General features: G+C 38.8%; 7 protein-coding genes across 11 annotated transcripts; 4 read left to right on the top strand and 3 right to left on the bottom strand.

Moving 5' to 3' along the window:
• Positions 1–2,878: 2,878 nt before the first annotated feature.
• Positions 2,879–4,012, top strand: LOC113147807 (G-protein coupled receptor 151). Its single transcript, XM_026339041.1, has one exon. It carries the CDS (start codon positions 2,879–2,881, stop codon positions 4,010–4,012), a length of 1,134 nt encoding a protein of 377 aa, XP_026194826.1.
• A 9,640-nt stretch (positions 4,013–13,652) lies between these two features.
• mavs (mitochondrial antiviral signaling protein) lies at positions 13,653–19,851 on the top strand. The gene is made up of 5 exons (XM_026339967.1): positions 13,653–13,741; positions 15,872–16,002; positions 16,115–16,295; positions 17,050–17,780; positions 17,914–19,851. Exons 2-5 carry the CDS (start codon positions 15,880–15,882, stop codon positions 18,655–18,657), a joined length of 1,779 nt encoding a protein of 592 aa, XP_026195752.1. The 5' UTR covers positions 13,653–13,741; positions 15,872–15,879; the 3' UTR covers positions 18,658–19,851.
• Positions 19,852–20,223: 372 nt separating this feature from the next.
• On the top strand, positions 20,224–27,171 carry pank2 (pantothenate kinase 2). Of its 2 annotated transcripts, none has more exons than XM_026340323.1 (7): positions 20,224–20,582; positions 21,065–21,417; positions 22,023–22,276; positions 23,516–23,692; positions 23,987–24,110; positions 25,005–25,130; positions 25,253–27,171. In XM_026340323.1, the coding sequence occupies exons 1-7, from the start codon at positions 20,369–20,371 to the stop codon at positions 25,301–25,303; spliced, it is 1,299 nt and encodes a 432-aa protein (XP_026196108.1). In that variant the 5' UTR covers positions 20,224–20,368; the 3' UTR covers positions 25,304–27,171. The 2 variants fall into 2 exon arrangements, with proteins under 2 accessions (XP_026196108.1, XP_026196109.1); XM_026340324.1 differs by having other exon boundaries at positions 23,516–23,659.
• Positions 27,172–28,362: 1,191 nt separating this feature from the next.
• loxl3b (lysyl oxidase-like 3b) lies at positions 28,363–47,044 on the top strand. 4 transcript variants are annotated; one of them, XM_026340322.1, is made up of 17 exons: positions 28,363–28,619; positions 31,449–31,793; positions 32,255–32,418; positions 33,489–33,706; positions 35,933–35,998; positions 37,825–37,881; positions 38,527–38,734; positions 39,047–39,227; positions 41,099–41,253; positions 41,977–42,147; positions 43,070–43,225; positions 44,179–44,338; positions 44,752–44,995; positions 45,298–45,413; positions 45,696–45,832; positions 45,951–46,062; positions 46,143–47,044. In XM_026340322.1, the coding sequence occupies exons 2-17, from the start codon at positions 31,457–31,459 to the stop codon at positions 46,214–46,216; spliced, it is 2,556 nt and encodes an 851-aa protein (XP_026196107.1). In that variant the 5' UTR covers positions 28,363–28,619; positions 31,449–31,456; the 3' UTR covers positions 46,217–47,044. The 4 variants fall into 4 exon arrangements, with proteins under 4 accessions (XP_026196107.1, XP_026196105.1, XP_026196104.1 ...); XM_026340320.1 differs by lacking the exon at positions 41,977–42,147; XM_026340319.1 differs by lacking the exon at positions 43,070–43,225 and having other exon boundaries at positions 28,364–28,619.
• Positions 47,045–47,411: 367 nt separating this feature from the next.
• On the bottom strand, positions 47,412–50,633 carry mrps26 (mitochondrial ribosomal protein S26). The gene is made up of 4 exons (XM_026340327.1): positions 50,257–50,633; positions 49,298–49,444; positions 48,794–48,917; positions 47,412–48,190 (listed from the first exon to the last, which is right to left on the bottom strand). Exons 1-4 carry the CDS (start codon positions 50,475–50,477, stop codon positions 48,059–48,061), a joined length of 624 nt encoding a protein of 207 aa, XP_026196112.1. The 5' UTR covers positions 50,478–50,633; the 3' UTR covers positions 47,412–48,058.
• A 1,734-nt stretch (positions 50,634–52,367) lies between these two features.
• On the bottom strand, positions 52,368–55,463 carry si:dkey-33c12.3 (uncharacterized protein LOC335380 homolog). Its single transcript, XM_026340325.1, has 3 exons — positions 54,231–55,463; positions 53,643–53,767; positions 52,368–53,469 (listed from the first exon to the last, which is right to left on the bottom strand). Exons 1-3 carry the CDS (start codon positions 55,248–55,250, stop codon positions 53,409–53,411), a joined length of 1,206 nt encoding a protein of 401 aa, XP_026196110.1. The 5' UTR covers positions 55,251–55,463; the 3' UTR covers positions 52,368–53,408.
• Positions 55,464–59,048: 3,585 nt separating this feature from the next.
• LOC113148582 (nanos homolog 1-like) lies at positions 59,049–60,773 on the bottom strand. Its single transcript, XM_026340326.1, has one exon. The coding sequence runs from the start codon at positions 60,671–60,673 to the stop codon at positions 59,990–59,992; it is 684 nt and encodes a 227-aa protein (XP_026196111.1). The 5' UTR covers positions 60,674–60,773; the 3' UTR covers positions 59,049–59,989.
• Positions 60,774–70,239: the final 9,466 nt, after the last annotated feature.

Raw genomic sequence — 70,239 nt, forward strand, 5'->3', positions numbered from 1 at the left:
ATCTCCAGAGGGAACATTACTGTTCTTTTAGACTCTTACTAAGCTCTGGGTTTTTGTTCATGTAGTCCCCCTCCTCTCTACCCGCTCTCTTATTCTCTGGCTCTGTAAAGGCCTTGGGGGAACGGGAAGGATCCAACTCTCATACAATACTGATTCAGTCTAGGCTGGAGTGCTGGTTGTAGAGATGGAAGAAGAACATTTGGCATTTGCTTTTCTTTGTCAGTTGAAAAATCCCCAAAATCATAAAATAAATCTTTCATGCTTGATCTTGGTGAGGAACCGTTTTGGTAAAAGATTAGACTGTTGCCATTTAAAACAACAGGCATCATAACTGACAAAAACAAACCCTGCACTTGTACAGCAGTGGTTTGTATAACATATGCTAATACTACAATGCTAACAGGCTGATACAAGCAGGTGTAATATTTACCATGTGGACCATCTTAGTTTATCATGTTAGCACGTTAACTTTTTCTATTTCAACACAAAGTGTGGCAGATATTGCTGGTATTGAGGATAAACCAACATTTTGTTTGTTTTTGCAACAATAAAGGAAACAATTCCAGTTTACTCATTGGACTGTTGCTCAAAGACAGACAACACATCATTAATTACTGAAGCAAAGGGAATCTGTAGACAGTTTAAGTTTGGAGTGTCTTTAATTTACATGAATCACCACTAAATGGAGTAATTAGAGTAATCAATGGCACCTGCACTGGTGTGCAGTAATGTGGTACATTCATACTGAAGACAGTGTTTGTTACACAGTTTTGAACAGACACTGACAAACACTGGCTTCAATTTGCTCAACATGTGTTTAATTCTTAGAGCATTAGATGTGTTTTTTATTGTACTAATAAATGTTAAACATCAGCATGTTGGACCACTAGAGATTTCTAGCATTAGCTTCTAGCTCAGAGAACCTCTGTGTCCAGGGATTTTTTTTATTTTATCATAAAGTCAGAGTCTATACGTCCACATTTTGACTTTTAATCTCGTCATTTTAGCTGCTGATTATTTGTTAGATTTGCTGTTGTCTTCATTTGTCATAGTGATGTTGTACCTCTTCGTGACGTCTGCAATGCGACGTTGCAAATCTTCTCATTGTTGACTCATTAGAACAGAGAGTAAGTGGATCTCAGTGTAAAGAAATTCAGATTTCAGAGTTAGCTGTGTTTCCCACATACTTTTCCTGAAGTGAAATCAGTGGGAGATGAAACTTACTTGTATTCTTAACCTTGTGCAGCCCATGACATATCAATTATGTCTGATTACTGCACGCTGTCAGGGCAGATCGAACCCCTGCTTGTGCTATTATATCATCTCTCTAAATACCACTGGAGCCCTTTTCCCCTCTGCAATCACACCGTTGTGACTACTCATTATATCCGAAGCTCCAGAGCTGTTTTAAAGCCTCTCTATCCATCCATATCTCACACTACTTCATCAGGCCTCACATCTTCCTAACCCCATACTGTGATGCTGGCTCCGGTCTCCTAGCAACCAGCCCTCTTAGAGGAGGTGACAGCATTTGAGTGGGCACCCTCACCTCTCCACATAGAAGCCCTCCACCAGCACCTCACCCACCCTCACCCGCCCTCCCCGTCGTCATCCGGATGCTCTTCAAGTCAAGTAAACACCCCTCCCTCGGTGGTGCTGTCTGCTTCAATCTATTACACCATTCCCGACTGTATTCAATGGATCAGGTATTAATTCACATGAAAGATGTTATTTCAGTCAGTGCCGTTGTGAAACTCACTGTTACACTCATTCAGTCACTGTCTCCTGCTAAATCTAATCTCCATGCAGTGAAGTGCAGTTGTGTTTTCATTTTGGTGGCGAGGAACTTATAAATGCTGCTAATCTAACGATGCATGGTAATTGATTCCCACTCTTTCATGATTCATTATGTTATTATACATTTGCTTCAAAACAGATAATCTGCAGCTAATTTTGAGAAAGTGAACTATTTATTGTAAATCTTTAAGAGGAGCTAAATGACATGAAAAGATAAAACAAATGTTAAACTAGTGGAGGACTGATCAATACTACATTGTAAATACCTAAAATGGTATTTTTACTATTTAAAATAAGAATGTGGTACCAATAAATACTTTTTAATGTCCTAAAATGGACCATAACAGTTAAACAAAACTGTAGTGCAAAGCAGAATAATAGTGCATACAACTCTGAACATGATGAAGTCAGTGTTTAAATTCTGATACACAGTAAAACTTGTGGACTGAATAAGTATCTTAAATGGAAAAAAATACAGAATCCGATCCTCAGTGGACTGAAGTGATGATTAAAGGGATTAAAGCTTGGACTTTCTGTTAGTTTGTAAAGTGTGGCATCAATTTGGTGATTTAAAGCTGCTGCTTTATATTTTTGGCTGTGTGTCGATATTAAGACAATATCAAGGTATTTTTTTATATTTCCATATTCAAGTGAAGTGATTTAGTGCATCTACTAGAAGTCACATCTCTTTTGGACATGTTACATTTACATTTTGACTGTACTGTATTTCTGACACGTCACACTGGACATAATCCCTCCGAGGTTTTGAATGTAAATCGCATCACGCTGCGCTCACATTGAGCTGGCTGCAGCCTGGAGCAACACTGATAAAATGACGTGAGTGGTTGACGATGCTAAATGGCAGCACTTGAAATACCTGCCAGCCTGTTCACCCACTTGCTGATGCGATCACGACCCCATTAGCAGCGCTTCAGCACCGCGGCGCCCTGGACAGCTCCTGCGCCTCCGACGATAAATCTGCGAAGAAAAGTGGAATCAAAACACGAGAAAGACACAGTTTGGTTTGTTTTCTTCACTGTTCACTTTCAGGACCTTTAACTTTAAAGTCCCAGGGGAAGAGATGGATATTGATCGACCAGCAAATGTCTCCTTTTTTGATTTCGTTGGAGGAGTTCAACTTCTCCAGGGGGAGGAAACCAGAACAGCCATGCCCATTATTCTGATCGGGATCTGCGTGTCCGGAGCTGTTGGGAACTTGCTCGTTTTGCTGATTTTCATCCGTGACTTTAGGAACGGGAAGGGCTCTGAGGTGAAAGCGCTCCTCGCCTCCTTGGCCTCCACGGACTTGGTGATTCTGCTGCTGTGCGCTCCCGTGCGCGCTGTCACCTACTACAAGCAGACCTGGACCCTGGGGAGTTTTGTTTGTAGCACCACGGACTGGTTCCAACACTCGTGTGTGGTTGCAAAAACTTTAATCCTTGCAGTCACCACCAGAGCCAAACACACTGTGGTTCCCAGCACCGCCATGGGTCCCCTCTACAGTCCGACATGGATTCACGGAGCCCTGGTGTTCATCTGGATTCTGTCCATGATGTTTCCGATCCCACAGATGCTTTTCGCTTCTCTGGTGCAGTATGGCCGGGACACCATTTGTGTCTCTGAAATGCCAGTTTGCGCGTCTGACTTCATGAGTTTGTTCTACAAGATTTATCCAACTGTGACCTTTGTGGTGCCGGTGGTCCTCACGCTTGCCTACTACACCAGGACGCTGCACACTGCGGTGAACCACGCACCCTGCCCGCAGCATCTGAGCAAGGTTACTCTGGTTCTTCTGTGTCTAAGCGGCGCCCATGGGCTCATGCTGCTGCCAGAATGGGGGACATTCACTTGGATCAGACTTGGGTACAACAAACCGCCTGTGGGTTTGATCATCTTTGCGCAAGTTCTCCTTTACGCATGCAGCTCCCTCTCTCCGGTAATCTTAATGACCATGTACGATGACGTGCGTGAAGGACTGATAAACATCTGGTTCATCGCCACCTGCAGAAGCTCAAAGCACCACCCCAGCAAGAAATGCCCCAAAACGGAGGGGAACGGAGCGGAGGTCGGCGCAAACGCCGTGTCCAACGCGATCTCACAGGAGAAGGACAAAACCTTCCCAGATGTGGAGCACTTCTGGACAGGGCGCAGGAATACGCAGGTCGAAGACGACCAGGATCCAGTCCCGTGGGAGAGAGAGGAGAAAATGTTGTAATAAATAAATAAATCAAATGTTGAAGTGTCTTTTTTAGCCAGTTTTAACTTGTTCTCTGCTGGTTTCTAGTTTGTTGATCCACAGTGCAGACCCTCGTTGAAAGGCTGTAGTGGCCAGTTTGCTGTCGTGAGATTGGTTCGATGTAATATAAACTTGTACACTATCATATGTTAATGATTTAATACGATTCTATCTTTTTTGCATATTTGTTCTTGCCTGCAGTATTACTGTACTGTCAAGTAGAACACCTTTATTAGAAGACGTCTGTACAAATAAGAAGCCAATGTAAATATGAGGATAATAAAGCATCAGAGGGTTTGTTGTGGTTGTGTACTTGTGATGTATAACATGGATATTAAAACATTCTCAAATGCTCTGCTTTGTTTTTTCGAGAGCTATAAAACACTCAGCCCACTTTAATCAAGGATGAATTCCACCATCCAATCTCTCCATTTAATTCAAAGGTTATATGAGATGACATTTATTGAATAGTCAGAGATCATTTCTCCGCATTAAATTCACAACTAATCCAGCTGCATGTTTTAGGTCAAGTCAATCATGATATCTCAGTGCAAAGCAGCATTCAGACAGTTTTAGTGCAAAAGCACAGCAATATTTAAGTCTTAATTTTATCTCAGAATTAATTAACACTTTCATAAAGTTGAAGGTTTACTACACATTTTTTTAAAGTTTACATTTAAAATCATCTTCAGGTTTTAGTAAATGTTGTGTAAAGAAAAGTGTCAGTACCACAGTGTGGAAATAGTTACAGTAAAGTCATGCATTCAAAAATGTACCTAAGTAAAAGTTGTTCCTTAAATAGAAAAAACTGCCCCCACACTGACAAAGCAGCAAAGCCAAAAAGTTTTATTTATTTCAGTCCAAATGAGTTTATTTATAAAACGACAAATCACAAAAAAGTCACCTCAATGCACTTAACATCGTAAGGTTTAAATGTTGCAGACTGGTGCACAAGATGACACAGTGAGAAAATGTATAAATTAATAAAATTTAACATTTAAGTCGAACGACCATCGTCAACACAACCAGGACTCGTTAATGAGCATCCTGGCGATCATGAAGTTCCTTCAGACTACATGAGTCACACCTTGATCTTAATCCTACTCGATCTGTCTGCAGGCTTTGACACTGTAAATTAGTCTGGTACAGCTCTCTGTTGGAACACGTCCTTCTCATCTCTGCAAACCTTGAAGGTATCTTGGCAGTGAGACGGATCCAGCTTTCATTGCTTCTCCACAGGTGTACCTCAGGGCTCCATTCTCATCCCTCTTCTGTTCTGCACCTGTACCATGTCCCTATGTCCCTGTGTAATAATGTAAATTAAGACACTGTTTACAAATGATAAGTTTGAAATGTGAGTAAAATGTAAGTTTATGTTCATCAAATCATTTACACTGAAGTATTTAGTTACTTGCACACGATAAAGACAGATAACATAAATATAAATGCACAAGGTAATAAAATTGTGCCACAAGAGTCACAACGTGAGCTGGCAGTGTGCGTTAATTTTGTTTTTTGTATAGTAAAATGCTGCTTATTTACATTTAAAACAGAACCTGTCTTGATAAATCTTTCCAGGTCAGTAATAACAGATGCCTGATGCCACTGCCCACATGACCTCCGTTAACAGTCTAACCTTTCAGTGGTTGTGAAAAGAAACCTGCTTTTAGTTGTCTGTCTGTTTACCAGTAAAGCAGCGGCTGCCTATGGCTCTGACGCCCCGGCAGATTTGACATTTTAGTCTGCCTGAGTGAAAAGAAAGGTTACAGGTTAAAGAGAGAGAGAAAAAACAAGCCTCTAAAGCTCTTCAGTATGATTGTGCTCCTGCACATGATTTATTTATTGACAATAAACCATGTCTCCAAAGGTCTGTGCTTTGGGTCACCTCTGTATTTTTTTACTATATTTTAAGAGTTCACTATCATGGAATGATCTTACATGGGCACATCTACCACATTTTTGGTCTCAGTATTTTCTCCTGATAATTAATTCAAGATAGAGGCAATGTCCTGCTGACACTAACATGGTCGTAACCTTTCAGGGAATAAATTATAATGTTAGAAATGTTAAATTGCTAAGTGACTATAAATTCATTCAAGTAAAATTAAGTCATTTTTATGTGATTTTACAGTTATAAATTCTCTTTTTGCAATCATGCATTTTTTGTTGAAATCTAAAATGGTCACAACTGTCTTCCTTTCTCTGTCGTTCAGTATTTAAAAATGTCATCTGGTGAAATTAAACTATATGAACAGGTACTAAACACCAAACAGCAAAGTCATAAACTCGTTTTTAAGTGATGTTGTTTTACATCTAAATCTGGCAGCTTTCTCTTCCAAATGCAAATTTTACATCTCTGTAATTATTTAGAGTCTTTTTTTAGTCATTTTACTTCTATTTCTATTTTATTTATGGGACCATGTAATAGTATGGGGGTGTTACTGTTATTATATATATTATATATTATATATATATTCCACCATGTTCTGACCTTGGATAGTTTTGGATAAATTTGATGTCCTACAGAAAAGAAAACACAAGTTATTTAAAAACTAGTGCTGGTTATTGTTGTTGCCTTTACATTGCCTCACTTTGGGAAGTATTAAGCAGTTTTTTGCTAATCTGAAAAACTGCTCTACATGTTGGTGTTACATAAAAAATATAAATAAGTTATAAAACATTGTGGCAGATGAGCAGTGAATAAATGTGGACCTTCATTTTGAGATAGAAAAGTTAAACCATAACTGAACATTTGATAAAACAAGTAACAAAACATAACTAAATGTTTAGACAGGTGGTTGTGGCATTAGAAGGTTGTCCACTTACGATGACCTTAATATTTGTGAAATCCTGGTTACTGCTCTGCATTCACTGTCTGCTGGTAACCTTTATACACAACAAAGTGCTCAAATAAACAATAAAAATACAATTCATAAAGATTATACATGTGTACACACAAAGCACTCAAACTTAACCCTGATCACACCCCTACAGACGAACGCACACAAACACTCAAACAAACGGGATAAAACCCAATAAAAAGCTTTGAAGAAACGTTTTTAGCCTGCATTTAAAAATAGGTCAGTGAACACATCTTGTGTCGTCTGACAGACGAGTCCAACAACTAGTAACAGGGTAAAAGCTGCTTCAACAGCTTTTGACTTTCAAGAACAGCCATTTGTATCTTTAGAAAAGTAAAGGACACTGTGAAGCTCACTGCAAGGTCACAAAGGTGCGACAGTGTCTTTCTTGATTTTAATAATTCACTTAAAAACAGAAAAGTTAGGTAAGAAAATGAACAGTTCTCATGTAGTGATACATAGCAGAGCAGGTCTGACATAGTCTCCAGGTAGTTTCCCTCACACCTGTTTACTTGATTTCCTGTGTACGCGACGTGTTTCACTGCCTTATTGCATGTTGGACATTGAACTTTAACGTTGTTGCCTGATTTGTTCGGCCTGAATATTTTCTTGGACTGGTTTGTGCCCATCTGGACTCGGACTTCTGTTATGAACCCTGCCTTTGTCCGGCTCCCTTAGTGAACTCCAACTGTAGCATCTACCAGGCTGCCTACGTGCTCTATTTTTAGTTAGTTTTAATGTCTTCGTGTTCATTTTGTGTCTATTTGTGATCAAGGTGTGTCCTTTAATGCGTCTTTATTGTACTTTTTTTTTTTTTATACACACATTTAGTGGTGTTTCAAATCTGAAATTAAAACTTCAATATTTTAACGTTTAGGTTGATGTTTTGACATTGTGTCTTTCAATTTGAAGGATTTTAAGCCCAAAAACGTAACTTAAACTAATGATAGATAAAGCTAGATAAGAAAATGTAATGTTCTGGTCAACAATCCAGACAAATGCTTCTTGTTAATTTCTGCATTTTATCACTAAGGTCAATAGCAGTGTCTTTATAACAAAAAATTGAATTTAAACCATTGAAGAAAGAAAAAAAATCTTTGTGCTCTGTTTATTTAAATAAATAAAATGTATATAGGAGGGATTCATTTATAATAAGGTTAGCAGGGCAGCCAGAGACATCAGTAACAGTATGCAAGGATCACTAATGGTCCCCATGTGCAAGGAGGTATGAGTAAATAAATAATTCAACCCGTGATGTGCTGGCGTGTCTCTATTTATTATTTATCTGGCAGATTTGACTGAACTGTTGATTAGTGGAAAAACATTTAGTGAGACTACACGGTGGCATTTTAATGGTTTTGAGATCTTTCAAGAGAAAATCATTAGGTGACCTTATTGAGAAACATGCCTCCTGATGTATGATGAGGTAGCACATGTAAATGCTATTTGCAAGTTTAAGTACAGAAGAAGAATTTCTAAGTTTATCATGCATGTAATTACAGAAATGAACCAAAGTCATCTCATTCATCATTAATAAAGTCAGCGAGCATCTTCAGTTAACGGTCAGCCGTCTCTGCTACAGGCTGAACTGATGAACTTTAACCAAGATCTGAACTCTGACAGTTCACACGAGGCTAAAATTAGAAAACATTTCATTAGCAGAAGGTGAAAGAGAACGACAACGTGTGATCTGACGGCTGACAGGTACACATACTGCAAAAAATCACTAAGTCATTCAACCTACAAAAATGTCTAATAGCAGCAGATTGAATTATTTGTAATATTATATTTACATTTGTGTCCCTACATGAGAATTATGTTGTGTTTTTTAACATGTCTTCAAAGCTAAGGGGCAGTCCTCTCTTTTATTGAGATGGTGAATGTGTGTTGTTTTCTCTCCCCACTCAACCATGATGGATTGTGGAAGCTGCCTCAGGCTGTGAATTCATCCTTTTTGCTAAAGAAAGTCTCCCCTGCAAGATATAAAAGGTTTCATTCAAACAGGGCTCGGTACCAGGTTTTAGCACTTGTTTTGACCTGCATGCAGAGTAATGTGGGTGAAATTCATGGCACAAATATGGTTTAGAGTCATATCTGTTGACTTTTATAATTATCAACCTTTTTTACTATATTTTATTTACTATATTTTCACTTTCATTTGTGGATTACTGCCAGGAAAGTTCAAGTTTATTTAATTTCAATTACTGGAAGACAAATTTTACAAAAAGACCACAGGTCAAAGGTCAGCAGAGCTTTTATACTTAAAAGTTTCCTCTCACTCTCTGCAACTGAATGAACACGGCAGTGATTCAACCAGTATCCAGCTCCCATTTGTTGGTTGTGATTCAGTGTCTTCTGAATCTTCTGGGAAACATCCTCTGGCACTGACCTGTTTTCAATTCACAGCTCAACTGTTCAAAAATAAACAGAAAACCTTGAACAGTAATGGCCCCCGTGGCTGAACAGACAAAGAAAAGAGCGCCACCTATTTGTAGAAACAACAAAAAGAAATGCACAGAGCCAGATGTCATGGACTAGTACCACCCACGTGATTTGACCGACACATGATTTGTGGGAAGTGCAGTCAGGAATAAACTGTGTACCAAATATAATACGATTAAAGCACAGAAACCGAGATTTTCTGATTCTACACTTCCCATTGTGCAATTTTTTATTTGGCCTGGTAAATTCAGATGTCCCAAAATTCAACATCCTCGATTTTTAATGCATGACATATAGCAGAGGTTTCCACTTCAGTGTAACTGGCTGTCATAGCAAAACGTGATCAAGCATTAAACTGCAGACACACACAGGAACAATAGAGGGTATTGATTGAGTACAATAAATAAACAACTAAAAAGTGAGTAAAGTCTAGTCGAGCCAATACATGTGGTGGAAAAGTGCTATAGGGTCCGGATTTAATATGGAGTGACCACTGGGGTGGCCAGACTTTAGTCAACAGTCCCTGCCCACCTCCAGAACTGCCTCTGCTCGTTCAGCTTAATCTGAGTTCATCATTTAGTAATTTGTTGATTGAAACTTGAAAATTATTTTTTTGGTGCATCACTACAAGTGAACCAAGGAACAAATTCACGATGCAGCAACAATTATCGAAGCTGCTGTTCTTGTAATTTAATTAGAAAAAAACAGAAAATGTGGATGCAGTAATTGCTCGTAATTAAGACCACCTAATGGCAGCTCATTTAAATGTCACACAGAGTCCAAGTGGATTCACATGCCCTCTATAGTTTCTTTTAGGATTTAAAAACAACTCTCTACACTCTAATCATGTCAGCTAGGCTGATTATTTTTCCCTCTTTGCTTCATAAAAGTATGATAGAATTTGTTTTATGTAACACATTTAATATGTCTGATGCAATATTGAGTGTTTATAGAAACATTTACAGGATAGAGGGCAAGTTATCATGAAAAACCTTTACATTCAAGTTGTGCACTCAGGCAACTTTAATCCCAGTTTAACAGGACTGAACCAACCTCCTGCCTGATGATACCATCCATCCCATAATCCTCCAGTAATTCAGATCACTGGAATCGTGTTCATGATGTTAACGTATAGCTGGTTAACAAAGACGTGCATTATATATCATTATAGTCACACAAAGACAGGTCACCTCTTAACACAGAGCAGAGTCATTTTGTTTAATATGTGTAAAATGAGATATTGATTTGAATTTATGTTGTAGAAACATGCAGTCAATCCTGACTCAGTGAGTTAGTAAGTGACGCCACCTGCTGGTTTAAAATGAGCATGAACCACAATTTGACCCAGAATTTAAAATAATTTTAATTATTTTTTTATTTTTTTATTATTTGGCAGATGTTGGAAGCACAACAACAGCATTTCTATAATTAGTGAGGCAACAGAATTACACAATTAGAGGATATACTTTACTATTTTATTTTTTTACACAATTTACACTGCCTGAATAGCACAAACAAAGCATCTTATCTTGTTTCCCTGGTTAAGTCTTCAGGTCAAAAGCATTAAATATGACAATTAAATTGAAAAAAAAAAACATTAATAAAAATAAATAAACAAGGAAAGTTGCAGTAACAACAAAAATAATCTGAACAACGAAAAAATGGTAAAGTTATGAAACTGTATTTGTGGTATTTTTATGTTGGAAGGTGCTTTTGAATTGTGTCTGATAATCAGCTCAGATTTATACATAGTTTTAAATAACCGAAGAAATCTGAGCTACGGGTGGTGTTAAGAGCAGGAAAAAATAAAAACAGCTGATAAATAACTGAACTGGGGCAGATTCATACTGTTTGAATGTACTGTGTATTGTATAATGTGTGTAGCTGGATGCACACCAGACTGACAGCCTCTACTAACCTTTTTAAATAAATAATAATAATACATTTCTGCAGGATTTATTATTATTTTTATATTATATACTGTGATTCACAGATGATCTATTTTTCTGTTCTGCTATATTATAGAAGTTGAACAAGCAGTAGTGAAACTATGTGGACAGAGATATGAATTATGAATCAGCGTACGCATAAATAAAAAATACATAAATAAATGTTGAGTCTGCATTTGCTGCTGCAGAGAGATTAGTCATGATTAAATGTGGATTAGTACATCTGCTGTACCCAGAAAGGAAACATAATAATAGCACAAATGTGATTGTAATGGTGAAAGGTAACTAAATACATCTACTGAAGTATAAATTTAAAAAATTATATAACAATACATTTATTGTATTTACCTATTTTATTCAGTTTCATTCTTCTTTATACTGCTCCTACTTTCTACGCAATGGTATGATTTTTTTTAATCTTGAATCTTGAATTTGCTACGTTTTTCTGCTGCCAGTGATAAAAGAAATAATCCAGTTCTTTGTTTGACAATAGATACAGACTGCAGCGTTTACATGTGCAGTCATGGATTTGAGGATTTGGGGTTTTGGAGTTTGGGTTTGTTACTATACTGACATGGTGGATGTTGGACAGGTTGATGTCAGTGATCCTTTCTGCAGTCCTGACCGTCTGTGCTCGTGTTCAGTGGTGGCTGAACCCAATCAGACAGTGATGGATGTTCAGACTCAATCATCGCAGAGTAAAATTAAATCAGCAGTTCCTGAGTTTAAATTCAACTTCCTGAGCTGACGCAGGAAGTTCATGCTCTGCTGGGCTTTTTTGAAGACTGTATTGACATAAGATTCCCATTTCAGGCCCTGTGAAATTGTGGATCCCAGCTGTTCAGCCGCCTGTCTGGGACTCATCATCGAAGTAGATGACAATTGTGTCATCTACTTCATTCTTTGACTTCACTACCTTACAGATGAAATGTTGTAGTTTCACTCCACTTTATTTATTTCACAACTTTCATTACATTTTGGAAACTTTTCTTTATGATATTTGATTCTAATATATTGATTATTGGTGTGAAATCACATTAACTGCTGCCACCCTTGGATCTGCCCATGCACTCCCGTCCTCCTCTGCTGTCTAAGCCTGCTGCCCTGCCCTTACTGTTTTCCTGTTTGTTGACTAAAACACACTCTTCACTTTCTACCAGTCTTGTGTCACAGACTCCACTGAACTGTGTATCATAACTAGACTGGGTTTATATCCTTGGTCAGTGTTGTCTTGTCTGTTCAGCCCCTGTTACCCATGTTCTAGTTCATTTTTATTCTCCTTTGCTTGTTTTGTGTTTATATTTTATCAGTCAATCATCCATTTTTGTCCATGTTTGCCAACACACGTTCTTGCCCGTGTTTATTAGTGTGACTTTTACCTTCACGCCCTTGTTTATTGTCTTGATTACTTTTGCTTTCTTCAAGCCCTTTTCATAAACAGATGCTTTCATTTTGATATTGTTTATGTTCACTGATTATTGCTGCTCGCAACTTTGTTAATAAACTTTACATTTCTGCCAAAAGTGATTTAATTAACTCGTATTTAGCACACTGTTTTGAGCTCTACCTTGACACGCCTGTTAAATATCATTTGAACCCTTCACTAGAGGCCTATGTCTTCACTAGATCTTCTCTTTTGTTTCCAAACGTTACAGTAAACTGGATACCATTTTCGTGTTGTAGTTGTACAAGGTGGACAACACGTCGTGTTTTATATGATCACAATTCGCAGCACAAAAAAAAAAACACTATTTACATGTAAAATGCTCTCTTATGTTTTGTCTCTTATCCTTGAGATTAGGAGGGCTTCTGATTGTTCTGTGTATGACCTTGGATATGGACCTTAATTATGAACTTTTGGATTTGCAGACAGGATTTAGTGACCAGCGGAAAGACACCTCCACCATCTTCTCTGCTCACCTGTTCATCATTAATTGTTCCTCTTTTACATGTTATCAAGTAAATGTAGTGGAGTAAAAGTTTAATATTTGCCCCTGAAATGAAGTGGTGTAGCACAAAATGGGAATACTCAATACTCATTAATTATAATGATTATTTATTGGTCTTACTTTTACAGTTTTGTGTATAGAAACACAGCTGACCCAGTCATCTCCCTCTGTTCATCCATGTGCACGGATTAGGATCAGGGATTAGTGACAGATGTAAACCAGAAGTCGAGATTGGATCTAATTCTGTTGCCCTCCTGCCATCAGCAGAAGAAAGGTCACGGACAGTGTCAAGATTACGCAAACCCCGCCTCCTCTGCAGCATAACGTAGCCCTATTGGTCCGCGGTTTGATGGACGGAGCTTTTGTCCAATAGGAATGCAGAACGGGAGTGCAGGGTAACAGCTGCGCAGATGTGTGCGTGTGTGAGGAGGACGGCGCAGGTTTTAGTGAAGCAGCAGTAACGACGTCTGGAGAGTCACGAAGTGATTAGACAGCAAAACACGAAAGGTGAGCTAAATTCATATGACATTAACATAAATACACTTCAATGTAGCGTGTAATAAGACAGAAGCGGGTTGAAACAATTGAATATAACTCATTCATAGCCTGCGAAGTCAGGAAACAAGTGACATGGGTTCGGTCGTGTCGTATTTATTACTGTGTGGTACATTATACCAACTTTTAACTCCTCAGAGCTTCTTCTGTTGGTTGTTTTTCAGCATATGTGTGTACATTACAGCCACATTTCAGTCTCTGATGTTGCTCCAGCCCTTTTTAGTTCTTCCCAACCTTTGGCGTCGGTTGTTTTATTCCTAAAATGGTCTAAAAAGTAAATAATATAATATATTACAGCACTTCACATCGTTAGTTGTAGTTGTTTTATAAAGGGCAGTGTATTCTCAGTACACAGGCAAATGACAGTGACCTTGTTGTTTATGTGCAGTCTAATAATACACCACCCTTCGTTTTACTACCAAATTGTATTTGTGTTCATTGTATTTCAGTAAATGTCTGTCTTTGTTGTGTATGTGCAGCCTTTAAAAAAACATTTCCCACCCTATTTAGTACATTAGATGTAGTTATTTCGACATCTGATGTTTCAGTGTGTGTCGCCCCTGCGTGTGTGCAGCTTTTTAAATTCCTCCCAGTTTTCTTAAGACAACTGATTACCGAGAAATAGACTTGATTTATTTCCTCATGGCACAGCACATAGGTCTGTCTTCACTTCCACTTCTTTAAACTGTCTTTTCTCGTGAGCTTTATAAGAAAAAATCCAACCTTTTTTTAGGGACAGTGTTGTGATTCTACTCAAACAGATCTATTATGTGTGAAATTTGACTCAGACTCTGGGAAAGTCAAGGGAGTTTAGAGGTCATTCATTTGCCTCGACTCGCAGAATTTGCCCTTGTGTCAAGGTCCTTTTCTCCCTATTTCTCTCACCGTCATGCTTATTGTAATAATCTGTCATCTTTCATCGCTTCACACTTTAAATGCATGCTTGGAAACAATACACACACTGTTTCTTTTTACATTTAACTCTCAGTAGTACCCAACAGGTTGTACTGCATCTGTCACGTAAACCATGGCCGCTGTGCGATACAACAAGGAAGACTTTGCTCTTTGCTGTCATTTGTGCCATTTTAACCACAGACACACTGCTGCTGTCCCACATTTACAGTAAACTTTGATGTTTGACTGTTCTTGATATGGCTCGTGGTGCCACCGCATGGTGAAAATATTTACCCCCCTCACTGGAGCTGACGTGAGATTACTTAATCTGTTTAGGTCCAAGCAAACCAGCGATTTTAAGGTGTAGTAGAAGAAGTATGCCTAAGCTTTCTGTTTGACCCTGAAAAAACACAGGTATGTGTGGGTGTACTTTGTTGACATGTTTGAAAAGTTCAGCTATTAAACTGGAGTCTGAAGGTGATTAATCAGTGACTAGTCCAGGCCTGTTCAACTTCTTACTCCAGACAACTGCAACCTTGAAAAGAGTGCTTTCCTCCCCCTTCATTAGAAAAAGGACTGCAGCCATGCTGAGAATCAAATCCTTTTTAAAAAACGTTTCTTTTACACAGCTGCAGCATGGCTGATCTTCACTTTTACTTTCTGTTTCGTTGACCAGAGAATAACGATCCCCTCTTTACTCCACTGAACACTGCAGACAATAGAGATCTGATTTCATTATTGTGTGTTTCTTTGGTACTTTCATATCTCATGTGCAGTAAAAAGGGAATCATAGAGACAGAGGATGTGTCCATGATGCCTTTTTGTCTCAGGCATTTATATGTAGCATAGATTTACTTGTGAAGTACCCCTTTGCAAAATTACACATTCCTAGTCTGACATATATTGGGAATAAAAATTAGGGAGGGGATGGTGAGATTTTTTATTAATTCCGTACATGATATGCAGTTTATGATTCAGTAGAAATGTAGCAGATAGTATAAAATGAAGCATTTTCTGACATCTATGTTATTAGCATTGCCTCCTGTTGCCATCTTTAAGAGGTGTAGGCCCCACGAGACTGTTCAGATGAAACATGTAATGGTTCCCTTCCAAAGTATGGAATAAGCGAGGAATATTACAGTACATTACCTGATGTTAGTGTTTACTATCTCTTTATCCACTCTCTAGTTTCACAGATGTCGTTTGCCAGTGAAAAGCTGCAGAAAGGATACCTGCGGCGGAAAATGTCAACTATTGCATCCAAGGTGAAAGTGAGAGAAATTATAGCCCATCTTCCCTGTTTGACTGATCACGACAGGGTAAGTTTCATTTAAGACGGCTGGGGATGAAAACAATTGTGAGTACACTGTAAAGAAACTTACTTCTGCTAACTTAATGCTGTTTTGCCTTTCTCATAAAATCCACTTTTAGGAAAATATAGAGGCAAAAAGAGAAAATAATGGGAATTTTGATGGGATGATGCTTCTTCTGGAGTGTCTGAAGAGGAGAGAAAACTGGCCGGAGCAGTTAATTGAAGCACTCGAAGCATGTGAGCAGCCAACGATTGCAGCTGAGATCAGAGCTGAATATGACGCTCTAAGGGGCATTAACAGTAAGTTAATGTACCTACTACTGTTTATTATAGTGGACCACAAAGAGAGAAAACACCTAGATATTCATTACATCTTAAGGAAGTTGCATTTAACCTCTAATTGCATTTTACAAATAAAGACTTGATGGCTGTCTGTAGTATTTTTTCTCAGAGCAAAGCGTCAGAGAATGATAGAAAATCATTAGGTTAGATCACTTACAGCGCTTTTCCACTCGATGATACTGACTTTTGTCTTGCTGCTTTCAGTCTTTTCTGAAAAAAAAAAAAAAAAATCTCCTTGATGTGACAGTCACATACAAAGAAACAAGAACAGCATTCATTCAGTGTTCATTGTTCCTGTTTGTGTCGTCAGGTCAAAGCAGTTTCATGTGGCAATGTTTGCAGTGGAAAGTATTCTTACATCTTGGACAGCAGTCTACTGTAATTTTAGTAGCTTTTCTACATTGCTGTATTTTAGCAATTTCAGTACATTCTTAGAATGTATTTTTCTATTTATATAATAATAATAATAATAAAAATGACAACAGTCAAAAATGAAGTTTTGTTATTTTCCACATGATGCTGCAGGGAATAACATGATGTTTGTTTGCTGGTCCTGTGAAGTTTAATGTTGTTTTGTCTGTCTTTTTACAGGCTCCATTAAAAAGGGTAAATGATAAACAAACTTACTGTATAAATTCAGGGTTTGTGTGTCTTTTTACTGAGCTTTATCAGATGAACACATTTTAATAACCATATGGTTTCTCTGTCCTAGATTCTAACCCTAGCCCGCCTTCAGCGACTGTCATCAGCGCACACGTCCATCCACCACCATCTGGCAGTCATCTGCCTACTCCAGAAAGTGGAAAAAGTCAGGCTACTGTTGCTCCATCAGCTGAAGCGCCCACTCCTCTAGAGCCAGTTGCCCACACCACACCCCAACCTGAAACCCCTGTACATGCTGCACAGAGCCCAGCAGCACAAATTCCCAGGGATGTTTTACCACCTAAGCCTCCTCGGGCAATTGAGATTGAAGTGGCTCCTCTTCCATCAACACCGCCTCCTTCCCCTGAGATCCAACACACGGGTGCCAGCACACCGCCGCCACTACAGAGGGAGGTTAATGCTCACCAGGAGCCAGAGGAAAACTCTGAGTCAGACATCCAGGATATGGCTGGTGGTACAGGTGTCACTCCTGATCAAGTGAGCACAGGAAACGGCGAGGTCAACTCTGTGGTGGCTCCTCCAGCGTCCTGTCCTGTTGAACAGTCTGAAACAGACACTCTGTCCTGCTCAGAATCTCTGCAAACAACCTCAACAATCACAGAGATCAGGGCACCACAGAGTCCACCTCCAACTCAGACAAACTCACATGTGACAGATCGATCTTCTTTCCCCATACTGACCCCAGAGAAGCCCCCAGTCCAGGACACCACCCCTCTTGTGGAGAAAGTACCTGCTGTTGTCCTGGAGCCTGAAGAGACTTCTGAACCTCAAACTACACAGGTGAATATCAAATACTGCTTTAACTTCCACACTGTACATAAACATTTCTGTTCAAGAAACTCATTTATATTTTTCAAATATTTTCTCCATCAATCTCTTAATAAAAATTATGTGACATAAATTTCTCCTGCAGGTCGCTGAAACAAACCGACAGACTACAACGGCAGCTACAGCCTCCCCCCTGAGTGGTGCTGCTGTTGTGAATGCTTCTCACTTTGATGACAGCACTGTGTGTCTGAGCAAGCCAGGACAACTCATCAGCATCCAGCCCCAAAATCATGGTGGTCCTAATATTCTAGCAACCAACTCACCAGTGGAGCCCTATTCAGGAAATACCGACCGCCTGGAAATGAGTGATGATGCACAGGACACTGTGAACTTTGCCCATGTTCCTGCATGCTCTGCTGTCAGCTCCACCCCTGGGAATACAGTCTCTGGAGTACCGTATCAGGAGAATGGCATTGCTCTTAACCCTAACGAACCAGAGGAAAACCACTATGAGTCTCCTTGTCAGAGTCTTGAAAGGCAAGACGTGCGCGTGAATGTGGTACATGTGTCCGGGGAGGTGTCTATCCTTAACCTAGATGGCCAGACCTCATCACCACAAGCTCAGATCAGCAGCAGTGACACAGCCAAGAAGATCACCTCTGCATCACCACTCTCCACTACCACCACTGCTGCCACTGCATCGAGTTTAAACGCCCACTCCAGTGAGAACTACTCCACTGAACCTGTTCCAGTGGATATATCATCGCAGTCGCCAGATCCAGAAGAGAGCGGAGCTTCTTGGATCCTTACAAATAACACAAAGTACATTGCGACCGCTGCAGGAGTGGCCGCCCTTGCACTACTGATCACGTGGAAGTTAAAAAATTAGGGGAATTCAATACCGTAACTTTATGATTAGGCTTTTAAATGTCAATCTTAGAGATATGGTGCCTTATTGTCATTGAACCGGGTTAATAATTAAGTATAGTAAAAATAGCTGACTTGCCAGTTAATTACAGTTATCCTAATGTTAAATGAAGTTCACTCTAGTGAACAAAAACCAAATATATCCCTATTCTAGTAGGGCTCTTCATGGAGCTGTGTTGAGATCTCAGGTTATTTATTCTGCACATAATTGGGTTTATAGCTACATTGGGGCTGTGTATAAAATATAGAAATATTCTATGTTCACTTGTTTGATAAGCACTTTCAAAATAAGGCTGCCATAGTGAGGCCTAGTGAGGATCAAAGTATCATGGACCTGAATTGTAATGGAAGAAATAGTACCAGCATCATGCATGATAATTTTTCTTTTCCTCCTGATGCAATAGCATTGCATGACAGCTGATGTCATAAATATAATATGACTATATACCAACTCCGTGGTTTCAGAAACTACCCCTAACTGATATTTTACTCACTCCATTGTGTTGTAGATGGGAAGGGATTTTGAGAGCATCCAGAAAAAATATTCTCTTGCACGATGAGACGAAATCTGAACCATACCTGGTAATGGCAGCATCAGAATGGGATAAACAGCCCATTTCCACGTGGACAAAGGTTGTAGAGACTTCAGCAAACAAGAAACAAAGCTGTATTTGCTGCTAAAGGGTATACATTTCCAATTAAATACAATTTTCTCAGTTTTATCAATTTCAATTTTAACTTTAATTCTTTCTGAAGCCACTGTAAATACTGTATGTACCTGAGTATGCTTTTTAAGAAAAGCTGGTATCAAACATTCGAAAGCACTTGTGATATCTCACATATTCAGCACTCAGAAAGGTCAATCAGCTAAGCATTACGTGTTTTCATTTCAAATTTTGCAAAAATCAGATATTTCTTCACAGGATTTCTTCTCCTTAAAGGTTTGGCTGTGACATGTTCTATGAAACGAGAGATTTTTAGCTATTGTAAATAGCAAAGCACCTTCAATACAAGGAATGTGAGGTGTATTTTAAAGGCTTTGCACATTTTAAATTTCTATGAAATTGTTATGTCTTTTAAAGTTTTATGTATTTGTATCCAGCTAGGCACTCCTGCAATCACATAAATAAACCTGAAATTACAACAGATTACTGTATTGAATGTGTATGTTGTACTCCTTTCAGAGAAGCCACAAGTAAATGACAACTCTATAAAATGGTGCATTTGCATAGTAGGCATTTGCGTAGGGCCCAAACATTTGCACGTCTCTACTGTATGTTAGTACAAAAAATAAAAAGAAGCAACTGGCATTTGAAGGAAGGTACATTTTTTGTATTTTAACTTCAAAGCATGTAATTGTCTGAATTTGACCCCATCCATGCAGCTCTGGATGGTTTTTGACATAAAAAAAGAAACGTGACATCAGGGTCCTTTTATAAGCTGCTGTCTGGATGAGCCACATTCTCATTGGCTCTGACTCCTGTCAATCGACGTCGTACCCCGCCCCTTCGTTTTGACATATAAGGGACGTGCACCTCAGCCGTTGTGCCCGCACAGCTACTTAGCCGGCTAATTAGCTAGCTCGTTTAGCCTCAGACTCGCACATACAATTGATGTGTAATGGTTTATTTTAACATAAAGTTTAACCTATATGTAGTTAATTAGTCATTTCAATGGCGTTCAATGGCCACCAGCCCGACGATGATACTACCGACGAAGACGAAACGCCCTCGAAGCAGCCGCGGTCCAACAAGGAGATGCCCGGTGGTATCAGAAACGAGCCGAACAATGAAGCAGCCGCGCCCGCAGGAAGAGCCACCTCCGAACGGCGAACCTCCAACTCGACGACGAGGCATCGGATCGACTCGTTTCGGAAAACAAGGCCGCGTAGGTGTTAAAACCAGTAGCCTGGGGACAGTGTATGTACTGGAGGACGTCTCATTGTGTGTGTACACAAATAATAGGCGTTCCCCGTGAATAATGGTCAGTGAAAATATAGAATTGGATGAAGAAAATGATTCAACAAACAAACAAACACATTCCTCTGTATTAATTAAAATAGCTTAAGAAGAGGGTCCAGTGTATTAAATCACCGTGGGAATGATGTTACAGTGTAATATCGGTGAGATGTGGTGGCAGTAAATAGCCAGTATCTGTTTTGCAACAAGATGGCGTTCGCGGTACACACTGTACTGTGGATGAAGCTTTGGCCATTATATAGGACAGCATTGAGACCTGTGCTGTAATGTCCAGTATCTATATCTATTTAGACATTACAAATATATTTCTATTTTGATTTAATTTAATAAATTTTTGACTATATTTTAATTTGTTTAGTGTTTTTGCATCTGTTATTTTACACATTGCAGCCTTCCCCTGGTTTGGGATGGACATTGGAGGCACGCTGGTGAAGCTGGTGTATTTTGAGCCCAAAGACATCACAGCAGAGGAGGAGCAGGAAGAGGTGGAGAACCTAAAGAGCATCCGACGCTATCTAACCTCCAACACAGCTTATGGGAAAACGGGCATCAGGGATGTACACCTGGAGCTGCAGGACCTGACACTGTGCGGCAGGTCTGGAAACCTACACTTCATCCGTTTCCCCACACATGACCTGCCGGCCTTCCTGCAGATGGGGCGCAACAAACACTTTTCCAGCCTCCACACCACCCTCTGTGCCACTGGAGGGGGAGCATACAAGTTTGAGTCTGATTTTCGCACGGTGGGTCTGCAGTTGTACTCTTGTTGTTTGCTTTTACAGGCTGGACGATGAGGATGAAAAAGAAGAGAGATAAATGTGTGTGTGTGTGTGTGTGTATTCTATACCATGTTATGGAGCCTTATGTAATAACACCCTAAGAGCAAAGTACCATACTAGCATTAGAACACCTAACCTCTACAACTAAAGATGTAGTAACACTTATAGTGGATATAACAACTAAAAGGACGTATTATATATTAGATTTGTCTGTACTGGGGAATGTGTAATATTCACTTTTTGACAACAAATTTTTGTAGCTTTGTAATGCATCAGTTGATCTAGTTATAGCACTATTATATTTTTCTTTGTATAAAAAAAAAGATAAATATATATATATATTAGTCGTAACGGGGGATATCTTTGTATTTACCCACAAAAAAGATGCAGATATGATCTTTTTTTTTTTCTTTTTAGTAAGCTTAACACCTATATTCTTCTAAGTGTAACGAAAGTTCCTGTTTTTCCCCTTTTGCTTTGCCTCCCCCTCAGTTTCCTGTCTCTGTGTACATCTGACTACACCCCAGCAGTGATGTTATCATGTTCTCTCTTTTCTCTCAACAAAAAAGATGGCTGACCTGCAGCTTCACAAGCTAGACGAGCTGGACTGTTTGATTCGGGGGGTGCTGTATATTGATTCGGTGGTGTCCAGTGTCTCCTCTGAGTGCTACTACTTTGAAAACCCCACGGACCCAGATCATTGCGTCCAGAGGCCCTACACACTGGAGAATCCCTATCCTCTGCTGCTGGTCAACATTGGATCTGGAGTCAGCATCCTGGCTGTCTACTCTGAGAATAACTACAAACGAGTCACTGGGACTAGGTAAATATTAGTCATGGGTATTTAATATGCATTTACCATATTGTTTGTTAGAATCGACATATCTTAAGATAAGATAAGATAGACTTTATCCCACGATGGGGAAATTCTTTTGTCTACAAGAAGAATAGAAGAACAGTTTACAGTGGACAGCATCAGTATTAACTATAGAAGAAAATTTTTTTTTTAAATTGTAGAATCAAGTAAAACATTTTTAAGTCAAGTGTCAGTAAAAAAATCTTTAAATTATGACAATTAAATTACATAACAAACAACGGTAATATAACCAATTATATTAATTTTATATATATATATATATATATAACCAATTTCTTGCTCATGATGCCTTTGCAATACCTTAACCTCTAAAATTAACGGACTGTCCTACCCGTGCATAAAAAGGGTCAGTAATGGTAATGAAAACACAGAAAATTACCCCCCAACTCTGCAGTTCCCCTCCAAATTATAGAGCTTTGTAGCGTCTTTCAGTTTAATATTTTGGCATCTGCCCTACAAGTTTACCCATTTTGTTTATTCTCATTGTACTCATCAGTGTCATTTCTAGCTGCAGCAGACAGCCTGGTTTCAACAACAAAAAATAAATCTAAAAATAGCAGCATTTGCTCCAGACCACATGCAAAACAAAGCTGTTAATGACTATCTGGTGAACACTGTTGAGAAATTAGCAGCAGAATAGTACAAAGAGGATAAAACGGATCAAGAACAGTGAATATCTAACTTAAAATTGCTTTAGATTTGCTGTACATGTCAATAGTTCATCATATTTTCCCAAAATATCACAAGTTATTGCAAACGACCTAACTGATCTGAGAATGACCTGTTTAGTGGGTGGCCTGTTTAATCTGCCTGATCTGAAAAGTGGCAGCATTTTTTACATAAAAATTTTCTTTATCTAGCATGGCTGTTTTCAAGTTTAATTTAGGTTTAGTTTAAAGTTTTCAAATCTGTCTAAGTTTGACTGTGGTGTTATTTTTAGTAGGGTGTTACCCTCCATCAACACAGTCCATTGTCTTTTTCTCATGTGATTCTCTGGTGGTGATAAAAGGGAATCCAGAGCATCCCCCCCACATTATAGCCCTCTGTCCTTTGCTGTGAACACTAGATGAGAGTATTTTAATTTGCAGTGCTGTTTTTTGGTTGTACTTCTGACAGAAACCTTGTATATGTACTCTAACTCCAGTATGTATTCCATTTTTATTTTACTCCGTTGTGTGTTGTCAGCCTTGGTGGTGGGACCTTCCTGGGCCTGTGTTGCCTGTTGACTGGCTGCTCTACTTTCGAGGAAGCACTAGAAATGGCTTCTCAGGGGGAGAGCACTCGTGTGGACAAGCTGGTTCGGGACATTTATGGAGGAGACTATGAGAGGTTTGGGCTGCCAGGCTGGGCTGTAGCCTCAAGGTGCGGTTTACAGCTGCTTTTATTGTTCGTTCTGTAGGTCACAAGCCTGTTTGTGGTGGATTCCATCATAAACAGAATCAAACCCTTAATGAAGCTGGGATCCAGGGCAGTACTAAATTTACTCAGTGTCCTACCCCAGGATGAATAAAGAACCATTGATTTCAGATTAAAGTGTTTTGTACACTTTTTTCATCCACAAAACGTCAAGTGAATACCAACACTGCCACTTTATATATGTGTTTCTTCCAAATCAGTTTAGAGTTTATATAATATGTCTTGTGTTTCTCATGATAGTTTTGGCAACATGATGTCCAAAGAGAAAAGGGACTCTGTGTCTAAAGAGGACTTAGCCAGAGCGACGCTGGTCACCATCACTAATAACATCGGCTCCATCACCAGGATGTGTGCGCTCAATGAGGTTAGTAATAGAAAAACTGGTAAGAGTCATGCATCTGTGCATATAAATTTTTCTTGTAGGAGGATGGTACAGGACATTTAGCAGACATTAAACATCTTGAAACTGAAGCTTATACATGGGTGAGTGTGGTGATATACAGCAAATGATTTGACTTTTGATTAGTGATTCTATCAGAGTCAGAATTTGCATATTAAGCCAAGATAGTACAATTAACATAATTGGTAAACCTGGAGGGCAGATGCCAAAATGTTAAACTGAAAAATGCTACAAAGCTCTGTAATGCTGTAGATTAACCAGTGGTGTGGAGTAATGTGATCCCATCCAGTGCCTGTGGACAGTTTCCTCTTTGCTTTCAGCCTCTTTACGGTGCTGCCTTGTGGCGTCTTGATCAAGCAGCATTGTACAGGGCTATGAAGGCGTAGAGGAGGTAAGCTGCATTAGAGACAGGGCTTTACAGCACAGGACAGGCCAGTGTTCAATTCAAAAATATATTAAACAGACAAGGAACCCTCTAAAAAGCCAGCAATTACACCCTTGATCAGTATTCAGTAGTGAAGTTGAATAATTTAGAGTCACATGTAAAACAAGTGTCAACTGATGTGCACAACATGAGTAAAAATCTAATAAACTCAACAAGTAAAAAGGGCAACTTCTTATATTTATGACTTTCTGGTAGAAATGAGTATGTTTACTTAAAAATAACTACTACTTAAAAAGATAAATTTGCTGTTTGGGAGTAGGTGTAACTTAGTGTCTTGATGTTAATTGTAAGAGCAGATTCTTTTGTTTCTGTCTTTATTATTATTACTATTTGAAGCCCGTAACTGTTCTTGTCCCACTATCTCTCTTTTTCTTTCTCTTTTCTTTTTCTTTGTTTTTTTTTTTTTTACTAAGAACATTGAGAGAGTGGTGTTTGTGGGCAACTTCCTAAGAGTGAACACCCTCTCTATGAAGCTTTTGGCCTACGCCATGGACTACTGGTCCAAAGGCCAGCTCAAAGCACTCTTCATGAGACATGAGGTAAACAACTCTATATACCTTCTATGATGTAAATAACAAATTTACTTTACAGACTAAACATGTAGTTTTGTGTGTTATTAACTATTTAATTTCAAACTAAAGGTTGTTGTATGTCTTTTTAGGGCTACTTTGGTGCAGTTGGTGCCCTGTTAGAGCTGCTGCATCCATCCTAACCTGTCCAAACTACATCCAAAGAAGTACTTGTCAATCTGCTGCAGAGACCATTAGCACTTTAGACTGTTCAAAATCAATTCCATAGTGGGATGTTATGTCAGCCACTTGCCAGTTACTGTTAAATTTTGGTTACAGCAGACAACTTCTGTTATACTCTCAGAAAGGAGTGAGGTTTGGTCTGAATTGTCTTTAAGAAATTCATGGTTGCCTGAAATAATAGTTGACATCATGTAGTCTCGTCTTGTGGATTTTACCCCTCGGTTTCTTGGCCAGCTATTTGCAAGTAATTCTTTACTCCAGGTACCAGACGAATGGAACTTTGACAACTGCAATTGAGTTTTATAATAAGAGTATGTCGGTGCTTTTGAAAAAAGATTTACATTAACACTAGAGCGTGAACAGGAGGATAAGACACACAGCAGACATCTTTTATTTCATTTGCAGAATATTCGATTATTTGTTCAAAGATGGCCTTTTTGACGATGTTCTAACCAAGACATAGTTCAAGACAAAGATAAGGACGATGTATTGAAAATTGAGAGGTCAAAAGCAGGAAAGCACATTTACCTTCTCAGAACTTCACTAAATGGTCAATGTGTTGCCAATTTGTTCTTTGTCAGATATCACAAAATATGAATAATCACTTAACTACCGTTGCTGATCGGTTCTACAGTACAGAGTGTTTACTAAATGATTCTGTCTCTAGTATATGTTATGGTGAACAATGTTACTCCTGGTAAGCTAAACAGTGCAAATCATTAACAGCTACATATTGTTGTCTTTTTAACTGTGAGCATTTACACATTTACAGTGTGAATGGTAAATTAATTTTTTCAACAGGTTTTTCTTAGTTAATGTTAATTTACATTTGAACTCACTTCTCAGTAACTCTTATATGAAACATGCACAAAAAGTCACCATTTCATCAGATTTGTGCTGTAATGAAAACATGAACTGTTTCTATTATAAATTATGTATTATTTATGTAATGTTTTTCCCTCTGAAAATAGTAAATATTGTACTTTTGCCCAATTGAGAGCTCAGTGCATGTATGTTTATGAACCCAGTTATGCTTTTTGCAGCAGTGTTGGTATCAAGAAATCTGGATAACCAGTGTTGGGGTTAGTGAGACTGCAATGCGTACTGTAAAGCATGAGTGGTAAAATTTAAGTCGGGTTCTGATTCAAACCTTTGCCCTGCTGAAGTGCCATTGAGCCAATGCCTCAGAGAGAACTCAGAGAAAGTGAGAGGATAGAAAATACATGTATAAATTAGGGCATTATAACAAAAAACACTTTTTTAATGCAAAAGCTTGATGCATTCCTCCAATGGAGGTTTTAAACCCTGTGACACCAAGTTAGTTCTGTCAATATTTTTTATGTTCAGTATGTTCTGAAATATTGGTATTTTAAATTGAACACAGATCTATGTCAGTCGATCTTCAGGCCTATTGAAAGGCAAAACTGAACTTATGCTTCTGTTTATTATTTCTGTATTGTTACTTATTTGTCTGATCATTTGATTTCATGCTTCTATATTAATGTCACATTTTGTTTAGTAATCCATCCATCCACAGGACCACCAGAAGAGATAGGCCTCAGAAAATACTGTCAGTGGACACAGTTTATAGCTGTAGATGTAATGTAATTGCACGTTACTGTGTAGACAGTAAGTAAGAAATGAAGTGCCTGTGATGTTTTGTATGAAATACAATCATGTGTCCAGCAGTGCTCTTTTACTAAGACTAACTGATTTGCTTTTGGTGTTTCCATCTGCATCCATTTGCTTGTACCCTGCAAAGACTTTTGTAACAGTGATTTCAAATTATTATCAAAGTTTCTGTCATAAATACGAATTTTTCATATAACTGTGCCTACTTGTGTGTTTGTGCAAGGAGAGAGATGGTAATCAGTCTTTTAATGTAAGTGCTAATGCATTACTGCAAAATAAGTCCTGCACTGAATGTTTGTGCAGTAAAAGTAAGCAGCTTTAATCTGATGGTACCTGGCATATACAATTACAAGCAGTGTTTCACAGGATTTAATATTATTCACACCGCTTGTTTTGTCCAATTGCTTGATAAAGTACTAGGAATACATCAAATGTACACATAAATACTTTACATTTAACATTAAAGTTTGCTAAAGTTAGCTTAGCATAAGGAGAAACAGGAGTTTTCTTTGGCTTAGAACAACAGCACTCCCGCCAGGAAAATAATCGTAAATCTTGTTTCAACTGCTGAATCCATCATTTTTATGGAGGTTTATATGAATTAAAATTAATGTTCAAGTTAATTAGTGGCGGAGCTGGGATGTAGGTTTTGTTTTCCGTGACTAAGACTCGCTAATTGTCCGTGTTCACTCTTTACGCTAGGCTAACGGCAACTAAGCTAATCGCCTCTGCTAGTTAACCTAGCATCAGGTAAGCTAGTCGCTAACGCTTAGCTAGGTAGAATTAGAGATGTATGTGTGTCCTAACTTCATATATCAGTAAAAGTGTTTGAGCTTACTTAAATTAATTCATTTATTATTTCATCAGGTGATCGTTTGCCTAGTTAAGAGTTTAAGCTTTGACTTTTCCAGTGTTCTGTTCTGCAGAATCCAATCAAACCTCTCAAATAGCCTGCAGTGACATAAAAGAGCAATTGTTCACATTTTGGAAGCTAAATATATACATAATATAACATAATATAATATAATATAATATAATATAATATGTACATCTTTTTACAGACATGTTGGTAAAATCTGTCAAAGTAACGTGTGTATTTAAGTGTAAAAAACAGTTTGCAACAGCTGGTATTGACCTAAGCAGGTCAAAATCTGAGGAGTCCCCAAATTCTACCGTAACACCGGCTGTCAGTCAGTCTTCATCGGACACGATGTGCGCTTCGTTAGGCACGTAGGCTCCTGTGTAATCGGTGAGATTCACGTTTCCTGGCTCTCTCCATGAGAGCACGCCATGTAACGGCTCCATCCATGAAAGAGTTAGTGTCTTTCCAGGGAATAAATCCAGCCCACTTCAGCCCTGCAGCCGTCTCCTCCTCCTCCTCCTCCTCCTCAGTGAGAGCTGTACAGCTGGCAATTTACAGACAACGACGCCGAAGGAGTAATTGGCTGCTGGTGGACCACTGCCCCGCAAACTGGACCCGTGAACGAGAGGGAACATGAAATAGCACAAGTGTTGAGAGATTTACTTATCGTTTGTCTTATGGGGTTCAGTGTGTGAGCTTTAGGGTCGCCAGAATTTAAAACCAAGCCGCCCCCCCCCCCCTCTTCTCCACTGGAACCATTATAACCTCCTAACTTTGGAAAGGTAAGGATGATCATTTGTCATTAATCTGTTTTGTTTTTTTTTTTTTGCCGTTAGTCAGCATTTAAACCTTTAACTTAGTATAAGTAAGTAAGAAGCTGCATCTTATCTTGTCAAATCATAATTTGTGTTATATTTTATTAATACACATCTTTTATTGTAGGCTACTTTGGTACATATTGTATGTTAACAACTTTCATCAAGGCTGCTTTATACAAAGTCCAGATTTATCTGCAGCAGTATATAGCATAGGGTATACTGGTAAATCACTGTTTCTTTGACCTGCTTTAGGATGTAAAATATAAAAAATGTCAGGAATGTTGTCACAGAAAAGTGAAGCAGTGGCTTGTAAAAGGAGACTGAAGTGTATTCGGAGGAATCCCTGCTGCCATATATCTGGTTTAGTGATCAGACTTTCAATTAGTAGAACCAACTAACTATAACTATAATAATTATTTTACTAGTTCCTATAAAAAGTCACACTTTATGACAAGTAACCTTTGATAAATTGTAATTAATTATTATAATTATTATTATTTTACTGGTTTTCTCATTACTTCTAATTGTTGTATTGCTGGTACACATACATTTCTCTCTTGTGGATCATAAAAGTCTTATCATATCTTAGCAGTTGTTAATGAACCATTGTTGATCCAAATGCTCTGCAGCTGTTTTTGGGAACTAAGTGGTCTAACAGTCTATTGGTGCAGGTTTCCTGATGTTTTAAAGAGCTAAAAGAGAAAGTGTCATGCTGAAAGAGGCTAGAGATAAGGACAACAGAGCAACACAAAAGATGTTATTAATAGCTTTAAAATGTTCCTTGTTAGGAAATTGTGTTGTTCCAGCCTTGTGTTCAGTCTGGAAATGATTACATCCTTGTGTTTTGGTTTGAGAAGTGCATCTGGGCTGTTTTTACAAAACAGTTAGGTGAACCAGAAACCCAGCAAAAAACCCAAATTGCACTTTCTCAGAATCTGTAGGAAACATTGGACCACCATGTGTTTTCATTTTGAGCAGCTTTAGCTATTCTTTATCCCAATCTTCTATATATTTACTCCTATATCTAACATCTGTCTTATCCTATAGTGTTCTTTGTGATCTGTAATGCAGTTTCATCTAGCTCCCTGTGATGTGGCTCACATTCATGTTGACTGGTTTAGGTATAATGTTTCACAAAGTTCCTCTGAGGTCAAAACATGCTCCAACAAGGCAGAAACCTTTTTCTAGTCCAGGGAGCTTTCACCCCCAGTTTATTTCAATCTACACAACCACAAGGTACAAACCTCTGGTAGCAATTACAACCTTAATGAGCAATTTGTGTGTTGTGGTGGGAATGTGTGCAGTAGATACAGTGGCTCCAAATAATGCTTTTCGATGGCTAAATGTCCCAGTAGTTTAGTAGCACAGAGCTGTGTTGATCTGGGGAGCTGCTGCATTGTTGATGTGAGCCTTTCACAAGACCTGATCCATGAGCACATTGGTATGGAGACTCTCTGCTTCCGAGAGGGGTGACAGAGGAAGAGAAACAGTTCCACATGTTTGTGGCAGAGAGATTTCAATTAGGGCAAGACTCAAAGTTTTTTTTAATTTAAAATCACCGAGCTGCAGGTCTGTGTTGTCCACTCCTGATGTGATGCCACAGAAGCAACAAATCACCATTTTGTAAATGGAAAAACTAAAATCATACTATATGTGTAATATGTTCAATTTATTTAATTGAAGGTGATTTCTTTCCTTATGCCAAGATGTTCTTTATTTAAGGTATCCCAGCTTCCCTTTTCCATTGAATGGTTTAATCTGAAATCCAACTGAGAAAGATAAATCAGACGTGTTTGTAAACGGCTTAACCAGATTATCTAAACTGCTTTGGATGCCATGATGGTGGATTCCTTTTTTGATGAATTTGAGTTGAGGCGTAAGATATGTAATATCTAGCCATGATGTTTCTCACTCCGATTGGGATTGTTCTTCATCACTGCTACTAAAATTGCAATATAAAAATATATCTTATGGTCTTAGCACAGGTATGTAGCACCATGGAGGCTCAGTTTGGAAACAGTAAAAATCCCTGCTGACTAAAGCTTAGTGTGAACATGAATGTCCTTCCATAAACTGTGAAATTGGACTCAGACGATGCAGTCAGTCTTATACATGTTTTGGAAAGAGTACCTAAAGTTTGTGGTTTATGTACAAACACATCACACTGCTGTATTTAAGTCTCTGGAGAAACGGCCCCCCACTCGCTAAAAGCTAAAAAGGAGTGCAGCTGTCAAGTTATCAATAGCAGGCCTATGTTAACATCAGTACCTGAGGGTGAACATTTTACAGGGAAAAGGCAGCTTGTTTTAGTGAGAAATATGAATCTATAGGAAAATTGTTCTATCTGTTCAATAAAATGAACATTAGGACACAAGACTGGACAGAAAGCCATACCATACTGTAAAGTACTGCTGTAAAAAAAGAAAAAAGTGTGTGATAAGTCTGATCATATGATAATTGAATCATTTTCCAGCACAATAGGATCAAATAAACACTGACTAGTTGAATCAAACTGCTCTAGCAATGCTAAATTCTTACAGTCAATACCACGTCTATATGCTAAGCATTGTTTCAGCTTGTCTGTGTGAGCCCTCTTGGTTTTAGATACAGCTATTTACAATCAATTTATAAGATATTTAAAGATTGAAATTTACCTGTTCCTTCTCAACTTCTAAATTTATGTCTTGTTCAAGTATATAATGAATATAAATCTACTTACAAACTGACACAGTGTCCTTATTTATTGTCCTTACACTTGTCTTGACATTGTATTTTTCTTTATCATTTCTTCAGCTCATGTAATGGAGCAGTCACGACGCCGGCAACAGTTTTCAGTCACCCTTCTGTTTGGGTTGTGGTTACCTTGCTGTTTAACCCAGACCACAACACCAAACCCAGCCACAGTGACACCTAAACCATCCCCGTCCTCCCAGTCCCAGACAGAACGTCTGAAGGTCAGACTGGCTGGATACCCACGAAAACACAACGAGGGCCGAATAGAGCTTTTCTATAAGGGAGAGTGGGGAACCATCTGCGATGACGACTTCTCAATATCCAATGCCAATGTGCTCTGCCGCCAACTGGGCTTCGTTTCAGCCACAGGATGGACCCACAGTGCTAAATATGGCAAGGGTCAAGGTGAGAGCCTTATCATTATTTTTGTCTGATATCTGATCTTATAATTGAGCAATGTTTTTACTGGGAAGATTTTAGTACTTCAGTGCAGACGAAATTATCTCAGAAACTATTGGATATTGGATATTGGATTCATAGATTATCCTTAACTTTGATGACTTTGGTGAATGCCCAAATTTCCCTTGCTACAACAATTTTGACACTTTTGGTGTCTTAAAAAATGTCTTGACAAATATTTATTTGGGAGAACATTAACATTACCTGTTCAACACAGAGCTTCTATCATGGCCGTAGACCTAAAAAATTAACGAGGATACTTGTTGGATTGAACCTTGTGTAGATTTTTTGGTTCCCAGAGCACCAGTGTAACAAGCAACCAAGTGTGACTTCCAGGGCTGGACTAGTTACTTTCCACAGGCCTGGGAGTTTGCTAAAGCCACACTGACATTTTGCTGCCTGTGCAGGAAAAATATGGCTGGACAACGTGCTGTGTAACGGAGGTGAGAAGAGCATTGAATTCTGCAAGTCTCGCGGGTGGGGCAACAGTGACTGCACTCATGACGAGGATGCTGGAGTGGTGTGCAAAGACGAGAGGATTCCCGGTTTTGTGGACTCAAACATTATTGATGTAAGTTGCCTAAATGTATATGTTACTTTATTTAATCATAATTTTATGTAGACTGTATTAAGACTAAAAAAGATCAGGTGGACGTGGTGAACCCTTAGATTAAAGATTTACAACAGAAGGAATTTTGAACCTTGCTCCAAGAAAAAAAATCTGGGTGAGATGCTGTCTGAGCTGCTGCCAACCAGTCATTATGTGTCATTTGATAGCCATTTGTATTTCCATCTAGACTGAGGTGAACAAGGTTAAGCTGGGGACTCTTTTCCACCGGCCACTGGAAGCAGCCTGAATAAGAGTAATTGGATCGGATGACTACTCTCCCTTTTTTAGCTTGCTGTTGCAAGTCAGGCTCCATCAAATGTGGAGTCCAGACTTCACTCTGTGACCACATCTAGTTCACAGGAAACCACATTAGAAGTGACTCATTCCAAGGCTGGCAATCACAGATAGTCACGTTTACCACTTATGAGGAGTAGACCTAAAACTACTCTCTGCAATGGCTATGACTCAATGTGTTGTCTGAAGTTTTATATGTGTATATATACAGTGGAAACAAAAAGTATGTGGACCTTTTAGGATTCCATGGTTTTCTGCATTAATTTGTCATAAAATGTTATCTGGTCTTCATCTAGGTCATCAAATATAATGTGCCCAAAGTAATAACACAAAAAAAAAAGTCTGATCTCATGTCTTATGTCTTTATTGAGAACAACTGTAAAAAACTCTCAATGCTAGTGGAGAAAGTATGTGAACTCTCAATGTATATCATCATAAAAATCATCCAAACTGTAAACATCATAATTTTGGCCTGCTTTGCTGCATCAGGGCCTGACTAGCTTTCAGCGATTGGGTGGAAGATGAATTACCAAGTTTATAAAAAAAATGGGAGGCGGTGATGTTACCACTACACTAACCAGCTGCCATATATATATATATATATATATATATATATATATATATATATATATTAAATTAAGAACGTACTATTGCATCTCTGGGAATTTTTTTGTTATAACTATCATTGTGTAAGCATTTTCATCAATCAGTAAATCAATAACACATCATTTACACAGGCCCAGGTGGATGAGAGCAAAATAGAGGAGGTGCGACTCCGGCCTGTGGTCGCCATGGCCAAAAAAAAGCTGCCCATCACCGAAGGTGTGGTGGAAGTGAAATATAAAGACGGCTGGGCACAGATCTGCGACCTGGGGTGGACAATCAAGAACACCCGTGTCGTCTGTGGCATGCTGGGATTCCCACATGAGAGAAAAGTCAACAAGAACTTCTACAAGTGAGTGAGGCACTCAACCTGGTGGGGTGGGGTTTCGTGGAATTAAAGCTTAAACTGGTCGCTCTTTCGATATGAATCAAACACAAATGTGATTTTCGGGACTCAAAACTCACATACGTTTTCTATGGAGAACGAGATGCTCAGGATTATCAAATCAAATCAAATCATATGCATAGGCATATGACAAAAGAAAACAGAGCATACGAGAGGCTGTCCTCTACTGTTTGGGAGAGAGCTTGGATGTCACTTTTAAGTTTTGATTGATCACTTCCTGTGTCTGCATTCCTGACATCAAACAACCACAACTGCACATTGGAAAAAAGATAAAAATCTATATGCTCTGATTTAGTGGAAGCAGACTGCAGCTAGCCTTCATACTGTGGATACTTAAAAGTTTAGTTTGACTTAAAGGAAAACCTGCCCATTTGTTTTCCAGCTGAAAGTTAGATGAGTTGATTGATACCACTGTCGCCTCTGTGCTCTAAATATGTAGTTTTCCGCTGATTAACTTGTTTTAGAATACCTCTTCGTTTGCACAATGTAAACTAACAGAGTAACATATTTATTAGTGAGCATTAGAGGTTTTTACATTAAGCTAAATTGGCATGTTGATTGTAGCATATACAATATATAATTAGTGTTAATCTTATATAAGAAGACAAATAACTAATTTCTCCAAATGTCAAACTATGTATTGTTACTGATAGAAATAATTAATGAAAAGTTGGTTTATTTTTTTCTCAGTAGCAACAGTGGTATTTAACCCATCAATGAAGTGGCTGTGACGGTTATTTACTGAGGATCAGATGTTTGCCTCAGCCTGTTTGACATTCCCGAAGTTTTAGCTTGTGAAGTGTGAACACATTAACTAAACCACAAGCAAAGTAAAGAGTGGACATTATTGCTGAGGAATTGCTGTTTACTGTGGATATGACGTAGATAACATGGACTTTCTCTGCCAGAGCTCCAGCTCTACAACAAAGAACCCATGACCCAGGCTGAAGTGTCTGGGTGATCCTCTGATTGTCCTGCTCTGTTTCTTATTTCTTCCTTCCAAGGATGTTTTTGTTTTTCTTGCGGATAGACAGAAAAAACACATTTTGTGGCATCCTTGTTGGGTCACATATTTATGTTCTGAGCTCCTGTTTAGCATTACTGTGCAGTGGAAATGGAAGACCAACTATTAACTGATGCATAAAGGGAAAAGTACAAACCAGTTTGTATATGTTTCACATCTGCAGAGCACAGTGTGGATCTGTTTGGCACAGTATGATAGCTCAGAGAGAAATGTAATATATCTACATTCCAATCTAAATATTTAAGTACATTTAAGTTAAAACAGATACAGCTAAAACAATAACAATTTTCAACTTATTCTGTAAGTTGTTTAATAAAGAAATGGTTTGGAATATTTGCTGGTTTTAGTTTCTGCTAAGTAGAAGATTAATGGTCAAGCTACAAAACTTGAGACACAGTTTGTTTTCTTTGCAAAATAAAACAGTCCGGACTCTATAATGAACAGACCCTGCTGTGGGATGTGAGGACAGTTCGGTCGACTGTCAGACCTCCTCTTCTTTTATCTAGTTTGTTCTTCCAGTATGACAGCACACATTCCTGGCTATGCTCCAGTCGAAGGCGCTTTACTCATCCCTTGTGAATGGTTTATAGCAGTGATTTGGAAATGCATGTTTTTTCTCAAGTGTGTGTGTGAAAGCGGAGGCTCCGAGGAATGGTTATGGAGAAGGGATGTTGGTTGGTCATAGTGAGTGGAGTGAAGCCAGCCTGCATACTGGACAACAACCATCTGTAGCACCAAATTGTTCTTAGTCCTTCTGTCCCTTTTTAGTCTTTTCAGCTGTATGAGTGTACGAAAGGCTGAGGATTGAAAAAGAGCTTTTTTATTGGCTACAATTATTTAAGTACAATTACATGATTTTTTTGGACTAGACCTCTATTGTATTTTGAGCTGATAATAGTAGCTTTGTAATTGTGCTCATAATGTGGTGACATGAAGTCTTTAACCAAATATACTGGAGGCTTGTGGAATGTCAGAAATGCTATTCACCACTGACCCTTTAGTACCTTAAGAAAATGTTTGTGCTCAGTCCAGAGACTGTGTGTGTGTGTGTGTGTGTGTGTGTGTGTGTGTGTATTGGAACCTGTTTAAATGTGTGTGCATGTGGTCTCTCTTCTGTGTGTGATGGAATTTGATTCTCATTGTTGCAGACGTCTGAAAAAGCGAGCAGCTGAGAAGGTCCCCAGGCCAAAGGTTAATGTTTCAGCCGGTGGAAGGTACACACTAGCAGGAAAACCCACCGCCCACATCTGTCTGCACTCTGTTTGCTGTTTTTAGGACAGTGGGTTTCCTGTAGGAGTAGACAGTAACCATTTAGCTCCCTCTTCTCTAATATCATATTATCATGATGTACAGCATGTCTATTTTATACTGCTATAACTCTTGTGGAGTTGACTTGTGCAAAGAATTCGTTTTCTGTATAAATGTGTTTTTGTCTTTCTTTCACATTTCAGCTGACGTGGCACAGATTGTACTGACTGACACCTCATCAAGGGCATTGTTTCAAAATTCTAAAAATTTCTACTCCAAAAAACATTTAAAATTGAAAGAACTACTTACCGAATGCTGTAGGTAGGCAAAATAAACTGAAATTCTCCTTGACAGGTTTTTTACTTTTCCCCCAAAATATACACACTCAATTGGATGTTTACGATCATTTAGACAGTTTCTGAGACCTCTTTTGATGGGACAGATGTCGACAATATGTGTGTGCTGTCAGTGAATGGGGTTAAATTTTTCTACAGATTAGCCCTTTTATTCTGAAGCAACAGCTGCAAATCACATTTCTCATTATGGCATGCTTTTTGGGGGAGGCCAGTAACTTTTCATACTGAGTTCTTGAGCTGCAACAGTCACAGATCTCAATCTCTTGATATAAACCAATCTCTCTTGTACAATCTGAAAGTAATTCACATCATTTGTTTTAGCTGTGTTATGGTGCCAGATGGGTGGAGTCTGCCACGTTGTGGGGAAGTCAGTGTTTTACACACTAAGTTTTTACAGATGTTATGTTAAGCTATCTGTAAAATGTCCTGAGGTTAGAAACTATTACAGTGGGAAAGAAAACAAAACAACAATGATTATTTCTTTCTTTGTTTGGTCTTATATCTAAGATATATCTTTATATTTAGATTTATTTCTGACTCCCTAAGGTTAATTACATTATAAATCAGATGGCTTTAATTACTACACCTACCTCTAATATAAAATTACATTCCATAAAAGCACAAAGCAATGCCATAATTCAGACAGAATCAATGTGGTAACCTAAAGGTTCACATTGGTACAATAGAATAACTACTCTCACATTAATATAGTTTGTACTAACAATCATGTTAATGATCATGTTTTACATGTCATAGACTGAGTGACCAAAGGTATGTGGACATCCAAATCTGTTTGTTCTGGATCAGGTTCAAACCTGTCAAAGGTGTCAAATGGGGTAGAGGTCAGTTAGTCAAGTTCTTACACAGACTGTGAAAAAATTTTTTATGGACCTCCATCTGAGTTTGTGTACACATGTAGTGGTCGTATTAAAAGGGAAGACCTTCCCTTGAATTCTGCTGCTGTACAAAGTGCTGATATAAAAATATTGTGTTATTCAGTTTGGGCCTAAGGTTTCTGTCCTAAATTATGAAAACAGCTCCAAAAAAAACTACACACAGTGTAATAATTTTGTCCACATACTTTTGGCCATAAATATGAGCTCATACTGATGATAAGTGTCAAAATAACGAATGCATGTAAGTATTTATATGACGTAATTCTGTGTCACATTTGTTTTTGTCACCTGCATTTAAGAAGGATGTGTCACTTTCAACAATCACGTGTATCTTGTGTGACTTTTGAACATAACATACTTTGTACAAGTATGCTGGAAATAATAGGTTTCGTGTTGACAATTGTATTTAACAGCGGTGTTGAACGTGACACATCCCTTTGAACGTGGTAACCACAGTTTATAACATAATTGTGCATTGTGTAACTTTTGTCACCTCATTTCCATCCTAACTGTGCAGTCTAACCCATGTTTACCTTGCAGGCAGCCATCCAAAGCTAAACCTAACTCTAAGTCTAAACAGAGCAGCCCTGGCAGAAGGTAATCTGAGGATAAACAATGTACAACAGCTTGGTGGTTTTACATGTCTTTATAGATTAAGGCAACGTGATACACTGTTGAATTAGAAAAATTCTGAGGTACTGGAAACACTTTTACACAAGAGTGCTGTCGATCTTCTCATTTAACTCTCAGCAAGACAGGGAATACATCTATTTTCCTAAACAATTCCTTTGATAAATGGTTTGTCATTTAGGTTTATATTATTAATGTAATATTTGACTTTACTTCAGATTTACTTTTAGTCTCCAGGATGTAACTGAGCAACTTTTTATTGAATATTTATGACGTTACTATAATAAAATAGTAAATAATCAATCTGTGACATTATCTGTGATGCTGTAGTTTGTGTGGCCTGAAATAATGGATGACATTATTGGTACAGTGCTGTAGGGGGTGAATGTGTGTTTTGTATTGATCTAGAACAAATCCTCAGTTTTTCTTTTTTGTTTTTTTTTTGTTTTTTCTTTTGTGTTGTGTACTCTTGTCTTGACTGATACGTTCGGTCTTTGCATACACAAAGTACACTGTCAGATCTGTATGTTGTAGATACAACTAAATTACCGGTAGCTAAGTTATTACTCTTTAATTCAGTATTCCACTTGTCTTTGTCTCTGCCTCCTTCAGGTTGTATTTGGAGCGTCAAAAGAACTACTTCCATGTCCACTCTGTAGCATGTACGGGTATGGAGGTCCACCTGGCAGCCTGCCCCCTGGAGTTCAGCAAACCAAACGCCACGTCGTCCTGTGAGGGCGGAATGGCGGCTGTTGTCAGTTGCATGCCGGGTCCACAGTTCATGCAAAACAGTGGCTTGAAAAAGAAGCTGAAGAATTCGGTAAAACATTATCAAACCTAAAGTGGTGTTTTTCTGTGGGTCCTTAAAAAGTCTTAAAACTCCTAAAATCTCCTGAGAAGTGGGTGTTGCTAATTAAACGTGAGCAGTTCCAATCATTTGTCACTAACATTAATTCTACTCTACATAGATTAGAATTACATATATTGGTTTATTACATTTGTAATTTTGTGGAATGGAGTTAGTCTCATGAAAAGACACCAAATTTTAGATTTTCTCTATAGATCCACCGTTACACAAAAATATTATAATAGTATATAAAATATATATTTTTTGTGCCTGTTTGTCATGTAGAGCAACGTGAGACTGAAGGGAGGTGCGAGGCTTGGTGAGGGTCGAGTGGAGGTACTGAAAGACAATGAGTGGGGAACAATGTGCGATGACCGCTGGAACCTGCTGTCAGCCAGTGTTGTCTGCAGGGAGCTTGGCTATGGCAGTGCTAAAGAGGCTCTCACTGGAGCCCGAATGGGACAAGGTTAGCAAAAACCCCCTGTGTCTGAAAGAAAATCATGTTGTACACTGAAAAATAAAATGTATTAGAAAGTGCCAGCCTAAAGTTGAAAAATGTTCATAGTTATTTTATATTTTTAACAAAAATAATAATAAATGACAAAAAATATATAATTAAAGGTCGTTATACAGTATGATAGAAACCACTCTGTATAAAATAAGGACAAACTTTAGATACTGAAAAGGGTTTAGTAGTTACTCAGGCTTTTTCTTAAATTTCTCATCTAATAAGGCTTTTAATGTCTGTCGTTCTAAACAGCGAGTTCACTCTAATTCTGACTCTAATTCAGTTTTCCTTACCAGTCAGCCAACTTCAGATAGGTGGTCAGTGATAAAGGAAAATGGAAGTAGTCAACAAAGTGTGAGTTATGAAATAGTCTCATTATGTTGAACTTCAGTGGCACCACTTTATCCTGTACGGGTTCTTAAACAAGTCCACATTCCTACATGGATTACACATTTGGTAATTATTTTAATGAGTGAAGGAAAGCTCATAAAATAGTTTACTATTAGTTCTCCAGCCTCAGTTATTCCACCAAGGCCATGGACCATTTCATGTGAATATGAAGCAGGCTGTTTATAAGTCCACCTTTGTCTGAGCCACCTGGCTTCCGCGTGAGTGACGGCAATTTAGTTATAAGACAGAAATGACTTTTTCTGGTCATTTTACATGGATGATTAGAACTGTATGATTGGATCTTGTCCTATCTATTTCCTCCTATTAAAGTGTTGAAGTAGTTTTCTTAATATTATCATTAAATTGATCTTTGTGAATCTGCTTTGTATTAGTGATAATCCTCAAGGACTTTTGGTGTATGCAATACAAACAGCCCTGAGATTCAATGAAAGGAGAAACAAGCAGTCTTTTGAAGGGCACTCTGGGTGGGAATGTCTGCTCTCGTGTGTGTACATTACAACTTCTTCCATACAGGAAGTCCGAAGAGATTCATCACAAGATCTCTTTGACGGAGCAGTATATGTTCTCTGTGCTCAGATGGATGTCAGACCACCACCTGGCTGGATTAGTCCGAGAAACATTCCTCAACGTCACTGAAGTTGGAAACGAGCCCCGCTAAAGGAATTCCTTTCACAGAAATTGCATAATACGATCACCTTATGGCACTGTGCCTCGGCCCGATGGAGCAAATGTTTAGAGAGTCAATGTAACACAGGGTGTGACTGACAGAGAACATGCATTCCAAGGAAACAGGCTAAAAAGTGAGCTGGGTATTAATTCAATAGATGCTTTGCGGGATTGAACTTCTTAACTACCAGTTCTGTATATGGAGGTTTTATTTGTTAAACAGGAAACGTACCGTACAGTGTGTGAGAGGAATTTAAATGTTTTTCTGTGTCCTGAAATATTAACTGTGATAACTTACCATGACAAAATAACAAGGCCATTATTCTTTTCTTTGGTTTGGGTCCATGGCAGGGAGCATGTCAGCAGTAGATGTTTGAGATTTTTGTACATTAGTTTTTCTCTCAGGTCTCTCTAGATTTTCTTAAAAAAATGTCTTGACCGGGTTTCTCAATCTGATGCAGTTGCAATTATAAAATGGGTTAAGGCTCATTAAAAGCTGGAGTGGTTGCAACACTAAATTAGCATAGTGTCTTTAGCATACCCTTGAGAAGATATAAAAATGTTTTAATGAACAGCAATCTGAATTAATTATTGTTGTCAGTTGAAATGTAATTATTTTGCCATGAAGTAATAAAATATTTCTGACTTTTAGGAAGAAAAGAATTATCACCTGGAGTTACATGATGACTCTTGTTGATGTTCTGAGTTTCGCCATCTTTAACGTCAAAGCTGCTGTCTGTGTGTCTGTTTAGGAATGGGTCCTATCTACATGAACGAGGTGAAGTGCCTCGGTCATGAGAAGTCCATCTGGAACTGCCCCTTCAAAAATATCACATCAGAGGACTGTCAACACACGGAGGACGCTGCTGTCCGCTGTAACGTGCCCTACATGGGACTCGAGAACTCGGTCAGACCCGAACCTTCTTACTAAATGTTTATTTTAAAACTTCTGTGATCTTAGCTTGAGGAAAAGTTACACAGTTTAATGAATTGTTCATATATTGCATTATAAGTTAGCAGCATCAGCTGTGCTTCTGCTTTCATAAATGTAGCATAAGAAAACCTAACCTATGAAAAGAATTGGCCTAGTTCTTTTCTGTATAATTGTTTATTTAGTTTGCTCTAACAACCAAAATAATCTGAGCTAATATAGCATAAATCTCACATTTTCAGTGTCATCACTGCAGTCATGGAAAGTTGGAATTTTCATGACTGCAGTGCATGCAGTTTGAATTCGTTCATTTGCTTGAAACCAGCTAACACCAAATTTGACTTCTTCTTTTTTTGGCAACAGTGATTTCTCTTTAACAACAAGTATTTCTGGTTGTAGAGTTTGCATTACACCAGATTATACTCTTCCATATCTCCTGTAGATACACAGGCCAGGATCAGTGGCATAAAAACTCCAGCAAATTTGCAATTTTGTCAAATTAATCAAATTTCAAATGTTACATGATCATTATTTAAATTGTATCAGCAGTAGTTTTAGATTTTAATCATTTTTAATATGTGAACCATGTAAACATGATTTTTATTAGTGACTCACACAGAAAATGGAGTTGTTATCTACCCTGGTCCACGTTTATCTACGCTTTGCTTTGTGGTTCCCCAACACCTTGGCCATGCACAGATCCGAATCACAGGTGGACGAACCCGCTATGAGGGCCGTGTGGAGGTGTTGAGCACAGACTCTAACGGGACGCAGAGCTGGGGTCTGATCTGTGGGGAGAACTGGAGCACCACAGAGGCCATGGTGGCCTGCAGGCAGCTGGGCTTGGGCTACGCTAACCAGGGCCTGCAAGTAGGTTATTAACAGCACAGAAAGCAACTTTCTGCAACAGAGCAGAGCTGCTGGGACTATATGATATATGCAAATATAATATACTGTCATAACCACTCAGTGGTCAACTTTTATTTTTATTGTGATTATACTGTGGATCCACAGGTAACTTAAAACAGATGTTATAGTGTCATCTAAGAGTCATCAATGTCAGACCAGGCACCAATATTTTCCAATCCTATGAAATTGCTTAAATAATCAACATGGATGTCTGTTTCTGAGCTGTGAGATCCAGATTCTCTGGCAGCAGCAACATCATCGTGTGTCTGGCTCACAGCTGAGCTTTACTTGCAAATATGGAAGTTTTATTTTTTATAAAGTGGCCACTGATCGTCCAGTTATTTTTTTAAGTTCTTTGCAGACATGTTCAAATGTATTCCACTTTTCAGTCATATATGAAGGTTTTACTAATTTTACTGCTACTTGTTGCCAATATTGGTAAAACACAGTAAAATATACAGTATTCCTGAACATAGCTATAGTGCTACATTTTAGGAATATACTTGAACATGCTAGCCTGGATTAAAATATGACAATATATTATAGTATTTGTATGGAGTAGATATGTCTCATGCATGAAAGAACCAGATACTGTTTTGGTCTGTTCCATGTGGGCAGACAAAATGTCTAATCAGAGCTTCAGTTCAGAAACTGTTCAGTTTCTAATGAAACTCAAAGCCACTCACCACCAGAGCCAAGTGGTGACCTCATCTGGAAACCACATTGATATTTTCCACGCCCAGTCTAACCAAACTGCTGCTGCTCTAACGTGTTTCCACTGCCAGACGGCTGTATATGAACACCAGTAGGTTTAGTCCAGACAGTTCAGAGACAGAATAGGAAGTGTGTCCCCTCACTGACTCCCAGCAGGGTATTTCTGCAGATCCGGATAGTGGGCGGCCGGAGCAATTATGAGGGCCGGGTGGAGGTTCAGGTTGGGTCCAAATGGGGCACAGTGTGCAGCACAGGTTGGACCACAAAGGAAGCCATGGTGGTTTGCAGGCAGCTAGGGCTTGGCTACTCCATGCATGCTGTCACTGTAAGTAGGATCAAAAACACTAATGAGATTTATTCCAAAACAAGATATTTAGCGCATGTATTGTTTCGTAAGACGCAGTATCTAGTTGTCAGAAGGGCCTAAAAAAATTGCCAATCTAAAAGATACAGTAAATTTCTATAAAGCACCAACATTTTATTTAATCACAGTGCAGATGTTTTCACACTCAGCTGTGAACTGTGGTGACTTTTAAAGCAGTAAACTAGGAGGACATTTATTGATGTACTGATGGGCAGTAAAACAAATGAGGGAGTGTATTTTAAAACATGAGCATTAAATGTCACACTTAGCTGACAATCCCTAAGAATAAAAGAAAAGCCATTAAAGTGGCACAAATTTTCTGGACGTGCAGAATACTTTATTGCATTTACTGCATTTACAAGGCGGCTACAGAGCAAAACATGTAGTACATGTAGTAAATCATTAACTGATCAGAAAACTACCAGAGAAATATGTGAACTTGGGGGAAAATTTGAATTACAATTTTTTGGGACCAAATTAGGATGTTTGAAGCTATGATAGTGATTTCTTTCCTTTTCTATGTCCTTAAAAACTTAAAATGGTAGACTTCACTTAGTGACACAAAATTTTCCATATAGAACATTTTGGTAACATGTTTGACTGCAAAGATTGAAATTTACAATCAAGAGCAACTTGATACGGGATTCTTGTATACAAACATTAATTGGCTTGGGGATTAGATAATATACTTGACAGGCCTTTCAGTAAGTTGTGTGATTATTGAATCGCTTGACTAGTGTGCTCCAATGGCTGTAAAGTCAGAATTACAACGTGTCCTCAGGGAGCAGCCAAAAATGAGTCACGACCAGCTGTTTTTCTGCAGAGCAACAAAAGACCTTTAAATGATTATTCTCTGATCGGTGCACAATTTGTTTTTCTGTTTGCCTATTTGCTAATGTGTAACCCAATCTAAGGAAACCTGGTACTGGGACAGCAGTAACGTGACAGAGATGGTGATGAGCGGTGTGAAGTGCACAGGAAACGAGATGGCTCTAAGTCACTGCCAGCATCACAAAACTGTCAGCTGCCAGAGAGCAGCGGCAAAGTTTGCAGCAGGAGTCATTTGCTCTGAGAGTAAGTTCACAGAAACAGATGGTCACATATATCATAAAAAAGAACGGCCATGTGTTAATATCAATCTATAAATTTCATGAACTTTTTCATGTGATGTTGACTATAAATAAACTTTTGATCAACTTTTAAGTTCATATTTTAGACAATGACAACAATAGAAATATCCACATATATGACAATACAGATTTCATGTATTTCTTAATAAACTGTTGATCCATTTATTTGTACATTTTTATTCTGACATTACCTTCTCTGTGCATTGACATTTTTCAGCAGTTTTGTGGTTTCTGATTAGTCTTTGTTTGCATTTTTGTCAATATATTTCTCCTTCCTTACACTTGAAAGTGTAGTGATTCTGTTGTACTGTCGACTTAATGTGTCTTAGTTCATTTATACCTACTGCCTCTGTCCAGCGGCCTCTGACCTCGTCCTGAACGCCCCTCTGGTCCAGCAGACAGTTTACATTGAGGATCGTCCCCTGCACATGCTCTACTGTGCTGCTGAAGAGGATTGCCTCTCAAAATCTGCAGCCAAGGCCAACTGGCCATATGGACACAGACGCCTGCTCCGCTTCTCCTCTCAGATTCACAACATTGGGCGAGCTGACTTTAAGCCGAAGGCTGGTCGGCACTCGTGGGTCTGGCACGCCTGCCATGGGTAATGTCGTCTAACTTTGTCTCTGGAAGATAAGCCTGTTTAAATGAAGTTAGCAGAATGGATTTTCATCCTGGTTATGAGTTATAGAGAAGCAATAACTTTTAAGGAAAGTGTGTCCTCTTCCATCTTTCAGTCGTTAATTTCATCTGCTTCTCAAATAACAGTGGAGGAGAAGAGGAGAAAACATTTTGCCCTCTATGGCACATATACATTTTCATTCATCATATAGTTCAGAAAAAAACTCAACTGCAGTCGTTTCACAAAGTCTATAAATAGTTTGTTCTAAATTCTGTGTCATACAGCCACTACCACAGCATGGATGTTTTCACCCACTATGATCTGCTTAATGCAAATGGTACAAAGGTGGCGGAGGGACACAAAGCCAGCTTCTGCCTGGAGGACACAGACTGTCAAGAGGGTGAGATTCAAAACGCAAACTCTGGCTTTATTTGTTTGAAGAACATACAGGTTATATGGGTCTATAATAATCTGGTACAGTGATGAGACTAAAGTAGTAAATATCAGTTACAATTCAGATAGTGGTTAAAATGACTGTGAAAATAAATAAATGTCTCAGACAACAGGTGAAATAAAATTTCATTGCTTAAAAAAACTTTGTTTTCATATCAGAGATCATAATAAAATGTGATTCCATGAGTTCACTAATTTACTGAACTATTTTTTCATTTGTGACACTCAGGTGTTTCTAAGAGGTACGAGTGTGCCAACTTTGGTGATCAGGGCATCACCGTGGGCTGCTGGGATTTGTATCGCCATGACATCGACTGTCAGTGGCTCGACATCACAGACGTCAAACCTGGAAACTACATTATGCAAGTGAGTGTTTGTAGAACATAAAGCAAGTGCTGTGAAGTACCTGAAGTGTTACTATTCAAGAATAACATTAACCATTTTCCATTTTAAACAATGTTGATTTTATATTTCTGATCTCTAGGTGGTGATCAACCCAAATCACGAAGTAGCTGAGAGTGACTTCACCAACAACGCCATGAAATGCAACTGCAAATATGATGGACATAGAATCTGGCTACACAATTGCCATATTGGTAAGCAGTCAAAAACACCAAAACCCCGTTATATTTTATAATTTACTGGCAGTTTTAATAATTGCTTTTAATCTCTACAGGTGATGCGTTCAGTGAGGAGGCAGAGAGGAGGTTTGAGAAATACCCCGGGCAGCTGAATAACCAGGTTTATTAATTATCACAACATTTAAGCTGTGTGCCTCTTTGTCTTCAGGTACAAAAACTGATTCCCTAAATAACTCAGATGATTTGAGGCCAACAGTATGTTTCTGGTGAATGTGTCGTATGAGTTTTTATACTTGAATATTCAAGTGCTATTTTTTTCTTTTCTCAGTCTCATGTGAGCTTATGCTATATTTTAAATAGATTTTATAAAGTCAGTATAGTCTGTGTATGACAAATGTACAGCCTTCTGTTGAATGTTATGAGTTATATATGAGTTGCGTTTTGTCTTGTTTATACTTTTAATAACCAGATTTATTTTAAAAGCAGGGAGCAAGCAGGTTCAGAACTACCTGAAGAGCTACTATTTGGTAAAACTAAAAAGAACAAATCAGAGGCTTGAACAGGAACTGATGCAGCTTAACAAAAGTTTTGCAGCTTCATACTGGGTGAATGTGCACGGTCACAAACGTGCAAATGTCACAGAGCAAAACACTGAACCCTTTACCTGGAGAAATCACTCTGGATCAGAGTGTTAGCTGCTCTTCATCTTGTTCACAGAAACGGTTTTCGAAGGACAGATCCCAAGAATCCTGCCTCCACAGTTACAACAGTCTGTGAATATATTTATTACCAAAATCAAGGTGCTCATGAACACTTGTTCAGTAGGATTATTGTCAGCTTGCTTTGGAACCAGTTTGAAGCCATGTGTAGTCGGTCTTTGTTTCAAAGCATTTGAGAATCAGGACTAAAAACCACAAAGTCCTGAAAGCTTGCTGTATGTTCGTGGATGTAATCACACTCACTGCACCAAATAAAATGGAGAGGAATAATAAATGCATTTAATGGACTTATTTGATTAGAAATTCTTCATTGTATTAGGTCAGATTCTTGAAGGTCTTAGGCTCTAAAACAAGTTTCCCATTAGCAGCTGTTATTTTCTCAGCCAGTAGAAACTTATATATGAAACCATTACTTACTCAGTTTATATGATGGGCTGTCAGCTGGGTAAACAGAGCGAAACTCTACTGTACTATTGTACAGTGACTGTCTATGCATTGTGTCACATGAAAGCTTGTGTGTGTGTGTGTGTGTGTGTGTCGTGATTAAATTAAAGACAAACCTATTTAGGAACATGAACCTGCACTTCTACCTGACATGGCCTAGAGATGAGGTTCCCCCTCAGATTCTCAACACACAAATACCAGTTGATTTTATGCTTTAGTTGTAATTAAAAAACAAACTGCCACATTCAGAAATGACCTACAGACATTTGACGTAATGGTGGATCCTTTATCTGACATGTCTGACTTTCCTCACTTGGTAATTCAGTTGCACTTTGCAACTTTGCAAAAAACGACGTGCACTCTGCAGGCGTGCACGTTGTTTTTTCAATTTCAACAAATCTGGGATCCTGTGAAACAGCTTTTGAAAAAACAGTTTCTCAAAATGAGCTCTGCTGTTAGTGGAAATGCCAATAAACATTCATTTACTTGACATAGATTACATATCACTTTCAGACAGTAATGATGAATCGAACACAGTGTGGTAACGGTGCATTGCTTCAATAAAGAAGAATATAAAGCAGGAACATGGAAGACAAATGCAGCATGACCATGTGGTTAAATTACTCCAAGCTCACGCTTTTCTGCAGACATGACACGTGTCCATCAACAGAAGTTCTGTAAAAGGTATCTGCTAATAATTGACTTTCAAATGTTTCTTAGTTTGCACGTACGACAGCCTTCGCACGCCGAATGTTTTCGGTGTTCATGTCAGCAGAATCCTCCCTCCAGGGTGGACCTGAGCGTGAGTCCTTGTTGTGATTCTGAGACCGACATGAACAGGTTGGTCCTCACTGCAGCACAGTCTGTTTAACAATTCTCCCTTCTTTATCAACAGCAAAGTTGTAATTCTTTGGATTGTCCAGGGCCTCTTCGATACGCTCATCCAAGTTCTCCAGGGTGATAAAGTTCTTTACGTCCTCCTGTAAGATTAGAAAATAAGTCAGAGCCTAAGATCCTGTGAGTGCTGTAACATCGTTATTTAGGGTGATCATTAGACAGTGATGCAAAGTACTGATACATTTACTCAATACAGTTTTGAGGTGTTTGCACTTTACTGTGGTATTTCCATTTCCTGTTACTTTTTACTCTACAACAGTATCTGGCGCAATCTTTACCGGCTGCAACATCTGTGATGTTTAAAACTTGAAACATCAGTAATTATAATCCGATATTCACATTAATGTTGTCAATAGTGTTTAAAATATATTGTTTTTTATCAGTAATTCATTTAAATTAATGCCCAGAGAAATCAGTCAATCAGATTTTAAAATACATAACAGGAAAATAACTGTGAGTTATAGTCTGAAGTACTTTCTAAGCTAGAACTAGAATTTTCCGTCATATCAATCTGTTTACAATAAAATGCAGGATTTCACCTTTTCAGTTGCAGAAAATGTCTCTTGAACACTACCAACATATGCAAAACAAGTTTTCAGAATTGACTAATTTATCAAGGCATTACCTCTTTAGTTTAGAGGGAGAAAAACAAGTTAAGAAACTAAACTAGATGCAGAAAATCATACCTGCAACAGCAGAATTTCCTTCTCTTTTTCTTTGATGAATTCTTGCTGTTCTTGCTCACGCTGAATTGCAGCTTCCAACTTCCTGCGCTCAGCTTCTTCATTTTCTTTCTTGATCCTCATCATTCTGCAAAATATAGAGGAGAAGAAGATGAGAAAATTGTTTTTTAACTATACACATTAAAATAAGACAGTTACCGTTACTGTAATCTTCTGAGTTTCTTTTCTGCCACTGTTGCAACATTGAGTGGTTTCAGGTCAACTTTGTCTTTTACTGGGCTGGTATATGTTTTGATTATATGATTTATGTGAGGTGAAAGGAGCAGGTGCATGCAGGTGTTATTTATTTTTTGAAGCTTGATCTATTTAAGTGATGCCGGAGCGTTTAGCGTCGCTTTCCAGCTATTTGCGTCAATATTCAGACTCTCTTTATTGAAAATGTATCAATTAGCTTCTATTGTGCTCGTTAACACTGAGCTACTTTGGTCTGAATCTCACTATTCTCACCTGACTTGCAGCATGCGGAGGTTCTCCTCGTTGTTGAAGGCCATGAGGGCTCGATGTTCTTCTGCCTCCTGCCTCAACCTCTCCTCTGCCAGGGAGCCCGTCTCCTCTTCGTACTTTCTTCTAAGCACCTCTTCCTTAAACTCCAGACTGAGAAGCAGGAAACAGCTTAAATTAGCTTAGAGTATAAACAGATATGAGAAGTTCACAATATTTAACAACTCAATTTATTATTATTACAAATGTTCTGCTTGCAGTAGTTGATCTGCCAACCACTTATTAAATTAATTACTTATTAAATCCAATCCCTAAACAGGAATTACTGTATTTCTCATATAAGAGGCTGAAGTACATGAAATTATTAACAAATCATTGCAAGTGATTTTTTAAAATATTTATAATTCTTGGACAATGGACCTTACAGCAACAAAATACATTAGGGATTAAAAACTGGTGATGCAGAATTTAAAATATATTCATATGTACATTTATTAATATAGACTGTATTTATAATGTATATGGTGAATTCAACTCAAACCACAAACACTCTTTTAATTGTAGCCAATTTTTGTATTGCTAGGTGGTTTTACTATAGTAACACAACATAATCTATTAATTGATCTTTATATTTTCTGATTTTAAATGAATTTACATATAATTAAATATTTCTAAGTACACGTGCCTCAAACTGTAGTTAATATATAATATTCATGATTTAAATTTGAAAACACTTTTTTACTCATTTTTCAGATGAAGACTCAAAACAGGAAGAAGCGAAAATGGATAAATAAAAAAATGAAACTAAATCATTTTAAACATTTTAGAAATGTTTGATTCAATGCTTATTAAAGCTTTTCAAAACCTTCTGAAGATGATTAGAGCCTCTGAGCTGGGTTTTTATGGAGGCCCATTTACTCTAATGTGAAACCGTGCGTCCGAACCCCGTGTGTGTGGCCACGTACCGCAGCGCCCTCATGATCGTCTGGTACTCGGTGAATCTCTCCTTGAGAACCACCATCTCCACCGGATCCACCGGTGGAGGCACTTTGACTCGCCCCTCTTTGGACTTGGCTATCGGGTCCGTGCGGGACTTTCTGCCCCGGACAGCTTGCATGAGCACGGCGCTCCTCGGTGCGAGGAGCCGGGCCGCCTGGACGCTCCTCCCGCCGAACAACTGGAGCATGTCGGCGTCGAAAGGTGGAAGAAAGTAGAGAAAGTAAAGTCGGTAAAAGCTAAAAGCACGCGTTACCAAAAATTCAGTTTACGGCTGTTACATTGACACGGACTGTCACCGACAGATGGGAGCGGCCATTTTGGAGACCTCTGACCGGAGGAAGTAATTAGCAAAGTATGTCTTAGCTACACGCTAACGCCATCTGCAGGTTAAAATAGCGTTTTCGGAGCATTTTTGTGCTATTTATAAGAGAATTAAATAGATCGTTTTTATTTATTTCTAACAGTTTAACACATAGGTTGAAAAATAACCCCCAGCTAGAAAGCTAACGTTAAGCATAGAAGTAAACAGGCAGCTAGCATGCTAGGTAGTTAGCCAGTAAGCTAACAGTGTTGAAAAGTTACCTAATTACAAACTGTACCTACTTTATGTAAGTATACAATTGAATTTTTTGTATTCAGTGGTAGAAATTAGCTAAATTAATTTTCTAAAATGGTGTAACTTTTAAGGTGCTTGTACTTTATTTGAGTAACTATGGTTATTTTTATTTACTGCAGTTCAGAAGGCAGGTTTGTACTTTTTCATCCACTAAATTCAATTAACAACTTTATTTTATTTGCACATCTACAATTTTAATATAAAATATCATCAACGACAGTACATGTTAGTGAATATTAGTAAATAAAATCATTTCACTCAACATTTGGCTTTGAAGCAGTTCTTTGAATTATACTAATGAATTTAGTTAATGATTAAATCAGAAATAAGCTTTCCAGCTTTTAATGTATTATATGTGATTTCATATTACAGAGTCTACATAGATGTTGATACAGTGAATTTTCCAGAAAATTAAGGATGTTTTTAATGAATGACATCTCTAGATGACACTGTACATCGTTAGAGTAGAATAAAGTAACGCAATCTTTAATACCTAAGTTAGATATTTTAATTGAACATACACTAGTCAGCCACGACATTATATCAATCCAGTGGTTTTAACGTTGTGGTTTTAATACACCTTACCAAATAATTGCTTAATGGTTACGATACTGTCAGAGATAGGGGCAATTCATGTTAAATAAGTTGCTACATTTAAGTAAATGCAGGCTTCTTTCGTAAATCTTATTTTCCAATGGTAGTTCAGTACATAACATCATCAACAACTAACTTAATCAAAGACATAATAACTTTTTTATAATGTACTTAATACATTTATGTACACACAAAAAAAGATTGAGTCTGACAAGAAACCTTCAAATAAGACCGTGATACACAGGCAGCATTATTGCATGTTTTGTGTTTCTCCAGGGATGTCTGGTGTCAGTCTGGTGACTTAAGATCCTGCTGAGGCAATATAGCGCCAACTCACAGATACAGCCAGCTTGCCAGCAACATGGAATCCTGGGAAATGCTGCAGTGCTGCTGTGACATTGAGAACTGTAAGTATGATGAAGTTGTTCTCTGTCCAATTCTAATTTGTATTCAGAAGGAAAAAAATTATGTGAGCTCAATAGACTCAAAGAAATCCAATATGACCCTGCGCTCACAAATTTAGTTTACCTTTCACATGTGCAATAAATAATTATTCTAACTACACTACGCTATTTGTGTAACGGAACGATTCACAATTAAACTTATTTTGACTGATGCTGTATCTGATGTTTCATAGGTGTCTTGAAAAGACAAAACTTCATAAGCACACTGTGTTATCATCAGTCTATCAATAATCCTGTTTTGCTTTTGTAAAATGTATCTTTAATGGCATTTTAAATGAAAACTAACAATGTAGTACAATAATTTTGTTGTACATTAAACCTATGTTTTTTAAATGATGTTGTGTGCTCAATAACTTCAGTCTATTAAACATCCTCAAATAAAAACACACAGTATGAACTTATATGCAGGTCAGTTATATGTTTATTCAGGTTGTTGCCAGCTGTTACAGGTACACCAAGCTTAGTGGTGCAGACTTTGTACTGTATTAATTTCACAGATGTAAAGCACCATTAGATCTACGATCAGCAGACAAACAACAAGGAGCTCCTGCAGTTATCTTTAGGTTTGATGGTTTAACTTTGAATGAACTCACAGAACAAATAAATCTAATGCAGATAGGCTGAGAGACACTCTGCATGATTCTAAGGACAAACCAGTAACATTTAGTCTTCCACAGCATTTACACATCCAGTTTGGTAGCAATTAGAAATTTAAATGTCTGGCCAAATAGAAAGCCGTAAATTGACTTTCAAACTATACATACATAGATTGAAATTATTCTATAGATGCAAATGCTGAGGAAGATGAACTAAATTGGACAAAATGGGTCTCTAGTACAGTGAAAAAGAAAAATTTAAGGTTACTGGTTCACTGACTACTACAACAGAACCAGGGGTGCAAGACAGTGCGTAATAAATTGGTAGAGTTCCTGGTCAATAATACTGCAGTTCAAACACAGAAAAAAGTCCAAGCATCCAGAGATCATTGAGATTTGTTTCCACCTTCACAAACAATTGGTCAAATGTTTGCACACCGAGGGGTCAAATAGTAACTCTGATGCTTGGACTTGAACGTGTCTGACTCAGAGGAACTCGGCCAAAACAATACTGCTGTCCAACACAAGCATGTAACTAATGCAGTGTAGCCACACTGTATTTTACATTTTGCAGGTTTCTTGATGTGTGGTGTCAGAACGTGTGTAGAAGAAGGGGGACTTCTGTTGGACCTCTTGTTTAGCACAAGGGCGCATCTGTCTTGAGAAGGATGAGCTTTAGTTTGCAGTTGGGTGAGGGAGCGGTAGAGAGAGGGAGATTATTTTGGGAGGAAAGATGTAAAGAAGGTTGAAAAAGAAATGAGGGAAGGCAGGGGATGATGTTCAGGTCAGGGCAGGAAAGAATGGGTATGAAGAATTCAGGTTAATGCCAGGCTGGTGGCACTTAGAATTTAGTTTAGGACAGGAAGGGAAGGATAAGCCAGGCGAATCTCTTCACCCTCCAGAAGTTTCCTGAAAAGAAAGAAAACAGATTCTTTATGACTTTACTGTTCATCAGTTTTGTATATTTACACTAAAATCAGAATGAATTTTAAAATATTCATGCTCAGCATAAATCAAATTGCAGTAATAATTGTGCCATATATGTCAAATGTATTTGTGTTTTGAGTTTGTGAAGCCTTTACCTGTACGCAGCTATTTCAATGTCAAGAGCCATTTTTACATTGAGAAGATCTTGGTATTCTCTCAGGTAGCGTGCCATCTCCTGCTTGGCTTCAGTGATATCCCGCTCCAGCTCACTTATCCTCATCTATAAATGCAAAAAATAGAGTGGTTAAATGCTAGAGTAGCATTTAAGTAAATTACTTTTTTTTTTTTTAACTCCCTCATCCCCCTTTGTGTTTGTAGCTTTTCGTGCAATCTACAGACGATAACCTTGAAGACTTTCACCTCTGCTGTGAATATGCTCACTTCCTGCTGAGCATGATAGCATGGAAACTGACGCAGAGAGTACATTACCTAATCACCTTGTATCAAAAGCACGAGATTTCCACTTCAGTTTCTCTACTTTTTCTGTTTTATTTTATTCTTAGTGATAACTATTAACAGTATTATATCTCAGCTCTGTGACACTATATACAGCAGTCTGTTTCTGATCTAAGAGCAGAAAAAATAGAGCATTAAAATGGGCCGATACTCTCACTAGATTCCACAAACTGTGTTAGTTCACATTCTGCCTTTGATTGAATGTCCATGCCATGTCTCTCATTTACCTGGTACTTTGTCACATCCTTTGCCTGCGTTTCCTCCAGGTCTTCCAGCTGCTTATTTAAGGAGTCAATGACGTTCCGAAGAGCCTCTATCTCAGAGGAGCGAGTCTGCAGCAGTCTCCGGTACTCCATAGTCTCCTCCCGGATGGCGTGCACAGCCTCGTTGTTTTTGCTGGCCATTTCTGCCACACTTGCAAACTTGCTCTTGTACCAGTCCTCAGCAGCCTGCATGTTCTTGTTTGCCAGCCGCTCGTACTGAGCCCGGATGTCTCGCAAGGCGGTGGAGAGGTCAGGCCTGAACACTTCCACATCCACGGTGATGCTAGCCACCTGCAGCTGGGCCTGCAGCTCTGCTTGCTCCTCTGCAAAGACTTTCTTCAGGAACACCAATTCATCACACAGAGAATCCACTGTGGCCTCTGCATCACATTTGGAGATCACCGCTTTACTTGCTTCCTCTTTTGCCCTCTGCAGAGCCTCCTCAGCATCCATACGAAGCCTTGCCTCCTCTTCATAGCGCTCCTTCATCTGCTCATACACATCATGCAAGTAGTCCCTCTCTGCCTCCATCCGCATCTTCTCGCCATTCTCTGTATCAATCATGGCCCTCAAGCTCCGTGCCTCCCCCTCAAAGAGTCCATGTAGACGGGATGGGTCGTTCTGCCTCCTCCTCAGTGCCTCCAGCTCAGTTAACAGGGCTCGGTTCTGCAGCTCCAGGTGCCTCACTCTCTCGATGTACATGGCAAAGCGGTCGTTCAGATCCACAAGCTGCTCCCTCTCCTGGGAACGCAGGCCCAGCAGCTCTGTGTTGAGAGAGCTGGCCTGAGCCAGGTCCATTCTCTCAGACCCATCTGGCAGGAAAGAGGAGGCCAGCCTCACCATCCTCTTCCCAGTTGGGGGTGCTCGAGAAGAAGAGAAGAGAGAGGAAGACATGGAGGATTTGGTGGTGGTGGTGGTGGTGGTTCGGGAGCCTCTGTAGCTGTCCCAAGGGCGGCGGTAAGAGGAGTAGGAGTCGTAGCTCATGATGAGTTTTTTGTTGTGGATTTTTTTGTTTGTTTAAGAAAAGGTTATGGATGTCTTAGTTTCAGAAGGTTTTTTTAAATGTCCCCCTTGTTCTGCACACCATCAGTGAGGGTGAGCAAGCGTTTTTGCACTGCACCAGCTCAGTGATGCTGCAGATCCCAGGTTTTATAGAGTGAGGATGCCCCCTCCCCTTCACCACAGAGAAGCATCAGTGCTGTCAGCAGCCACTGAGCCAATAGCAGACTGCTGCAGTGAGGAGAGAGGAGAGGCTGGTTTTCAGTTTCACTCTCAGCAACAGCAGATAGAGAAGATGTGGTAGGGCAGATTTTGTTTTAATCTGCTCTAGTTAAATCCTTGTATTACTCTACAGTATGTGTTGATAGAGGCACACTCTGCTTCATTTTACACCATCATACCAGACTCATATGCAAGCAACAAGCACAGTGACATACATAAAGCGAGACATAAACTGGAGCACACATGACTTGAAACAAAGTTCTCCCCACACTGCTCAGAGAAACTGATTATGTGGAATTTAAAGGCAGAGTGTGGGGGGGCTATTTACCTTAACATTAATTACCATAGAGATTATGTGGTACTTAAAAAGTTAAGTGTTTTAGATTAGTGCCCAGTACTTTATCTTCAACATGATGCCAGATGCTATAGATATAGATATAACAGTTCAGAATTTATTTGTTATTTATGTATCATTTATCTTTATTTTTTTATTTTATTCTCTTTTCTTTAGTGTATTACTAAAGAAGGTTTTATGGTGTTTATTTGTGGTACCTTGCAAATTGTCATTGCTCCGTGAGTATATTTAGACGTAGCTATTTGATCTATTTAAAATGCAAATTGATGAGTCACTGATGTTCTTGAGCTGTCCTGATGCTGACAGTGTGTGTGGGGGGAAGAAAGTGCTATGTGCTGACATAGAGAAACGCTCCTGCTGTTTAACATCCATAGATGAGTCAGAGAGTCTCTGTAAATCATACTAAGATGTTATTGAAAATCTTAGACATCAGATGATGTTCTTATCCAGGAAGCTTTTCAGATCCCTGCTGAAGGACACAGTTGATGACAGATATGTTTAGATGGGTGACAGTATTTAAAGCCAACATTAAACTCCTAGAGTGTCAGGATTTGTCATCCTGCTGCTGAGGAAGCTCTCACTATTTGACCCCTGACACTCAAACATTCAAACATCATTACTGTATTCTAGTTTCACTCACTGAAAACATTACTGCTGTGTGAGAAGAGATAATAATGTAAGAGTGGAACTACACTGTCTACAGGGATTTATTATGATGTCTTCTTTAAAGTACATCTACACTGTAGATGATGTGCCGCAGTTTGACAAATGCAATGTGCCTCAGATCTCATCTTAAATATTTGTGACATTACAAACGTTTTAGAAGTCGATTATCTCTCTAGTACCATATGTCTACAGAGCAGAGTGGGGAGTTTCTGAGCAGGAAAGTTAAATTTAACCTTCCATGGTACCATTGTTATCACTAAAAGACTATCTCTCTGTGTTACGAGGTAATTATTTATTCTGTGAGTTGAGATAGAGTTCTGTATTTGTCTAGTTTGAGTTATTTCTTATTTTGTCTTTTTCTTTGTAAAACAAATGGAGCAGGAATAGAGTGTAATGAGGCCAGGATTTGAAAACCATCTAAATACACAGAGGGTGTTTGCTTCCAGATGCTTTGTTTCATTTTGTTTGTTTCGTGCTATAAAATAACTGGAATCTCCATTTTTTTCATATGATCTGTTGACTTAGGGACAGCAACAACTTTATCAGCCCTGCACATCAACTTGGAAAGACTTTACAACTTCAATGCAGGGATGTTGGTTGGCTTCCTTGTATGAACATCCTCATTCGGGTCCTACCACAGCATTTCTTTAGGATTAAGGACTTTGTCTTAGCCTTTCCACAACATTACATTCATTCTGCTTTAACCATTGTTTATTGTTTGTGTATTTAGGTTTGTTGTCTCTCTGCGTGATCCACTTGATCTGTTGAGCATCATGGATAAATGCCTCGACTCAGGGGCTTTTTGGGTTATCCACATAACCGTGAGCAAACAGTAGATGGTGTGTGTTCTTTTTCTGGAGTAGTGGCTTCCTTCTTGCTACTCTGCCACGCACATCATTGTTGTTCAACATTGTCCTGATGGTGGACCATCATCGATATTAGCCACTGCAAGGTAGACTTTAGTTTCCTAGATGTTACCCTGAGGTTCCTTGTGACCTCTTGGACCATTCCAGCGTTGCTCTCTGTGTAATCTCTGTTAGTCGACCACACCCTAGGAAAAGTAACAGTGGTGTTGAATGTTCTCAATTTTTCGAATCCTTAGAAATTCTTTTGTATCCCTATCTCTTGTAACTTTTCTTCTTCACTGAAATTACAATGTGTACAGTATCTGCAGGATTAAACCCATGCTGTTTAACAAAGGATAAAACTAAAGCATTTAGGGAATAGAGTGGCCTCGGGGAAATGACTCTTGACATGACAGCTGCTACTAAAATGCTAATGAAAAAGGAAAATGTTTTTTATTAGACCACTAGGTGACACCATTCAGTCAGACAGTTTCTTCTGTAGCCATATGTGTCCTGAGAAATCTGGATTCAAACTTAACCATTGAAAAATAGTATAAATAATATTTGATATGGTATTTCAAACTCTAGGCCCTTAAAATCAAGGAAAGATTGACATATTCAAACATAATGTAAAAGATTAAAATAAAGAGAGCATAACTGGAGTTAATTTTATAAAAGGTGCTGGCAAATATAAATGCCTGATTTAAAGGTTTGTTCCAGATAGGCGGTGCATGAAAATCAAATGCTCACAATTCTTCTCAATGCAGCAGAAATGTAAATTTCTTTGGCTCAAAACTATTCAGCACTTTATATTGAAATGTCTAACTGGAAAAAACTTTTTATTTAGAAGGACTGTCTACCAAAAATACACTCGTACCAGCTGTCTTTGTTTGCACAGACAGAAGAAACTCTCCTCAATAAGAATAAGTGTATAACCATAAATAAAACAGATTTATTGTGTTTTTTGGGTGATTGCCTTGATGCTCAAATCTGAAGTTGATGCTTAATAGAAATTTTTTAACAGCTGTAAAGGACACAGGATGTAAATAATAAACACATTTTCATTTTTTGTTTTAGTTTCAGGCTCCTAAAACTGTGTCTCCTGTCAAAACTCTCAAATGATCACATGTAATCATGTGAAATGTGGAATATGGAGAGAAGGTCTTTATTATGTTTGTTTGTGACCCCTTTATGTGATATACACATAACAACAAAAACCTGCTATTTAATTATAGTGAATCATGAATCAGTCCCAGATTACAAATAGACGAGTGCACACACATCAGGACAAGTCAAATGGCTTCAAATTTATAATCAGAAACTTCAAAAGACCTTAATCTGGTCCCAGATGAGACTTATCCATTATTAAGCACTGAGCTCAGTATTTCACCCTTCATTAAAATACTGTTGATGCTTTTTAGACAAACAACCCAGTGTTTATGTGCGAGTCCAGTACAAATGTTTTAATACAGTGTAGTGGATGTTGTCATTTCTTATCACTAGGTGGCGCATTTGCATTGTGTGTAAGTGTGGCAGAGATATTTGTCAGGTGAAAACAGCAAATACAAAATCAAAAACAAAATCATTTTTACTTGAAATATCTCATGATGATGCTGCAGACTGTGACACTTTTAGCTGACATTGTGAAATGTATGATTTATGGCACAACAGTAAGAGTCAGTTTCAGTCGGAGCGATGTAAAGAAAAATGCAAATTACATGTTTATTCAGAAGTAATTTACAGTGAATATATTTCCCAATGATACATAAGGAAAAAATAAGTACATAAACATTTCTATTGACAGATAAAGACTTTGGAATGTCAGGCCTTTCATTGCTAAAAGTGTTTGCCCCTTTTATACATTTACAAGAATTGCAGATACACATTTAGGTGTGTGTGTGTGTGTGTGTGTGTGTGTGTGTGTGTTGGGGGGGGCAATTGAACATTTGTGTTTTTTGTGACAGAAATTAGCAACTTGAAGAGCATGTAGGTGAACTGCCACCTTTACATTCAGTTAAATCCTGAAAAATACTATCCACATAAAAGCACATAAGGAATATAAGACGTCCACATATAAACAATACAGAAATTACCTAAATACAAAATGTATTCCTTTGGTAGAAAACACTTATTTCAGGAAAAAATGTGCTCGATATAAAGAAGTATATGTTGCATCTTCCATGGCCTGTGGTCTGTGGGACTAAACATTCATATCAGGAGTGCTGCATATTCATTTATGTTGGCATCTCATAAACCAGCCCGCTGACATGCACAGAGCTGTTTGCACTGGCACTGCGCTTTTTAAAACACAGCAACTTTTGATGACAGCATGAAGGTTTTCATTTACAGGTCGGGTTGTAGGCTACAGTACTTTGGTTCATATTTGATCAAGTCCTTTGAGTGCTGGGTGTGAGGGGGGGGGGGGGTGTAATGTCGTGCGCAGTGCGTCCATGTGTAAACTATGTGCCCATAGAGTTACAGGACAGACGAAAACATTACAAAAGAAGCAGTGACACATACAAAATATCAATAAAAATCTTTTTTTTTTATCTCTCCAGACTTGTCTTGTGCATGAAATATGACAACATTTCTAGTAATGTCAGACAGTGCAACTCAAACTTCATTCACCTCCTCGTTTAGAAGATTTTCAGCCTTTTGCCAACCGCTCTTCCTCCCTTCGACACTCTCTGGCTCGGCTGGTCTTTAGAGAGCGGGCAGTACTTGATGGTGTGCGCATTGTCGCCGTTGGCACTGCACAAAGGGCAGGTGTATGCCCGGAGGATGGGGCACAGCACTCTGCCGTCGGCTGTCTTCAGGATATGGGTGCCATAAACCTCCTCCGGTGCGCCATTATTCCGACAGAAGACGCACACCTTCGGCTCGGGCTTTGCCCTCTGAGTCTGTTTGCGCCTGCGGTCCATGGAGAGCAGGTCGAGGCCGGCGAAAGTTCCCCTGTAGGAGGGTGAATCTCTGCCTCCCAGCGGTGAATCGCCAGCAAGATGTTCGTACGGCCTGAGCAGCGAGATGCGCTCCTTGAGATCATAGATGGAGATCGGTGGGGAGCCCGGGGCCGCGCAGCAGCAGTCTAAGTGCCCATCGTTGTCCCTTCCGTGCCCAATTACGCAGGAGCAAACCGGGGAATCGTCCTCCAAGCCAAGAGTCGCTTTAAGAGACTCTGTTATAGAGTTAGGGCTACAGGACGGGCTGTGGATCTTATTTTTAGCGACAAGTGTAGACAGGCCGAGGTAGTCGTTCCAGAAATTAAAGGTGTAATCATACGGAGACCGCGCGTCCAGGTAACCGCGGTCTAAAAAATCCATCCTGGCAGAACTGCAGAGTTTAATGCCCACAGAAGTAGAGACGCGTTTGGAGTGAGGTGTTTACCAGCATGGGTCGATGTATGGGTGATATACTCTCTTCTCTTGCTGGGTCCAGTATGAAGAGCACTTAACGTGTAGGCGCTGATAAGTTCCCCAGAATAAAACAGGGGGCGTGGTTTAGTTCAAGTTGATTATCTCTCCTGCCCCATAGGAGGGTCTACTGAGCAGGGAAAATCACTTTAACATCCCAGAATATAACTGTTATCACCACAAGACTATTCATGTTACAAGGAAATTGTTTATTCTACAAGTTAAGATAGGCTGCTATATTTGTCCTGACTTATTTATTATTTTATCAGTGTTTGGAAAAAGGAGCAATGGTAAAGTTGTCTTTTGATGCATGATAGTAGTTTCTTCACATCCTCAAGAAACCCAAATCTCCCTCATATGATCTATGATGACAAGTAATGAGTAGTAACCATAAACTGATCTTCATGTGTAAAATCTGTTATATTACAGCAACTGAAGGTTGCGGTCTATTTGCAGAAACTGCAGTCTGTGCACATGTGTATGTGAATATTTGAATTTAAAGACAGACTTGAAAGTATGTGAACCTGGTCTCTGGGATAAATGCTACACAATCTGCAGCCTCTGTACTCTTAATAGTACAGGCCCCTCTGTTTGGTTGACAGGAGATCTTAGGAAGTACAGGGCAGTAACACAACAACAACCCTCTGGCACTAAAACAAAATCAGCATTGTCTATTTTACGACTTTACCACATCCCTTCCTGTACTTATGAACCTCTAGTGAGTCGTTCCACATGGACCTGCCATGTCCTCCCTGCACCTGTTCTGCTTCCCCTGAGTCCAAGGCTTTGTGCTCACAACCAAACCTCCTCTGCTCCATTGTCTCCTCTCTACAGCAGGCCGTTTAACTTCATTAATATGCATTAAAATGGCATGTACTGTGTGTGTGTGTGTGTGTGTGTGTGTGTGTGTGTGTGTGTGTGTGTGTGTGTGTGTGTGTGTGTGTGTGTGTGAGTCAGTCAAAGCCCAGTAAGACATGCTAAAAAAAAAGCCTTGATAACTGACCCGACTGCTGCAACAATCACTATGTTTCTATTTTATAAAGGAGATAAAGGAGAAAGTATTCAATGTTGTTTTCACACTATTGTATTACAAATTTGTTATTATATTTTTATTAGTGATTATAGTTTTTATAGATATTTTGGCATTTATGCAAGCAGCCTCATTTGTTAAGTATATGATTTCTGTATAAAGTGTCACAAAAGGAAAGAAAACAGATATGTTTGTTCAAACTATAAATTTTCTTTGTAAAGAGAATACATTGGCTGCTGCTATAAAAGTTTCCAGTTAGTGTAGGTGGCACAAAGCATGAAGCAAATCATGTCAGCGAGTCAGTTTCTTGTATGTAAGAATAAATTATCATCAGAATACGCTGCATGGTCCGTTTTCAAGGTCACCTCCATCTCTAAATGCACAAAGAAAATCATGAGAGAGCATTTAAAAGATGAATGGCTGCCATATCACAATAGATAAATTGCACGAGGGACAATATGATGTGTGGTTCTGCTGCTTCAGGGTGCCTATATTATTCTTTATGCAAAATATGTTTGCCAGCAACAAAGAAGGTATTTATAATGAATATGAAACACATTCAGTTTTACATTTGAAGAGTTTCATTCAGAGACCCATCACTCGAAAAGAGGAAGCAGCTGATCTCACAGAGTGATTTCTGGCATTAGAATAGGAGTCAAGGCACCTTCAAAACACTGAGGGCAATTCAAAATGTGCTTTGTTTAATGCAAAGCACATTTAAAAAATAGTCAAAGAGTCAAATAAAAGTCGATAAACTGTCAAAAATGCAAAGAAGACAGTTTTTTATTTAAATCTAAAAGAGGTCAGGGGTTGGGCTTTTCAGATGAAGTGGGTTCCACCTGTGTGCAGCATTAAAGTTGTACCGAGATATATAGACGTAACTCATAACTGTGTATGTGGTAATTTTACTACACGCTAACTAATAAATCCTGTTTGGCTGGGTGTTTTGTTATATTACATTTAAATGTTCTCTCTCATTAGTCCTGAATTAGAAGTTAATAGAACAAAAAACATTTATAGAACAAAACATAAATGGTAAAATTAAATTACTCAATATATATTTTGAATATACTTGTGTAAGTGCAGACTTTGGCTCTGAACACAACAGTTTGCATGCAGAATCCTATTTATGGACATAATAAAACAGCAGTAAGGATTTAGATAAAAACATTTTCCCAACTTTTACCAAGTGCTAAATATTGTACTGTAATACCATGCAAACATGAATCGTGTTCTAGTTGCTACAGCCAAATGAATTAGTTTTTCAACCATGTTCAACATTTTGCATTTGGTAGATACACTCCTTAAAATTAATCTCTAATTATGCTAATGAAATATAGTTTAGGTGTAACTGAATTCTCACAGTTGAATAAGGTGTTATTTATTTATTTCATTGTATAGTGTGACTGTGGTTTGTAGGAGACTTATTTGGTATCTGAAAATGTTTTTACCCAAGTTGTAAAACAAAGGAATGAAACCTATAATTTACATGATAGTCAGTTAGCTGATGTTTCACAGATAAGCTTAAACTGTTAACTAGCGAGATAACAATAAAGGGTCTAAGTGTTACGTCCGTTGTGGCTAAATAGCAGCAGCAAATCTTTCTGTATTCACACAATGTGTGGCTATTGTTTCCCTCTGTTTACTTCTCAGTCCTATCTTTCCTCCACACAGCCTGCTACACAGTGGGAGCCGCCTCTAGTAGTTTTTTTTAGCTTCATTAAATGCCGACACCGGCTTGTAAAGGGTTAACAATCTTCATGTGTAAATACGGTTTCAGATTCTGATGATGGCACCCAGAGGCCTCCTAGGCAGCTCACTCTGCAGCACAGCCGAGGCTGCGATGGGCAGGCACCGCTCCCCCATTCATCACTGTCAAGTTGAATAGAAAATTAACAAATCCCTTAATTAAAAGACCTCTCTAGACTCGGGTGTGTGTGCAGCACGTGCCAGCTGCACTGCTACATTGTATAAGCTACAATGAGACACACAACGCTCCCTTCCATGCAAACACACACACACAAACAGCCCATCACTCCTTATAGACCCCTGCTATTCCTGCTGCTGCATTAATTGTATAAACTGCATAATACAGCTGGTCTAAGGTTCTTTCTGGATCTCTGTACCTCCCCAGAAACATGGTTGGGTGCAGAGTCAGTTGGGCCTTTGATCCCTGACCTCTGTCTCCTCTCTTGGGAATATAAGACTGCATCCCTAACGGTCCAGCCATCTGCACACACACACACACACACACACACACACTAGCACACCCCTTGTGTGCCCCAGCTCCTAGAGTCAACACAACCACGTTCACGTGTCACTGTCACCAGCAGCAATGGGGAATGCTAAACAAGCCAAGGTCAACCTGAAATTAGGGGGTGTCTTTCAGCCTGTCAGGTGCTTTGTCATGACCAGAAGCCCTCTGAATGCAGCTTGCTATTACTTACCTGAATACTTCACCTCCTCGGCTCAGTGTCTAGGGGTTCTTGTAATCACACATATATACACAATATCCTCTTGACATGTTAGAAGGGGTTCACTGAGCTTGAGACCCCAGAAACTCTAAGGACACAATTAAATGTTATTAAACATATTAAATTTAATAAATTATTATTTAAGAATTTGGAAGTAATCATTTGTTGCAGCCCTGTTGTAAGTCAACAAGTCTGTAAGTAATAAAAAAAAAAGACAATGTTTTTTCATTCAATACAAACTGCACAGGATCAGTTTTTCATGTATAAACTTATTTTCTGGAGAATATTAATTAAACGCTTTTAATGCCTAAACATAAGCTCCTTGTCACCTCCTGTAACACAGTCTTTTACCAACACATTCCTTGTCAGAACATGCTGCAGATAACAGATGTTGCAGACTTTATTAAATTCACTCTTAACCAAATTCATTTAAAGTTTTCATTCTGATAAAACTACCTAATAATTATTGTCTTTATCACTTATCTGTAAATTATTTTTTATGATTGATCTTTTGATATCAGTTGTAAAAACCCTATTGTGATATATTCAAATGGCCTGATTTGTCTGACCAACTGAAATTTTATGTTATTCAGTTTTATATCATATTAATTAAACAAAAGATGCAAATTGTCACATTGGGGACGTTAAAACCATGAAATGCTTGCTTCAAAAATGACTTGATTATTAAAGATTTGCAGGTAAATCAGTCATTTGTCCCTCGATGACACCATCTCCATTTTGTGACACGAATTCTAAAATAATCTTTCTAAATTACAGCTATTGTTACTGTTAAATAAGGGACTAAAAACACTCGCTGTATCTGAACTTGTCACCACAAGGAGAGCGGAGGAAGAGGAGGAGGTGGGAAGTTGTGAACCCACGGATCAGAAACTTGTTAACTCACCCAAATCTGCAGAGATTAGAGCGGGAAGTGGTCAAAGGGCTTACAGTGTATCAGTACAATGGGGCAGAGAGGATTAGAAGTGGATTCGCTGAGCCCCTGCAAGGCCCTTCATCTCTGGGGGTCCACAGCCAGAGCACCTTTGTTGGGTTAACTAACGGCACTTCCCATGAACACTGTGAAGAGACCAATCCCTTTTTAATGATGCAGGGAAAATTCCATTGGCCCTGATTACCACAATGCTTTTGAGAGTCGCATTGTCCCACACACCATGTCGAGCTTTTAAACTGTGCAGCCAGGCGAGTGGACTACGAGGCGTTTGAAGTCTGCTTGCAGTATTTTAGCCCAGTAGAAATAACCTTTGCTAAAACAATGAGGATATCTGCCTCTAGTTTATGGTTGGAGTGTACTGCTAACACTGGAACTACCAGCACTTTAATTGCCACTGTGGGTATCCATGCTTAAAATGTATGGAGTAGTATGCAGCTTAATGGGTTGTATCATAGCGCTATAAAGTGGTGAACGTGCAAAAGAGAGGTAAAAGGTTTGATAGTCATCATACAAATGATTTAACACTGTTCCCATGTGATGTCTCATTGTCTTACATGGTCCTAGTACATGAGGTGATAGTAGTGCAGGATGCAGCTTCCTCACTTGTAGAAATCATCTTAGTGGCAGAAACAACCTTCAATAAAACAAAGTAACTGCTCAGAAAAGGGAAAAACAAACACTGACTACAGTTCACAGCCATTCATAAATAATAAATACAGTTAGCTAACTTTAAATCTAAGTTGGAGAATCCGTTTGCTGCTTTAGAGCGGACGTCGTTCATCGGCATGGGTAGATGCAAAGCTAGTTGAAGCTTTGTGTTGTTTTTTCCTTTTGCATTTGTGCACAAATTGAGCAGTTTTCTTAAATGTAATGGCTTCTCTCATAATAGTTCTCTCATAATAACTCTGCCACCTCGGTTGTGAACTGAAAATTGATCTATGATCCTCAGATAATCAGTTTTAATAACTTCAGTAAGTCAAACTACCTACATTTCCTTTAGTACCACTGTTTAAATTCATAGGTTATAGATTAGCTCTTCTTCAGGTTAATTATGATTATCATTAGGTCAGAGTTTTCATTTGTCCAATACTTACACAGTACGTATTTACAAATAGCTTAAAAACTGATGACATTTCCTTCAGCCTCTGTTGTGCTTTGTGTTCAGTGCTAATTAGTGAATGTTGTCGTTCTACATGTAACAAGCAAAACGAAGCAGGTGAACGTGACAAACATTAAACCTGCTGAATACTGTTATTATGAACATGCTGCTGTTGACATTTAGCTTCTTCCCCACAGAGCTGCTGCTGCGACTACATACATAGTTTGTTTTTTTAGTTAAATTAGCCTGTAGCCTTTTTTCTTGCTCCAGATCATCACAGTGTTTTAGATTAAACTGATTGATACTGATTTGTTGTTAACATTACATATACTGTGTTTGCTCTGCACTCAGAACTGCTCCCCAGCTCATTACAGTCTTGTTTGTTGTCTACTGTTGATGTGCAGTTCTACCACACAGACCATCATATCTCTGAGGCAGATGTGGCTTGTCTCGTATTAGCTCATGCTCGGCTGTCTCTTGTGATCTTTCAGCTATGCAGCTGCTGTCATGTCCACGTTCTGTCATCTTGTATTTAGTTTTCTGAAACCAAATTACAAAGAAACTTTATATTTTAGTGCAACAAAGACAATATGTTTGGATTAGTTAGCTATTAGTTGATGAATGGCAAATAACACGTTCACTTTTTAAAACTATAATACAATATCTTCAGATCTGTACTAGCTGTTTTTGTTGAGATTGAGGTTTAGGACCCCCTTGTTAGTTTCTTCACCGAAAATAGTTTAAAAAGAGACATTTTGTGCTGTCAGACTTCATTGCAGGTGCAGGAAGTATGAAAATATAATATCATATTGGCACAATAGTAACAATGACAGTAAGAACTTGTTGCCTTAAAGACAAAACAGTTTTACTATTTGTAGTTTCCTGCATCAAACAGCTTATCTGACACTATCTGACTGAAACATCCTGCTGCTGTGCACCACTCACTGGAAGTGATTTGCTGCTATTAGTTGACTATCTATCCCATCTGCAGAAATACACACAAACCAGTGGTCCCATGTGCAGATCGGGACTGGCATGGCGATATAATGGTCGATACCACACAGGACCACAGATGGGTCCCCACTCAGTGGAGCCGGTGGCTGGCGCCACAGCCTGGGCGCTGTCCAGATGGGCCACCCTGAGAGAGGCTCAGCCTGTTTGGCCCAAACACGCTGATCTTATTACTGTGGGCCAAGACTGGAGTCTGGTTCCAAACACACACACATACATCATCAGGGGAATCCACATTATCATGCCTGACTGTCTCATGCTGGATTCACCCTGCTGTGTGTGTGTGTGTGTGTGTGTGTGTGTGTGTGTTTTCACCTGTGAGGTTTGTCAGATGTTTTCATTGCTGCTCAAACCACAAAACTCAGGTTCTGTGTGGGTTTTTCATGTTTAGATAACAAAAAATTGACTTCTGATCCCAGGAAAATGGCGCCTTCTCAGATTTCTTTGGATGGGCAAATGCTTGATGTGCATCCAGCTACAGAGTAACACAGATCATATTTCCAACAAGGTCTTTGAAGGCCATGAGATTTTTTTTGGTACTGCAACTTGCTGTGATGGTCTGTGCACTGTTTCCTCCCACCAACTTGTTAGCTGTGGCCCACTACTGGCCAGTATTTAATATTAAATATCATAATACCATATCAGGTACCTCATACTTGAGTCTAACCTTTATTTCATCTTTCCTGTTTTTTATTTTATTTTATTTTTTAAGATCAAAGATTCAACATCAGGGCTACATTCCTGTTAAAGTGGAACACTGTTGTCCATATGGAGTCCTATCTGTTTTCACCTAATGGCTGACCTCTATGTGCAGGTCATGTGTAGTTATTTTCTGTTTCTGTGTCATCTGTTGCAGAATTTCTAACCATTCTAGCAGCATAGTTATGTGGAGGTGGAAGAAAGTCATTCAGTCAGTGAATCCAACACTGAAATATATTTAGAGGTTGAATTTGAATTACTTTACATGCACATAAATAAAAATAGCACAGTAATGAGAACAAAATCATTTTTTCAACATCTCATGTCAGTTGTAATCTGAAGAGAAAAATATATATTTTGGTACTGTAGTAATAATAAAATTGTGTAAAACGCCGGGTTTAAGTTGGCTCAGTTATAATGACACAGTTGTGACTTGACTTTTAATTACAGTGTAAGGAAACTTGACTAGCCAATTTCTGATAAAAAATGAGAGTCTCTGTAATCAATGTTATATTTTGCAAATGCCAAATCAGCTTCATTGCATTGTCATTCACTCCAACCTTTAATTTTCTATCCGCAAATTATGTTTTTACATTACAAATGACAGACTTATATCTGAGGAACAGGGCTTAATGTTGCATACTGTCAAAAACAAATGGATTTCCATTGCCGTAGTGTCATCTCCAGTAATATAACCCGTCCTGGTGCTTGTCCTCAAACTGACAGCTCTGAAAAAGGATGAATGAGAACAATCTCCCAAGGTCAAGGTCACAGTTTGGGTTGATTTAAGCTCAGAGCCCTTCTTATTGTCAAGAAGCATCTTTATTTGGAATTAGCATAAAGTCAGGTTTGACTGGCAGCACATGCGGGGCACGTGGGGGTTATAGAATTCACAGGAGCGGCGCAAGATGGATGGATAGGTTTTCTTACCGCACATTGATTTCCACATTTGGTCGATTAAGTTTATTATTTGGCCGGCGGCCACATTAGCATGTGATTATCCTGGGCATCCTACGGAGTCGAGCATATTTAAGTTTTGAGAACAAAGGCAGATCACTGTGGTCACCTGAGTCTCTTTTTGGATTCAGGAAGAAAAACAACATGGACACGTTCGGCCTGGCTGCTTTGGCCTGGGACTCTGTTCAGTTCTGCAGTTCTGTGGTTCCTCTCAGTCTGCCTCCTTCCCTGTTTTCTCTGTTTCCCCCCTTTTCGTTCCATCCCCTAGCAAACATTTCTCCCCGTCTCTTTTGTTTGCCAAGATCCAGGTTACCATGGCTACCAACTGGCGCTTTATGAGCACCTCATCCCTCATCTAAATATTCCTAGTTATCTATGGTAATGAAATGCACACACCATTATCTGGCTTAATGAAATACACTCTATTGTCTATGATTAGAAGGAAAAAGCTTTATTTCATCATAGTCTTGTGTTGCTGTGTTCCCTGGCGGCGATAACAACTGCACCACCATTGGAGCTTTGGGCTCTTTCAGGCTCTGTTCTGTGTGAGCTTTGGACAATAAAGAAACAATGTCCAGTTGCTGTGAGCAGCCCTGCTATGCAGCTTATGCACTACAGTGGCTGTTTGATTGCACTAATTGGCCTGTCTGCACTCTTTTTGCCTTGCGATGGACTCGCTGCTGCTGTGAGATGTGCTTCCCAAACTAATGCAGCCTATTAAAAAAAGACAGATTATGACAATAAAGTCTTTGACAAGGCTACAACATAACAGGCTGCATAAAGAGCTGCACAGAGCAGCAGAGAAGCACAAGCAGAAATAGAACATCATTATCTAACAGCATCCAAATTCTAAATCTTTTCTTTAATGGTGGTTTGGTTTGGTGTGTGTGGAAGAGAAAAGCAGATCAACTGTTTCCTATACGGCACTATTCATCTGTGCTGTAGTTTTGAAATCCTGTGAAAAATCAAAAGAATCACAAAACAGATATCCACTAAAAATGTGCATCTGATAACGCTTGTTCCCCCTCAGTGATAAAAAAAGAAAAAGTGACAATAACAGCGAGCGTACTTTTGTAAGAGCGCATCTGTGTGCCGGTGTCTATTTCCAATTCAAGCCGGGGTAATATCTGCAGATTGGGTGGTTAAGTCACTCTGCATTTCATGAGCCAGTCCTGTCACTAACAGTTATCTCCTCACTGCCCTCTGAGGAGTTGTCTAGGTGAAATGATTCTCTGAAGCTCTGAATAATGCATG

Source organism: Anabas testudineus, chromosome 22 (assembly GCF_900324465.2).
Source record: "Anabas testudineus chromosome 22, fAnaTes1.2, whole genome shotgun sequence".
NCBI classification, from domain to species: Eukaryota; Metazoa; Chordata; class Actinopteri; order Anabantiformes; family Anabantidae; genus Anabas; species Anabas testudineus.

Coding starts and splice junctions, on each gene's coding strand:
- mrps26 (XM_026340327.1), bottom strand. CDS start 50,477: ATGCTCCAGTTGTTCGGCGGGAGGAGCGTCCAGGCGGCCCGGCTCCTC. Junction 48,918..49,297: donor CTCCGCATGCTGCAAGTCAG/GTGAGAATAGTG, acceptor TATATTTTGCAG/AATGATGAGGATCAAGAAAG. Junction 48,191..48,793: donor AGGAAATTCTGCTGTTGCAG/GTATGATTTTCT, acceptor CTAATCTTACAG/GAGGACGTAAAGAACTTTAT.
- si:dkey-33c12.3 (XM_026340325.1), bottom strand. CDS start 55,250: ATGAGCTACGACTCCTACTCCTCTTACCGCCGCCCTTGGGACAGCTAC. Junction 53,768..54,230: donor AGGATGTGACAAAGTACCAG/GTAAATGAGAGA, acceptor TTGCATTTATAG/ATGAGGATAAGTGAGCTGGA. Junction 53,470..53,642: donor ATTGAAATAGCTGCGTACAG/GTAAAGGCTTCA, acceptor CTTTCTTTTCAG/GAAACTTCTGGAGGGTGAAG.
- loxl3b (XM_026340322.1), top strand. CDS start 31,457: ATGGAGCAGTCACGACGCCGGCAACAGTTTTCAGTCACCCTTCTGTTT. Junction 32,419..33,488: donor TGGACTCAAACATTATTGAT/GTAAGTTGCCTA, acceptor TCATTTACACAG/GCCCAGGTGGATGAGAGCAA. Junction 38,735..39,046: donor AAAAGAAGCTGAAGAATTCG/GTAAAACATTAT, acceptor TTTGTCATGTAG/AGCAACGTGAGACTGAAGGG.
- LOC113147807 (XM_026339041.1), top strand. CDS start 2,879: ATGGATATTGATCGACCAGCAAATGTCTCCTTTTTTGATTTCGTTGGA.
- LOC113148582 (XM_026340326.1), bottom strand. CDS start 60,673: ATGGATTTTTTAGACCGCGGTTACCTGGACGCGCGGTCTCCGTATGAT.
- mavs (XM_026339967.1), top strand. CDS start 15,880: ATGTCGTTTGCCAGTGAAAAGCTGCAGAAAGGATACCTGCGGCGGAAA. Junction 16,003..16,114: donor GTTTGACTGATCACGACAGG/GTAAGTTTCATT, acceptor ATCCACTTTTAG/GAAAATATAGAGGCAAAAAG. Junction 17,781..17,913: donor CTGAACCTCAAACTACACAG/GTGAATATCAAA, acceptor TTTCTCCTGCAG/GTCGCTGAAACAAACCGACA.
- pank2 (XM_026340323.1), top strand. CDS start 20,369: ATGGCGTTCAATGGCCACCAGCCCGACGATGATACTACCGACGAAGAC. Junction 22,277..23,515: donor AAACGAGTCACTGGGACTAG/GTAAATATTAGT, acceptor GTGTGTTGTCAG/CCTTGGTGGTGGGACCTTCC. Junction 23,693..23,986: donor GGCTGGGCTGTAGCCTCAAG/GTGCGGTTTACA, acceptor TTCTCATGATAG/TTTTGGCAACATGATGTCCA.